A 62,042-nucleotide genomic window follows, 5' to 3' on the forward strand; every position below is an offset into this window, starting at 1 on the left:
ACCGGGTCTCGCAGACTAGCCGCACGGCCCGCACGACACTGAGCAGTCTCACGCATTTACCGTGCAACACCGTAATATCGACACCGCAATATCCACAGTATATTTGTGTTAATAAAATTGCATCCAGCATATTTCTGAGAAATAAAAAAATAAATCGTATATTTTTAAATTAATTCGAATGCTAGGAGTATATCCATTTTTCCTGACATTTTGCTCATCGGATAGGAGCACATTCTCTCGTGCCATTCAGCGTATGGCATCTGGCCCAAACTGCGTTGACCGGCCGAAGAGAAAAATTGCTGGTCTATGACCGCAACAACCACTAACCGACAACCACGTGGCCGCCGAATACTAAACAAACGGAACCCTCATCACAGCCAAGCCAAAGCTTTGCCCCTGGAAATTGGGATTCAACTGGCCACATAACTCATTCCATTTCCACGCACAAACAAACGCCAAAAATCGCCGAGAAGAATCCGAAGAAAACCTCACGGCGGCGGCGGCGACCGGCGACCGGCGACCAGAATCGGCGAACGGGCACGGGCCGAGCAGATCTAGGCGAGGGAGGGAGGGAGGGAGGGAGGGAGCGATGGGGTCGAGCGAGATGACGGCGACGGAGGTGGCGGCGCTGCTGGATCTGAAGCCGCACCCGGAGGGCGGCTACTACACCGAGACGTTCCGCGACGGCTCCGTCTCCGTCACCACCGCGCAGCTCCCGCCGCAGTGTACGCCCCCGAGTTTGCTCACTCGCTAGGGTTTAGTCCCCCCGTGCTTTGATTCTGTGTTTGCTCTTTGCTAACTTACTCAGTCGCATATGTATGGTTCGGGTAGGAGATGTAGTGGTGTGCGATCGGGTTGAGCTGGAATCGAGGTTTTTGTTTGTCTCCTCGACTTTGCATGTTTAGGCCTTAGATTGGATTGTAGCGTAGTATGAGTGCCGTTTGACTAATCTTGTTTTTTGGTGGCATGTGTTCGTGCTCCAAATTCCATCGACGCCGCACTTTCATCACACCCACGATTTTTCTTGCGATAGTGCTGTTACTCTGTTAGCATACCTGAACCCGGATCGTCTCCAACTTCTCCCAATTTTACATGGGGCTGCTTGTGGTTGTACTTTATGCTTGGAGCCTTGCATACCTTTGATTTTGATCCAATAATAAGTAGTAGTACTAGTATGCTGGTAGCCATTAGTGTTCCTGTAATCCTGTTTACATACATCTGAGATTACGAAACCTGTAATGTTTGTAAGATATTGTTGATGGGCGTTGGGCCAATCTGAACAATGTAGTAATCGACATAAATGTTTCAATACAAGCTTAATAGAAGCCGTGGTAATGTTGATAGTAGCTGCCTTTTGAAAACTGTTAGCATATTAAATTATTCTTCCTCTGCTGCTCGTAGAATCTGTAATTGAAATGCAAGAAAGCATTCATGTAGAAAGATATCAGTAGAAGGATAGTAGCTGCCTTTTCAAAAACTGTAGTGTGTTAAATTATGCTTCCTCTGCTGTCTTGTAGAATCTGTAATTGAAATGGAAGAGAAGCATGCATATGTAGAAAGATATTTGTACCAATCAAAATAGAATTTTCTAGGAAATGTACAACGCCATAACTTAAGACTGTTGCTCAAATGGCCAATAACTGATCAGATGCTGAGAGTAAACATTTCCCATCACTAATTTGAAAGAACATGTATGCATCACAGCTATGTTCAATAAGGACCTTTGAATCGTGAATAGTGTTCCTGCTACTTTGATATTCCACCTTTGAGGCCTTTGATTGGTAATGTTACTTTGACTCGTAGGCAAGAAACAAGATTATGCTTTCCTCATCAAAAAATGATCTTCATCCAAAACATCTGTTCTCCCTCCTCTCTTGTGCGAGTGTTGTCCTATATTAATACCGGCAGTTGATTATCGAAAGTCAGTAATTGTCCTACTTATTGTTTGGCCTGTCAATAACTCAACATTAGCTAAGGGCAGGAGGGGATGGATTTGACATGGAGAGAATGAACAACTGGCATATCTTACCACTCCTTGATGTACTGGCACTCTTGACATCCATTTTTCACTTTTGAGTATTGTGTGATTCAAAACAGACATGTTAATATATTATCGAGCTGATATAGTAATGTTCATACTTTTTTGTAATGTCCTGCAGACAAGGTCGACCGTGCTATCAGCACTGCTATCTACTTCCTGCTTCCATCAGGGAGTGTTTCTCACCTCCATCGCATTCCCTGTGCTGAAACATGGCACTTCTACAAGGGAGAGCCTCTCACGGTTAGAATATTTCTTTCACCTTGTTCACCCATTTGCCAGCTTATCCATGACTAGAGAAATTTCCACATTGTATGAAAGATAGCCTCTAATGAAGGCTGCCCTCTCCTTATTGTAGGTCTTTGAGCTACACGATGATGGACACATTGACCTCACTGTCATCGGTCCACACCTGGAGGCTGGCCAGCGTCCCCAGTATACCGTGCCACCAAATGTGTGGTTCGGTTCTTTCCCTACCCTGGATGTTGAATCATTCGCATCTGATGGCAGCGTTCTTGTCAAGTCTCGAAAGAGGGATCCTGAGCTTCATTACTCCCTAGTTGGCTGCACTTGTGCCCCTGGCTTCCAGTATGAGGATTTCGAAATGGCCAATTTTGATGATGTGAAATCCATTGCTCCTAAGGCAGAACCGTTCCTCAAGTACCTTATTCCTTCCACCAAGTAATCATGTTTTGAGCTCAACATACTGTATTTTAGCAGCCTGTCTGGCAAGATTGCCTGACGGTATTGGACGCCATTTTTAGTGTGATTGCTTCGGGTTTGTGTTCTTGTCTTGTACACTTAAGAACACGCATGTCCTTGGTGATAGTTGTAACACTCTCCTGTACGAAAACAGAATAAAACACTGGCAATGTTGAGATGAAATTTGCTTGTGCTAAGCCTTCAAAAGTTGGAACTGGATAGTGATGAAATATATATACTGTGAATTACCAAATGAATCATTGTCAATGAACAACCAAATTGAAGTCCTCTGAAGTTAAGCTGAATTGCAATCTTTATCGACTTCTATACGCAGTTTTAACTACTCCCTCCTACCCAAAAAAGAATCGATTCTCAGAAAAGTTTATTGTTTTTAAGACGGAGGGTGTACTGAACAATTACAGGGACGAATTGACATTATTTTTTTTCTCCTTCCTTGCAGGATGGACTGAAAGATCTTGTGCCAAAGACAAAAGCATCCTCATCAGATTTCTCTGAAACAAGCAGTGGAGTGGAGCAGCGGATGATTGCAAACCAATGCTTTGCTCTCGTCGGGTTTTGCCTGCTCTAAGCGTTAGAGAGTGTACGTCTCTCCCTCTCTGTGTGTGCGTTTTGGTGCAGTACAAATTGTACGTTTAGTACTAGCTAGTACTATCTGCTTGGACACTGCACGTTGTTATTAGTTATCTGCACTGTACTTCTACTTCCTAACCCTGTTGATTAGCGTACGATCAGGCATGCACGCTGGGGCGTCGCTCTTAGCTAAAGTACCGTACCTTGACTTTCTTCACGTTGTCAGCAAGGAGATTCATCGAGTGGTATCAACCTACAAGAAAAGAAAAAAAATGAACGAGAAATCCATGTGCTTGCTGCTTCTAAAGAAGCAACTAGCAAGTGACGATGTATTTACATATTTACACATGCATTATCCCAGTATACGCTATTCTACTTTAATTAAGTGCTCCATCAGCAAAACAGGATGCAACAAGCTTTACATTGCAAGAACCGTACGACACACATACTAATTAAAATTAGTACTCGTACTGTCCCAAAATATAAGCATTTTTAAATCCTGACACGGTTTTCGAGATGCTAATTTGACCAACGTTATCTATAAAAAGTAAGATATTTTAAATAAAAAGACTTGCATATTATAATAGTTTGTTTAATGATAAATCTAGTAACTTTAATTTTACTGATTATTTTTATTTTCTTTTTCTATTAATAATCAAAATTAAAAATGTTTGACTTGTCGCTATATTTAAAAAATGCTTATATTTTGGGATGGATGGTGGAGAGAAAATCTCCCTGATTGATGATCCAATGGCATCCGGGCCGTAATAAACGCGTAAGATCAGGGGCCTGGACTCGATCGTCAGTGTGTGTGCTCGTAGTCGTATTAAACCCCGACCACGTCGCGCCGCCGCCGGCAAGCCTAGCCACCACCCACAGATCGGAGAGAGAGAGAGAGAGAGCTTGCTGCTCGACCTCGCCGCGCCGCCGCGATGATGCACATGAGCTTCTACTGGGGCACGTCCGTCACCATCCTCTTCGACGGCTGGCGCACGTCGGGGTGGCCGGGGTACCTCGCCTCCCTCCTCGCGCTCTTCCTCGCCGCCGCGCTCTACCAGCACCTCGAGGCCCGCCGCGTCCGCCTCAGGGCGGGTCGTCGTCACCGCGCCGGCGGCGGCGGCGGCGCCGCCTCCTCCGCCGCCGGTCCCGTCGTGCCCGCCGCGTCCGACGCGCGCGCCCTGCTGTCCGCCGCGGGGGGCCGCCTCGGCCTCGGCCTCGGCAGGCGGTGGATGAAGGAGCCCCGGTCTGCTGCTTCCGCGGCGGCGGCGGCGCTGTTCGGCCTGAGCGCCGCGGTCGGGTACCTCCTGATGCTGGCTGTCATGTCGTTCAACGGCGGGGTGTTCCTGGCCGTCGTGGCGGGGCTCGCCGCCGGGCACCTGGCGTTCCGCGGCGGAGCGGACGAGGCCGACGGCGGCGTGGGGGACGACGAGCTCGAGAGCCCCTGCGCCTGCGCGTAGGGATGGTTTTCATGGTGCTACGTACGTGCCATGGAGCTAGACATGGACATGGTACGGCTGACTCTTGCCCCTTTTATATCAGCTTCTTCTAGCTCTTGGTGTTGGCTTCCTGCAGCTATCAATCTGTGTATCAGTGTGTGTAGCCTCTTCAAATTAAACTTCGTGCCGTTTGTGCGTTGTATACTTGATGTAAATTCAAATCATGTGTATACTTGCAATTTGACGAATTGTGTCATTGGCATTCGTTTTCATGTACTAATCAAGTAGGCATAAAGTTTGCCCGTGCAATTTCTCATAAAAGGTGTCTAGGAAGTATGTATTGGTATTTCCATTATTAGGTACATATACATACTAACGGGGGCGGATCTAGGATTGAATGGGAGGGAGGACATATCTTCTTCTTGCTCCAGCCCCCTACTCTTCTTCCTCTCCCTCTTCTTCCCTATTCCCTCTCTCTTTCTCTCTATGGGGATCTAATGTGGGTAAGTCCCCCCCTAGCACCCGTATTGAATCCGCCTCTGCATACAAAATTTATGACCATTTTGATTTAGATCTAATGCCCATAAATATTAAAAACCATGTAGGTACATTTTTAATAGAAATTTGTTGATGTTAGAAATGTGATGGTGTTGATTTGAACGTGTGGTAGGTAGCAGACTCACCTATATGTGCGTATGATATGTGTGCATAGAGATGTGCATGCTTGTGAATCTCTTGTGTGTAATTGAGAAAAGATATCGGGACATTTTGGATTGCTACCCTATCGAATTTTACCCTATCAAAATTTTGGTACGGTAGGAAAAACCAACCATCTTTATTAAAACAATACCTTTACCAAAAAATTAGTTTTTGGTGAACTTGTCTCTTATACATATTATGGCTTCAATCCAAATAAACATTTTTAACTCTCTGTAGGCCTGCCAAAGTTTTAGTATGGCGTCAATCCAAACAGGCCTATTGTTTCTTGGGATGCTACAAGTACCAGGCTATCATGGGTGTGATTAGTTTTTTGGGTGTAAAGTTTTTGAAGTATACGGACACACATTTGAAGTATTAAACGTAGACTAATAATAAAACAAATTACCTATTCCGCCTGTAAACTGCGAGATGAATTTATTAAGCCTAATTAATCCATCATTAGCAAATGTTTACTGTAGCACCACATTGTCAAATTATGGCGTAATTAGGCTCAAAAGATTCGTCTCGCAATTTACATGTAAACTGTGCAATTGATTTTTTTCGTCCACATTTAATGCTTCATGTATGTGTTCAAACATTTGATGCGACGTTTTTGGCTAAAATTTTTTTGGAATCTAAACAAAGCCCATATCTTTCTCCCTGTCTAAAGCCCCTTATCTGCAAGCCCAAACGTTGGCATATTATTGGGTCAGGCCAGGGACTTGGGATTCCATAATTGGAAAAAGTATACCGAAGGTCCCTTGACTTGTCATCGAGTTACAAAATCGTCCCAAAAACGCAAAACTAGATATATGACATCTCTTAACTTATAAAACCGTTTACTTTAGGTCCCTCGGTGGTTTTGACGCCGGTTTTGTCCCACGTGGCAGCTGAGTCAGCGTAGAACCGACGTGTCGGAATGCCACGTCATCACCCTCCATGTTTTTCCCCTCCTCTCCCTTCCTCCTCTCTCTCCCTCTCTCGGTTCTCTCCTCTCGGGCAGGCTAGCCGGCGGGTGGGGATGAGGTCGCCAAAAACGGGCGCGAGGACGAGGGGGTCGGCGGCGACGGGGGTGACCGGGGTCGACGGCGTTGGATTCGGCGACGGCGGTGGCGGTGATGTTGAGGAGGTTGGAGATGGAGACGGCGGAGGCATAGAGCGGTGGGGAGCAGCGGAACACGAGGTAGGCGTCGCAAGGCCCCGCGGCGGCGGTGGAGGTGACGTCGTGCTCCTGCTGCGCCCGAGGCGGCGGCCGATGGCCCTCGCCCGCGCCGCGCAGCGACGGCGAGGAGGACGAGGAGGAGGACGAGCGCGAGCATGGCGCCGCCGCCTCGGATTCGCCGTAGCCTCTTCGCCATCGGCGAGGTCTGCGGCCGCTGCCACCACCACCACCACTAGGGCTCGGGCTCCGCCGCCGCCGCCACCGCCGCCGCCGCCACCACTCAGCCGCGGCGAGGAGGACGAGCGTGAGCACGGCGCCGCCGCCGGCCACCGTCGATGGCGGAGAGGCTACAGCGAATCCGGATCTAGCCGCCTCCACCATGGGCGCCGGGTGCCCCAGCCGACGCCGTTTCGGGCGGCGGCGAGACGGAGGGGACGAGGAAGGTGTGGCGGCGACCGGAGTGCAGGGGAGGAGGAAGGTGTGGCGGTGACCGGCGCGCGGGGGAGGAGGAAGGTGTGGCGGCGGCCGGCGCGCGCGTTGGATGCGGACGCGCGTCACTGTACCGGAACCGCCACGGCCCGCTCTCCACGAAGAACTCCTCGTCGGCAAGCTCGTCGTACCCCATCTCGTCAAAGATGTCGCCATCGGCGAGCTCTCCGGCTTTCCTCCATTGCGACACGAACCAGAGCACCCCTATGGCAACGAGCACGAGAAGCAAGCTGTAGAGTCCCAACACCACCCACACGTCCTTGGGGTCGATGCTGGTGGTGAACTCCAAGTACTACACTTGCTGCAGCTCGGCGGCCTCGCCCGTAACAGCGAAGAAGCCGACGGCGACGGCATTGGGGAGGTACTCCATCAGATCGACGGCGTACCAGAGCACGGGATCTGTTGGGCCGCCGCCGCGTCGCCGTAGGAGAGCGCGACGGTGAGGTTCTTGGCCTCGCCGTCGTACGCGACGCGCCGGTGCGCCCTCCAGCCGTCCTTCATGCTGGTGGGACAGTCGACGGTGGCAGAGAAGGGAGAGAGATGAGGAAGAGAGAGAAGTGGGGAAAAGAGAGAGGAGGCTGATGTGGCCCCGCTGACATGTGGGATCTACGTGGGTCCCACGCTGACTCAGCTGCCACGTAGAATAAAACCGGGGTCAAAACCACCGAAGGATCTATCGTGACCGGTTTCGATTAGTTAAGGAACGTTGAATATCTGGTTTTGTGGTTAGAGAACGATTTTATAACTCGATAACAAGTTGAGGGACCTTCCGTGTACTTTTTCCTTCCATAATTTCTCAAGGCCCAATTCAAGATCTTTGCCATGGATGCATTAAACCCAATTTTCAAAGCAGTATAAATGTAATTTCCATATCCCTTTCTTCATGTCGTTTGTCCGACCTCCATTGCTAGCTGCTCTGTTCCTTCTATTTCTCTTCTTCCCAATGCCAATCTTCTCTCTTACCACCTTCATCTCATTATATGTGCATTTTTAGCACTTGAAAGAAAAATTATTAGGGAAGAAAAAAAATCTAAATGCTCCTTACTAAATTAGGAGTTGGTTGGAACTAGGAGGCAGTAGTATATTACAAGATGTTTTATAATCGAGGAGGAACTAGTAATAATCTAAATGAAAGGTACTATCTTTGTTTTATATTACAAGATGTTTTGGATTTTTATTAAATTTCTATTAAGTTTGTTCAATTTTATAAAAAAATATAGCAACATCTAAAACACCAAATTAGTCTCATTAAATCTAACATCGAATAAATTTTGGTAGCATGTTTATTTTGTGTTAAAAATATTACTATTTTTTATAAACTTAGTCAAACTTAAAAATAGTTTAACTTGATAAAAAGTCAAAACATACGGAAGAATTGAATGGACAACTACAACTCTAGAAATATACACTTTATGGAACAAATTTGAATTTCAAAAATACCCTTATTGTAGGATGGAGACTGTAGTATTCTTTAGCGAGGTTAACTAAAGCAAGGCCATGATAGTGATCAATAAAACTGCCACGCGCGAGGCATCAACTTATAATAATCGGCACTGTCCTTATTTGCTTAAAATCTTGCGCATCTATATATTAGCAAGAAATTTTCATCAAAAATATATTAGCAAGAAAAAAAAAGGAGATTTTATGACCGTGACTTGCTGACGCAGATCATGAGGGGTTTAAGGGGAAAAGGAGGACACATCAAACTGACAAAATTAGGTGGGTCACACCATGAGATATTAAGAGGGAGTGTCTATTGAACTGAAAATGATGAGGGTTTCAAAGAACATCAACAAAATTGCAGAAATACCATACCTGTTTATCCATAAACCAACCCAATTAGCATCATCAAAAGTTTTCAATCCACTAATATTCTCTCACACACGAACACTACCAGAGACACAGAGACCAAGCAATGATTGAGCTCATGACAACACCCACCAAAATTTAACAACACAAATCCCAGAAGAGCAAATCACGTATGGATGGAGATACGCACCCAAAAAATGTTCTTTTTTCCTTTGCTGCTGCAATCAACATAGGCTAATGATGTAGATTGAGAAAAAAATTGAGGACAACCGAGGCCAATGATGCAGAATAAGGTGGCAGAGAACAAGGCGGCAGTGAACGGCTCCCAGGTTCACAATGTGGTGCTGGTGTGGCAGCACTAGCGGATAGGGTTCTACGTACGGCGGTGGGTGGCTACGTGCGTTCATGGAGTCGAGGCGTTGAGTAGTTGCGTTTCGATCAGCCTCAATGCACTCAAGGGCCTAGCCCAACTCAACGACCTAGCGCGTGGCTCAATGCTCCCGTCGGGACCCAGGAGGGGAGGGGGTGGGTTATGGGCTGGTAGCAAGCTGGGCCAGCCGGCCCACCCTACCGTATGGGGCCATCCGCCTCTAAAACTAACTAGGAAAGACAACTAGATTCCTGAAAACAACAAGGGAAAAGGAGAAAGAGTTTGTGTCTAAGCACCGAGAAAAACTCCTAGGGGACTATGCATCGCCGTAACCCACACAAAGCTTTCCTTCTTGCACAATACAATCAACCATTGTCTCTACTGTGGAAAGTATCCCCTCAAAGACGTGAGTGTTCCTTTCCAGCCACAGGTGCCAGGTAATCAAAAGGATGAGGGAATCGAACCCCTTCCTATTACGATCCAGTAGCCGCTGGCGAGAAGACTCCACCAAATATGAAGCAAATATTGTCGGCAGGGTGAGAGGGAGGTCAACTCAATCTTAGGTAGCAACTTGAGCCAAACTTGTCACATGAAGACACACTCTACCAAGATACAATGAGTCGTTTCCAGCTCCTACACACACATAGGACACATGGTATGACTGTCCATCCCTCGGTTGTGCATTTTATCAGCCGTCCAACTCTGTAACTAAAGTGCAAGCCCGAGAAAAAAGCTTATACTTTGCGGGACCAGCGTTGCGCCAAAGGAAGGAAGGAGATCAAGCCCTCAAAGAACGCGTTGTAGGTCGAGGCAATGTTGTACCCATCATCCATCCAACGCTAGATGAACTCATTTTGGATAGAGTCAGGAAGTTCTATACTCTATTTCATAGCGTAAGGAATTGGGAGAGCATGCACACAGTCAGGGCGCTGGTGATGTCATATATCCTAGTATTGTCGGCTAGGCCAGCAACAACCGAAGTGGAGTCCTGACGATGCACAGGGACGACAAGGAACAGATCTGGGGCGATCAGTTGAATCAACTGTCTGTCGATCCAGTTGTCCAACTAGAACAACGAGCGACATCCATCTCCGATAACGACCATGACAGATTGACTAACGCATGGAAAATCTCCGACACACACTGCACTTGTGGTAGGTTAATGTTGGCCTAGCAGGGGTCTCTAATGCGCTGGAGCCAAGTCCATCGCATTGCATTTGCAGGACCCATCCTATGATCCGTAGGTTCATGATTTCCAGGGCCCCGAGCTACTTGATCTAATACATCTTGGGTTAAGCGACAAGGCAACTCCTACCATAGACTGAGTCCAATCCATTCCAAAGGAAGGATTCCTGCCATTTGTCAACGGTTTTCAAGACCCATTCGGCAACCCGATGGCAAGGGAGAGGTGCACCGGGATGGAGGAGAGGACGGACTTGGCCATATGGCCCGAGGCCCAACGGCCCGACCCAAGGCACGGCAATTTGGCCCGGCCCAAGCATGACATGGCCCAACAGTGGGCTGTGCCGGGGCTGATGCCTTGACACAGTCGGCCGGCCGGCATGGCATGATCAAAGAAAATAGTAGTGGGATCCAAAATAGACTTAATCAACCATATAAGGCAAGGCCCAAAGAGAAGAGGAATACAAAATAGACATATTTCTAGCCATACAAGACACCCCAAAGAGTTGAGGGATGAAAGTAGACTTATTCTATGGAGAAGCACAATATACTGTCATGCCTTCGGGCTGGCCCAGCACGACCCGAATCTTATTGGGCCATGTGTGCAGCCCGTTGGTTGGCACGGCACGACCCGACATGTAGGTCGGGCCAGGGGGCCAATTTGGCCATCTATAAACGGACTGCACCAACGGCTATTTGCAACTCGCAACTTGAAACCTTGAAACTTGAAAGCAAGTAAGCTAGTACAGCAGTGCACAATCACGTACGTCCCACTCATCAACACACACTGACCCACAGATTCATAAGGAGTAGAGTTGAACGGGAAGCCTAGGCTCGACGACCACCTGGAGCGGGTACTTGCGCGTGGTCGACAGCCCAAACACCTCGTCCATGCTCAGCTCCTCCTCCTTCATCCCCTCCGGCAACCTCCACGCGAACCCGTGCAGCAGGTTGGCCAAGCTCAGCTGCATCACCTTGAGCCCGAGGTTATAGCCGGGGCACATGCGCCGCCCGGACCCGAACGGCAGCAGCTCGAAGTCCTGCCCCTTCACGTCGATCCTGCTCCCGATGAACCTCTCCGGCATAAACTCCTCCGCCGCGTCCCACAGCTCCGGGTCCCGGCCGATGGTCCACACGTTGATGAGCACGCGCGCGCCCTTGGGGATGTCGTAGCCCGCGACGGCGGCATCGTCGCGGGCGACGCGCGGGATGAGGAGCGGCACGATGGGGTGCATCCGCATGGTCTCTTTCATGATGGCGTTGAGGTAGGGGAGGTTCGGGATGTCCTTCTCCGTGACCCAGCGGCCGCGGCCGACGACGCGGTCGAGCTCGTCGGTGGCCGTGGCGAAGATGGCGGGGTTTTTGAAGAGCTCCGAGAGCGCCCACTCCACAGTCACCGACGAGCTTTCCGTGCCCCCGGCGATGAGGTCCTGCGTGAACGCCTTGACGCCGACGCGGCCGAGCTTGATCTCGAGGGAGGGGTCGTCGGCGAGGTCCATGAGCACGTCCACCATGTCCCTCGCCACGAACGCCTCGCCCTCGCGCCGCCGCCGCTCGCTGTGCTCGTCGAGGACGTGCTCCATGAACGCGTCGAACATCTTGCCCACCTTCTTCATCCGCCGCACGTACCCCTGCAGGTCCATCCAGTCCACCCACGGGATCCAGTCGCCGACGTTGAGGACGCCGTTGAGCAGGAGGAGCTCGTCCAGCATCCACTTGAACTCCGACAGCGTCGACACGGGCCCCTCCGCCGCGTCCGCGCCCTCGCCGAAGAACCGCTTCCCGAGCACCATCCGCGTGATCACGTTCATGCTCAGCGTGGACAGGTGATCCCTGTTGAGGTGCACGGCGCCGCTGCGTCCCGACGACGCCGCGGCGAAGAGGCCGCGCACCAGCGCGCGCACCTCGTCGGCGCGGATGTGCTCGAACGACGCGACGCGGCGGGCGCTGAACAGCTCGGTGACGCAGATCCGCCGCGCCTGGCGCCAGTACGCGCCGTACGGCGACCACGTGATGTCGGCGTAGCCGTAGGTGGTGTGCTTCCTGGACGCCGTCCTGGGGCGGTCGATGAACACCGCGTCGTGGGTCTTGAGGACGAGCCTGGCCATGGCGACCGACGAGCCGACGACGACGGGGAAGGAGCCGAAGCGGAGGAGCATGAGCTCGCCGTACTTCCTGGAGAGCTCATGGATGGAGCGGTGCGGCAGCGCGCCGATGAGGTTGAAGTTGCCGATGACGGGCCACGGCGTCGGACCCGGCGGCAGGTTGTAGCCACGACGGCTGCCCTTGCGTTTGATCAGCCCGAGTAGCAGGAAGGCGGCGAGCGCCATGGATAGCAAGGTGGCCAATGCTGATGGCTCCATGGGCAACGGGCGAGGATTAATTGGGTTTGGGTTGGAGATGCGATGCAATGCAAGCGAGTGACGCTACGTATTTGTAGGAGATTAGGAGTGAGCTACTACTGGTAATCGATCGTACAACAGTGTAGTGGACGGGGACGGTTCAGTAATTGTACTTTGGTATGGTGGATGTGCATGTGTTAGTCTCAATTATGCTGCCAAGTCAGAGTCAATTTTCTAAATGAAAATTGATAGATCATGTTGATCGAGAAACTCTTTTTAGTCACTTGAGTTGGCATCCACTAGTTATTTTATTTATTTTATGTCAACTAAATAGTTAAAAAAAACTCTTTAAAAAATTAGCTGAGTACATATACTCACCATCAATTTTGTTATTTTTTTATAACTTGGAGAAGTCGAATTTATACTTATATATTTATACAGTAATATATAATGATATGTTATATATTGATATGTCGTATCAAACTTTTAGAAAAGAATCATAATAATTTAGTTGCCTAGTAAATGAGGGGATGTTTACTCGGGTGATCTATTATAATCCCTTTGCTAGTTCTAGTAGCTCATTATCAAACGAAAACTGGTTCTAATAACTTCAAACAGTTGCAGTCAAACTCGTGAAATCTTAGGTCAATCAACTTTCGCTTGAGGAGACTCTAAAGCATCTTATCACAAAAAGTATCAACAATACAGATTGGAAACATTTGCTTCGAGACACTACAACAGAAATACCCTTTGGGAGACATAAAAACCTTCAAGAAAAGACTTTAAAAAAATAGGAAAACTCATTTTTCTTTTTGTCACACAATCTTATGTAGGACCCCTTTAAATCTTAGAAATAAAAAAGGAGGAATAAAAAATATAGAATTCTGATATAAATACAATTATAAAACATATGATTAAATATAGAAAAAAACACAAGAATAGTCATTTGATTAGACCGCAGAAAAAACACAAAAATTTTAAGAGAGATAAAGACTCAAAAGAAACGTCCCATGAGGTTCTAACCCATATTAAATTTCTTATAAAACTTGCATGGAGTGAGACATTTCATACGATTTATTCCTTTGATTTAAATGATTATATAGGAAAAATATTTTTTTATAGAAATAAAATCCTCCAAAATTTGTATGATTTTTCTTTGAATCAAAGGGAGCCGTAAATTAGAAGTTTACAATAAAACAAGAAAATGAATAAAAACTTAGATATTAAAAATTTCATTGTAACCAATTGAAATGAAAACGAAAGACAATGAATAAGTATGGTTTCTCTTACCACGCGGTTACCATGGTAATTGTGCCCATCACCAGGTACGGAAATAAATTCACTCGGTGGATCGATCCAGTTCAAAGAAAATATAATTTTTGACAAAATTTATTTGGTTTTCACATGTGTTTGTGGGAACTGTCATCCTTTGATATCGTCGAGAGGTGGAGGTACTACTACCTTCATCCCAAAATATAGTAACTTTTGGCTATGAATTTAGAAACACAGTTGTTTAAATTCATAGCTAAAAATCCTTATATTTTAGGACAGAAAGAATTGTAACTACTACTAAATGGTCTTTCACTCTTTCTTTTCATACTTCGTGAGCTCACAAATCATTAAAAGGAAAGGGGAAACGATCAATCATATCGACCATATATGCGACAGTCAAGTACTCTCTCGGTTTTTTTTTTCGAACGCGCAAAAGAATTACATGTCAATATATTAGAAGAAAAGAATGTTTGTTACACGACGCAATCAGTCAGACCGACTTATGCCAAGAAAGGGGAGAAAAAAAGACTAAAATAAAGAAGAGACAAAAGACTACTGAGACAGCTACACACAACTCCAAATAGCTGGGAGGGGGCAGAGCCACTACCTTCCCAGGAGAACCCAAAATTAGCGATACCAACTAAAGACCAAAGGTGGCCCTCAGAGAGGATAGACTCAAGGACCTCCGAGACCGATGATAATGCAGAGTTAAAAACTCTGGAGTTCCGCTCTTTCCACAGTTGCCAAGAGACTAGGAGGACCATAGAATCAAAACTGGCCCGGAGATGCCCCGGCAAGCCAACCCTAGAAGAAGGCCACCAATCTTGGAGACAGCTACCTCGGGGAGGAGAGAGGGCAGTCCAACCAAGAGGCGACAGCACACGGAGCCAAACTTGCCGAGCGAAGACGCAATCGAGGAGGATGTGGTTCGCTGTCTCAAGCTCTTGACCGCAGAAGGGGCAGGCTGAATGACTATCCAAGCCACGCTTTAGGAGTAGGTCGGCCGTCCAGCAGCGCCGCTGAAATGCAAACCAGAGGAAGAACTTGCATTTAGCAGGGCCCTTCGCGTGCCAGAGAAGATCGGCACAGGCAAAGGAGTGCTGGCCAAAAAAGAAGGCATGGTACGCTGAACGCGCAGAGTAGCGTTGGTCGCTCGTCCAACGCCAAACAAGACGGTCTCTGACACCCGGCGAGAGCTGAATTCGAAGCGCAGCATCCCAGATAAGAAGAAACTAGGAGATGACAGGGACAGTGAGGGCCCCGCGGATGTCCGAAACCCAGGAGTTGTTCGCCAGGCCAGAAGCAACCGTGCGCGAACGGAGGCGCTGTGGCACTGCGAAGAGGAGGTCAGGAGCCAAGGAGGCCACTGAGCGGCCTCCATCAATCCAATGGTCAGTCCAGAAGAGCATAGATTCACCATCCCCCGGCACGAAGAAGGTGGACGCCTCGAACATGTCGGAGACAGACTGCTCGACCGGGGCCTTCAAGCCATCCCAATAGGGATGCCCGGAACGCTGAAGCCAAAGCCAGCGAACGCGCAGGGCGAACCCTGCCAACCTGAGGTTAGGAATTCCTAACCCACTGAAGGCCTTAGGACGACAGACATTCGTCCAGGACACCCGGCACTGTCCCCCATGAACCGCATCTGTACCCGTCCACAAGAAGGCGCGTCGCTTCTTGTCAATGGCCTTAACAACCCAGGCAGGAAGGCCGATTGCCATAAATGCATGGACTGGCATGGAGGAGAGAACAGACTGGACCAGCACGGAGCGACCAGCAAGAGTGGTGAGACGCCCCTTCCAAGGTGGTAGGCGATGAGCGACCCTATCCACCAGTGGCTGAAGAGCCACCTTTGGCAACTTGCGAACGGACAGCGGAATGCCGAGGTAGGTGCAAGGAAAATCAGAAATCGAGCAGGGGAAGCAAGAGTGAACCAGCTCCAGGTCCTCATCCGAGCAGCGGATCGGAGTAATCGAGCATTTGGCAAAATTGGTGCGCAGCCCGGATGCCGCACCAAAGACCGAGAGAATGCCCTGGATGAACTCGAGATCCTGCCGAACCGGGGAGAGGAAGAGGACCAAGTCATCAGCGTAAAGAGAGGCGCGGTGTCTCAAAGCGCGATCATTAAGCGGAAGGAACCCACCCGAATCAGAGGCTTTACGAAGCATCGCATTGAGCACTTCCATGACTAGAATGAAAAGCATAGGAGAAAGAGGGTCTCCTTGCCGAAGACCCCTCCGGTGAAGGAAGCGCGGACCCGGCACCCCATTGATCAGCACCCGGGAAGAGGAGGCGCTAAGAATGAGGGAGATCCAATCACGCCAGCGTTGACTGAACCCTAGATGGGCAAGCACCTCAAGCAAGAACGGCCAGCTGACCGTGTCAAAAGCCTTCGCAATGTCCACCTTGAGAAGAAGGCGGGGAGTGCGTCTGGCATGGAGAGCCCTTGCCGCGAGCTGGACATAGTGAAAGTTGTCATGAAGAGATCGGCCTTTGACGAAGGCACTCTGATTGGCCTCCACAAGCCCGTCGAGGAGAGGAGAAAGACGGGAGGCCAAAATCCTAGAGAACAACTTCCCAAAGCTGTGAATGAGGCTAATCGGACGGAAATTTCGAATGTCAACGGCCTCATCCTTCTTAGGAAGGAGAGAGATGAGGGCACCATTGAGGGAGGAGAAACCCTGGCCGTTAGCCAAGAAGAGGGAGTTGAGAGCCGCCAAAACCACTGACTTGATCACTGGCCAGCAAGTCTTGTAGAACCGACCCGTGAACCCATCGGGACCAGGCGCCTTGTCAGAAGGCAAAGACTTAACCACCGCCCACACCTCCTCCTCCAAGAAGGGGCCGTCCAGCTCCCCAAGCTGCGCCGGACAGAGGCCGAGGGAGTGGAGATCAAGAGCGAGCTCGCGCTCAACGCACGTCCCCATGATGGCGCCAAAGTGAGAAGAGGCGAGCTCTTGAAGCTCATCATGGGTGACGGCAAGCTGGTCCCCGTCTCTAAGACGTGAGATGAAGTTCTTCCGTCTTCAGGCTCTGGCGTGAAGGTGGAAAAACATGGTGTTGGCGTCACCCTCCTTGAGCCAAAGCAGACGCGAACGCTGACGAGCGATGGTGTGCTCAAGAGAGGCAAGCCCGAGGGACTTCAACTTCAGGTCTCGTCACAACCAGGTCTCCAGGGGGGAGAGAGACCGGTTCTCCTGCGCGACATCGAGACGAAAGATGAGCTCCTTCGCCATCTGCAGCTGGAGGCGGACGCTACCGACATGACGATCACTCCAGCTCTGAAGGCGCCTAGCCGTGTTAGAGAAACACCAGGCAAGCGCGGGGAAGGGGGAAGGTTAGCAGGAGGTTGCCAGGCGTCCTGCACAACTTGGAGGAAGCCCTCAAACTTAGGCCAAAAGGCCTCAAAGCGAAAGCGGTGCCCCCTCGGCGAGTCAACGCAGGAATGAAGAAGGAGAGCACAGTGGTCAGAGGCAACAGAGGAGGCCGCCTGAAGGAGACAAGAGGGGAAAAGCTCCTCCCAATCTGCAGAAAAGAAGACGCGGTCGATCTTGACGAGTGTAGGTGAGTCACGCTCGTTGCTCCAAGTGAAGCGACGACCGTGAAGCGGCAACTCCCGGAGGTCCAACTCATCAATCAAACGATGAAAGCGACCCATCATGCGGCGATTGAGATTGAGGTTGTTCTTGTCTTGGGCATCAAGGATAAGGTTGAAATCACCTACAACAGCCCAAGGGCCTGAGCGGGAAGACCACAACACCCGGAGCTCATCTAGGAACCGAAGCTTATCTGGCTCCTCCTGCGGCCCATAGACGACGGAGAGCCACCAAGGGGCATCATCCGAGAGGTGCCGAACAAACGCGGTAAGAGAGAAGTCTGCGAGGTGAACATCCGAGACAGACCAGACGGAAGTCCGCCAGGCAAGCAACACACCCCCAGACCGACCGACAGCAGGCAAGAAAGAATAATCAAAGTCAAGGCCTAGCATTTCCAGAATAGAGCGAGAAGGGATTACATCCATCTTGGTCTCCTCAAGACAAAGAAGAGAGATCCTCTCATCACAAACAACATCACGAACTGCGTCCCGACGGGCACGCGAGTTCATACCCCGCACATTCCACACCAAAATATTTTCATTACATGATCCCATAAGGAGAAAGACCATGCAGAGGGGGGAGGACATGTGGAGAAAATCAGACGCAGGCAGACAACGCCTCGGCCGCCTGTGCGGGAGGCAGCGAGCTGGAGAAGAGCGCAGAGAGAGCAATGATGTGGTCCTGTGAGAGAGGCTTGGAGAAGAGAGCGTCGAAGTCCGCCAACGCCTGTGCCGAAACCGGACCCTCCTCCGGCACCAACCCAAGCTTGCGCATCAGGTTGCGCTGCGCGCGAGTGACTGTGTGACTCGGGCCGGCGAGCGCGATCTGTGCAGCAATCCGCTTGCTGCGCTTCGGGACCACTCCCTTGGCCACGACGACGGGGGCCAAAGGCGGCGGCGGGGGGAGCAGCTAGGGAGGCAGAGCCTTGCAGCAGCTGGTGAGGAAGGCATGAAGTGCGGCGTTGTCAGTCACCGACAGAGGAAGCGAGGACGCCACCGGCCGGCCGTTAAGGTCCAGGGCGAGGACCGGAACGTCGAACAGGGCCTCCCCACGGCTGATTGGGACCGCCTCCCCAATCGGCACGGAGACCCCCTTCGGCACAGGAGCCGACGAAACCTCCTCCACCAACACTGGTGAAGACACAGCTGCTGGGACCTCCTGCAACACAGGATGCAGCGACAACTCCACCGAGAGCGAAGACAGCACACCCACTCCGGCAGCCAAGGCATCAAGCTCGTCGAAGAACGGGTCGAAGCGCGAAGGCGACCGTAGTGGAGAGCAGGGCGCACCGCAGGGCGAGGTCGGCGAGGCCACAACCCGCATGCCACCAGTGCCCAGCACACCTACAACCAAGGTAGAGAGCAGGGGCGAGGTCGGAGGAGAGCAGGCCGGTGGAGGCGAGCACGGCGGGGTCAGGGGGAGCACGCCGCCGGCCGGCACCCACTCTCCGTCGGCCGGAACAGCGCCGTCAGCGCCGACAGCGGTGACCGTGGAAGAAACAGCCGACAGCGACGAGGCCAGGACGAGCCCGGTGCCAGCCAGGCCGAGCTCGCCGCCAGCCAGGCCGAGCTCGCCGCCGGCAGAGGCCAGCCCGCCCAGCTCCACACCGACCGCGGAGGCCTGAGCGGGCAGGATGTTGACCGAGGCCGCCGCGGACCCGACAGCGAGTTCGCCGCCATCTGCAGGGCTGGCGGCAGCCGGCAGAGCGTCGCCGGCAACCGCAACAGGCTCGACGGCCGGAGCGTGTGCTGGGGGGACATCGACGGCAGGTGCTGCAACAGGCTCGAAGGCCGGTGCTGCTGCAGGCATGGAGTCCAGCGCACCACCGACGGAGGCCGCAGCAGGCGGCGAAGCACCGGCAGGCGACGGCGGCGAATCGCTGGCCTCAGGTGTCGGCGAAGAAGCATACAGCGGCGATGCGACCGGCGACGTGACCGGCGACGGGAAGGCCAGGGGCTCGGCCGCGCCCACCACCCCGCTGCCACCGCCCAACACAACCAAGGCAGGCTGAGGCGCTCCCCCAACGCCAGAGACGGGCCCAGGAAGCGGGTCAGCGCGAGGCCCAGGTACAGCGCGAGGTGGAGACAGCCCAGCAGCAGCCGGCCCAGCAGCGGGAAGGGCGTCACAGGCCTTGGGGCTTCCAGCCAGCCCAAGACGGCCCGCCGGCCCAGGTGATGAGCGCGAGGCAACGGTAAGATCAAAATTTTTAAAAAATAAGTACTCCCCTCCGGTCATGTGTGTTTTAGTGTATTATGACGTTGGGAGTATTAATGATCTTTGTGATTTGTAACCAGACTCTTAATACTGTTGCTTTGCTTATATGAAGCTGATGTGTATGTAATGTGCGCTCAGCCGCTCATGGTTGCGGATCGCTTGATCGTCACAACCTGCTGGCGGCTGAACGCAAACCTTCGCAAATTTCAATAGAAGAACAGCCAAGTGGAGTTGGTGCTAGCTAGCTTGCGTCTTCGCCGGGCTGCCTAAGAAAGACTTCCACATGACATCGTCATTTCTTATTTTTCCTACGCTGGGAGTGAACATGATACGTATCTACGGAAAATTCATACGCGACGCAGAGCATCATACAGTTCGTAAGCAGAGGTCCCTGTGCGGTTAGCTGTGCAAGTTCATATGCATGTATATAGCAGACTGATATACATAAATAAAGACACGGCTCGACGATTCGCAAGTCTTGCAAGTTCTAAACAATCAAATGGTTGCTACCTAACACGCTGAACTGATCTATAGAGCCAAGTGCCCAATTGGATGCTCACTAGTTGAAGATTTATTATTCGTTGTGCTGCAAGTCATGCTGAGAATAATCTGATAATGGTTCACTGTTTTGAGTAGAGTTAACAAAGATCGCTGGTTGGGTGAGAAGTCCGTATTGAAAGTTCACCCCTGCTGTCCTTTGTGTTGTGTGCCTGTTCTTAGAAAAATAAAGTGTTGTGTGCCTGTTCTTAGAAAAATAAACTTTTTTTTAACTTAAGTATACTCCTTCCATCTCGAAAAAAACGAATCTATTACTGGATGTGATATATTATAGTACAATGAATTTGGATAGAGATATGTTCAGATTCGTATTACTAGGATGTGTCATATCCAATACTAGATTGGTTTTTATGGGACGGAGGGATTACTAATCTACGGATCCTTTTTCCACAAGCGTAGAGTAGTTGGGGCTCTCTCAAACTACATATATAAGATATAAGCCCAAGATCATATTGAAGGAATTTTTATGAGATCATAATTATATCACCTATTTTATCTCTTTGAGGTTGTGTTAAAAAAAAACGTTTGTGTGAGCGGTTCATAACCCGTTACACGAGCGCTTTTCAATCCGCATGTAGCTAAGGGCCTATGAAAATCGACCATTTATAAAGGCTCAAAATCAGCCGCCAAGAAACATTTTCACAGGTGGTCTTTTGGAGCCGCCTATGAAAATGATTTTTTTTATTTTTTAGGCTAAAGAACTTGAAAAAGTCTATCTTTTATTTTATGTAATCGATCCTCTTTCATGTAATTAGGCAAAAGATGCAAGCTCGAGATGTAACTAAAGTTCGCATGGGCCTTCAGCTCCTGAACACAAATAGGCTATTGGACCGTCTCCTATTACCCATCCAACATTGGAATTTTTTTATTAAAATATTTATAAAACTAATTTTGTGTTTCAAAAATTTACAAAAGTAGTCGCCCACCGCCCTCCCAGAGGGCGATTTTAATAACGTGGCAGACAGCCATCGCCTCACAAGTAACGGCCGGCAAAGGGGGCCTGCTATTTTGCAGGCGGCCCCCATGCCGCTCTTAGGGAGGGCGGTTTAACACTGTGCGCGGGGGGGGGGGGGGGGGTGGTGGGCTGCAAAAGGACGGCGAGGACGGCCTAGCTTTTTTGCAAGCGGTCCCCTTCCCGCCCTTAGGGAGGGCAGTTTAACACTGTGCGGGGTGCCGCTTGCAAAAGGGCAGCAATAGCGACCTGGCTTTTTTTATAGGCGGCCCCCTTGCCGCCCTTAGGGAGGGCAGTTTAACACTGTGCGGGGGGCGGCCTGCAAAAGGGCGGCCTCCTTGCCGCTCTCTGATTTTCCTTTATATTCACTCAAAATCCGAAAAAAGAGAAATAGGGAGGGGTGAGGGGGAGGAGAAGGGGAGCGGCCCCGCATAGTGTTAAACCGTCCTCCCTAAGTGCGGCAAGGGGGTCGCCTGCAAAATGACAGCCCCCTATAGCCGACCGTTAGGCATGAGCCAACGGCCGTCTGCCACGTCACGAAAATCGCCCTTTGGGAGGGCGATTTTTTTATCGCCCTCCCAAAGGGCGACGGGCGACCAGTTGTAAAATTTTGAAACACAAAATTAGTTTTACAAATATTTTAATAAAAAAATTAAAAAAAATCTCCAACATTCCAGGCTTCCAGCCTTTCAACACAAAACATAAACCCAACACCATGCGTTTGCTTTTTTGTGTGAACCTTATAATAATTGGCTGTAACTCTTAAGCAAAGGTTGGGATGTTCCATTCCATTATCTAAAAATGTGTCAGCCACACAATACATTAGGTTGTGCTTAAATGGAATAAGTCTATTCTACCTCATTTACCTCTTACTTCTGGTTGAATCACCTCTCTCAATCGTAAAACTGGTTAAAACGCCTCCCCATCTTCAAAAACTGGTGTAAATCGACTCATTCGGTGGTTTGGAATTAAAACGGTTTCTACTGGTAGGTTTGTAAATTGCTATGTCAACATAAACAGGTTCTCAAACGATTAAAGGAGTCGATTTATACCGATTTTCGAAGATGGGGGAGATGTTATACCCGGTTTTGCGGTTGAGGGAGACGATTCAATCAGAAGCGGGAATTGGGAGGCATGATAGACTTATTGCTGCTTCAATTCACCAGAGCCGAGGTGCGTCAGCCCAACAAGGAAATTATCATCGATGAGAAGCCCACCCACCACCCAACCCCTGGGCTGGCCCTGGCCTATCAGAGGGACGGCAGCAGCGGAGCAGAGCCGCCAGACCGATGCACGCTCGCACGCACGCGCGCGTTGAAAACCATCGGTCTTCCCTTGCATCGCACGCACGGGTGCGCCCGCCCGCGACGAGCATTGGCATCCGAGGAGCATGGCACGCCGCACGCGGGGCCGCGCTGCCGTCAATCGGAACTCGTGACTTGGCGACGAGCATTGGCACCGCTCGGCAGGAGCGCGCGGGGGACCGACGCGGCGATGCCCACAGACGCGCACCGCACACGCGACACGCGCAGGCAGGCAGAGGCCCCCCCCCCCCCCCCCCCCCTCGTCACGTGGCGCTGCTGCCGCTTTTGCGCAATTTTTCTGCCTGTGCTGTGCCGTGCCGCTCCCACAAGTCAGAAGGGCCGCAGGATGCCCAATCGCCGCGCGGCAGATCGAGGGATACTACTACTACTATACACTGTACTACTCATACTGGGGTGGTGGTAGACGGGGGAAAGGTGGCGCACTGGCGCCGCGGCGGTGGTGGTAAAGCTGGCTGAAACTGAAGTCAAGTACGACGCTGCTGCTGCCGTGCTGCGCGTGCGGCTCCGACCACCGTCGGAAAATCTTGGCCCGTTTTGGGGAGGCAGGCAGCTGGTGGTGCAAACAACAAAAGGAAAAAATTATGAATTACCCTCCGAACTATCGCGGTCGACCGAATTACTCTCCGAACAACAAAATCGAATATTTTTCACCCCCAACTATACAAACCGGATGAATTACCCCCCTCGACCCCCCTCGACCTAATCAGTGGTGGTTTTGGTCTACATGGCGTACGCGTGGCAGTCCAGTCAGCATTCTATTTATAAAAAAATTTGGGACCCACCTGTCATACACTACTCTATCTCTCTTCCTCTTCCTCTTCTCTCGGCGAGGGGCGGCTAGGCGCCGGTCTCCGGCGGGATCAAGGTCACGGTGGCGGTCTGGTATCGAGGAGAGGTTCCTGTAGCTAGCGGCGGGCGCCCATCGTCGGCGCGGGATCTAGGTGGACGGGAGGCAGCAGCCACGGAGGAGCTGTCCGGCGGTGGAGGTGGCGGCGTCGTCGAAGCGGCGCGATGGAGGGGGCTCGACGACGCCGGCCGTGCACCTCGTCGCGGTGAAGAGGCGGCCGTTTCCCTTGGCGGCGGTGGCGGCGAAGAATTCCCCCGAGCGGCGTGACAGAGAGGGCCTGACGACGGAGATCCATGCGCCGACAGTTGCCGACGATCACCGCTGTCCTTAATGCCCGGAGCTGCCTCCGCCACCGCCCGCCGCCATCCTTCCAGATGCGCCAAGCTCCGTCCGCCCCCGCCGCCCTCGTCCTCCCCGCATGCACGCCACCGAGAGGGAGGGAGGAAGCCGCGGCGAGCTCCGTCCGCCCACACGCCGCTGAGAGGGAGGGGGGAGGGGGAAGCCGCGTCCTCGTCCTCCCCTCGCGCATGCCACTGAGCCGAGCGGCCGCCTCCTCATCCCCGCCGCCGCCGCCAGTGCTCCGTGTCCCCTGCCACCGCCGACCCGTGAGATGGTGAGAGAGAGAGGAAGAGTGAGAGAGAGTGTGTGTGAGAGAGAGAGAGAGAGTAGTGTATGACAGTTAGGTCTCACAATTTATTTCATAAATAGAATGCTGACTGGATTGCCATGTGTACGCCACGTAGACCAAAACCACCGCGGATTGGGTCGAGGGGGGTAATTCGTTTGGTTTGCAAAGTTGGGGTGAAGAATATCCGGTTCTATAGTTAGGGGGTAATTTGGTCGACCGCAATAGTTCGGGGAGGGGGGGTAATTCATACTTTTTCCTTACAGAAGTTGTAGCCGTGCATCGATGCTTCCTAGTAAAGGTAGAATTAAAAGAAGACCACGACGACTTGATTTTCCTCTGCCCAAACTCCAAATAGCCCTCGATGATCCCTGGACTTACGACAAACATAGGAATTTTGAAGGATTCTAATTCTATAGTGAAAATTTTCTATGAAGCCCTTTGAAACAAATGATTGAATCATACGCTATCCTTTAAAATTCCTATGGAATGGACAATTCTATAGAGATTTTGGAGGAAATTTAGCAAGAACTCTAACACCTTGGAAACTTTCTTTGAATCTATCTCTCTCATCCGATTCCTGTGTTTTTTCTGCGGTTCAATCAAACGGTCATCCCTGTGTTTTTTCTACGTTTTGCAGTACTCTGTTTTGCACTTGCATTCCTATTAGAATCCTATGTTTTCCTATTCATCCGTTTTTTCATTCCTATGATTCAAAGGGCCCTAAGTGGGTGGGCTCACTTAGTGGCGTTCCAATTGTTGAGTGGCGTTCCAATTGTTGAACAAGCACAATTGACAACGATCGAAGACTATCCATGGTATTTGATGTGATATGGATCCTCTGACCTACTTAAGCTAAGACAGATGTGTGCAATACCATCTTATACACTGTTCGTTTCAATCTACAAAGAAATCCTAACTATCCCTGAACTATTACAGCAATTCAAATAATCCTTTCAAACTACAAAACTAAACATCTTGAACCCTAAGCTCTTCAACCCGAATGAATTATCCCTTTGGCCCAATCCAGAGCGGTGTTGGTCCTACATGTCACACGTTTAGCAGAATTTTGGTTGACATGGCAATCATATCAACAAAAAATATAAAAAATGGTAGGGCCCACCGGTCAGTATTGCCCTCTTCCTCTCCTCTCCATCGCTCGTAGTCTTCTTCGGTCATCCCATCTGTGATCCCTTCCTCAGGCTACCACCGCTCAGGAGAATGGTCTCCTCGTCAAGGTCAAGCGCAACCATCGTCGCTGCCTCCAGCTCGCCCCTACCTGTGCAACTCTGGGCCACCCATTTTTGCGACTGCCAGACAACCGTTTCATAGCCCTCTACGTTGTTGCCAGCTTCGTCAACGGTTGGCCTCATCTTCCTTTGACATTCGTGCTCAAGGCTATTAAGCCTCTCACAGTGCAAGCTATGGGGCCCGTAGCTCTAGCCAAAAAAGTTAGCCCAAAGACACCCACCCCACAGTGCAAGCACCCATACTATGTGTGGCTTAATTGGATGGAGCCACAGGTGAAGAAAACCGGACCCACAGTGCAGCATTACCCAAGCGTGTGGACACGGGGGGTACAGGACGAAATTTATTCCCCACCTACCCCTAGCGACTTTCTCTTCCTCTACTCCATCACCATCACCTTCTTCTCCTCCCACGCCGCTTCGCTTCTCCTCTCGTGCCGCCGCTCCGCTTCTCCCCTGCACCTCCTTCCCCTCCCTCCGGTGGCCGAGGCGGATCCGGCGACCGCGCCCCGCCGTGCGCCTCGCCGTCGACCACGCCGCTCGCTTCTCCTCCCGCGCGGACTCGGGAGCGGTGGGAGCGGCGGGAGTGGACGATGCGGCGCCGACGGGCGGCCGGAGGCGGGAGCAGACGAGCAGCCGGCGGCGGGCGACAGACGAGCGGTACTACCACCTAGATATTTGTCGGCGCCTCTGTCACCTCTATTCGGACCATCCTACGGCGTATGGCATCGTTGGATCTCCTCAATTGATGCTAGGAGGATGGTAACTACAATTTTTGAATCTTAGTAATGTATCGTGGGCCTCGCATGTCTAAATGACTTAAAATTTGAACAAAGTTGCTTCTCCATATAATAAATCATCTCTATAAAATTCAATTAAATTTGATAAGGCTTTATAATGTGAACGCGAGTTTAAAAATTTTGGACCCGAGTTTTACATGCATGCAATAAGAGTTTTTTTTTATCTATTAGGAGCGTAGATGATCCATTTTGATATCCATGGATAACCTATTTATATAATAGACTCATGATGGATTGACCCTATTAAACCATGGTTCAATAAACTCATTTGAAACGTTTTAGGCTAGATCCATATCCTAACCATTCCCATTCTGTCCCGAGAGCATCTTGTGCGTGCCTTGGCTTCTCTCGTTGCCACTGATTTCGTCCTACTTGGTGCCTCAACTGTCACGGCCTTATTCTCACTTCACCTCATACCCATAGAGAATTAAGGGAAGAAAGGAAATAAAGCATCAACACTTGGATTGAAACGGGTGATGAGTGAGCGGGTATTGTATGGCTTTGACTTAGATTATAGAAGTCAGAGCCTCAGAGGATCCGTGTTCCTTGGAAGCCAAAACACTGGTTGCCTAATTAGTCATGAACTTGTCGGCACACAAATCCCACTAACCTTTGCTAGCATCAGTAGTATCATTCCGTGTCACTGTTGATGAATAAGTTCACACAATGTTCTGCTTCAACCTTCTTTCTTCATCGTCTCCGATGATTTTTCCTACTAACCATCCTTAATACCATTAACATCCAATTGTATTACCAAATCTAGATTAAATTTTTAGCTCTAACAACTCTCGTACATATTGGCTTTCCCTAGCCTATAAACAACACCATCTTATGCGGGCTTCCCTCAAAGTATCAAACAATGTGAATGATAAAAGATACAATAGCAGACTATAAGCTAACTACAAACATATTTTGAGGAGATAAAAGATGAGAGATAAGAGTAGCGGGCTACAGATTTGTATGCAGCTGCAGCATGGACTCCAAGATACATGTGTGTATGATATGTGGGACCAGATATTAATTGCGTGGTATATATTTATATGTAACTTTGTATGAATTGACTATTAAGTTGATTATAGATGATTTAGAGACAGCAGTTAGCTATACTATTAAACTTGCTCTAATATAAATTCAAACACAAATCCCAAAAAGAGGGTGATATTCGTAGAACTCTTGAAGTAGTTGATGATTAAGGTTGTGTTCGTTGGGTGTGTTGGGAACATTTCCCTCCTATACAGAAAACGGAGCAGTTCATCAGCACATGATTAATTAAGTATTAACAAAATAAACTTGAAAAATGGATTAATATGATATTTTAAATCATTTTTTTTCAAAACACACGTCTTTTAGCCGTTTAAAAAACATGTACACTGTAAATGAGTGGGGTGGAGTTGGGAAAAAAAAAGAACACAGCCTAACAATCTTTATAAAAAGTATTAAAGAATAAACACATAACATACCGGACAGAAAGGACCTGAGTGAAAAATAAAAAGGAACTTAGAGCAGTGATGAATTAATCGGTGAAAAAGCCGCTACGGCTGGATCAATCGTCGATCCGTCCCCGTCCTACTACTTTCCTTTCCCCCTATAGCTGACGCCGTGACGCGTCCGCCCGGGCGGGGGCCACCCGTCTGCGATTCTGCGTAGCGATGATGACACGACTGAACATTGTCTCGTACGACTGCCAACCGCGACACGCCCGCACATCCCATCTCCCCCCGCACCCGCACCCCCGCGCCCCCGCGCACGCAGAAAAACCCACGCCCACTGCGCGCCCGCGAGAGAGTCTGCGGCGCCCAACCCCGAGCCACACACACCACCACACCAGAGCAGAGCAGAGCAGAGCAGAGTGGGCGTACGCAACAACGTGCACTCGCAGCGCCTCGCCTCCCGCGTCCTCCTCCCGTGCGCGCGCGCGCGATGCGCCACTGCGCCAGCATTTAAACCCCCAACCCAACGCCGCGCGCGTCGCCACCACCATCCACACCATTCGCCGAGCCGAAGCCCCCGCCCCCGCCCCCTGCCGGTGGCGAGCGTGCGTACGTACGTACGTACGTACGTGGCCCTGCAGCCGAGCTCACCGTAGCGCGGGACGTCGGTCGCCGCTCTCCTCGCCCACCTTAGCTACGCAGCTGTAGCCTGCAGGGTAGCTAGCTCGCTCGCTCGCTCGCTCGCGGCGCTGAGGGTGGTTGTCTTGCGTCTCCGGTGGATAAGTTGGGTTGAGATGGGGGAGGCGCCGAGGCCCAAGTCGCCGCCGAGGTACCCGGACCTGTGCGGCCGGCGGCGGCTGCAGCTGGAGATGCAGATCCTCAACCGGGAGGTCGGCTTCCTCGAGGTGACCTCACTTCACTCACTTCACTTCCCCGTCATGTCACCTCGCTTTCTTTCACAGTGATGAAGAAAAGCGTGCATTTTTTTTTTGTTCTTCCTATGGAGTGGAGAGAGAGAGAGAGAGAGGAAATCTCCGGGGAAAAAAGTTGATGTGGAGAGCTCATCGGTTTGGGGTTTCGCGACGGAAGCGAGGCGAGAGCTCGCTCTGTCGCGACAACCGATGCGCGACAGGCTCCCATGTTGTACTAGCAGTACGTGCGGCTGTCATGGCTGCCCCTACTGCCGTCTTCTTGCAGAGAGAACAAGAACAATGGGCAGCCATGAACCAATGCCATTTCACTTCTGGAGTAGTAGTAGTAGTAGTAGAAGAGTTCTACTGCAATATGTATTTTTTCCCCCTGCAACATCAGGCATTTCAGAATTGCAAAGCAAGTGCAGTATAGGAGTAGTACTTCCGAAGTCTCCTCATTACATTGCATCATGCTTAAAGTCTGATGAATTCTGGAACTATAGGGGTATGGGGGAGTACCTGCAATTGATAATTAAAAATAAAAAGAACTCTACTTTCAGATTTCTGCTTCTCTTGAGCGTGACATCACCTGGCAATGGCAATCAGTAGGTAGAGACGCTGCTGCTGCTGCTGCGCATTGCTCGTGTTCTTTACTGCTTCCATTCATGGCACATGGAGCAGGACTGTGTATAGGTCTGTGGAAGCCATGTGCATGTGCCTCGGCCTGACTGGGGGCTCCCTTTTTGCAGCAAGAGCTACAGGGACTTGAACGGATTCAGCCGGTCTCGAGGTGTTGCAAAGAGTATGCGCCCTATCCTCTCCTTTCTGCTTTCCTCATTAGCCTCGCTTCTCTCTGCAAATCTTGTCGCCGGCCGGCAGTGCTGGTGTTTCGCTCGGATGGGCAACTAGCAAGTTCTTGTTCATTCTAGTGATCTAGTCTCAGCCTTTCAGGCTCAAATGCCATTTAATCACAGCTACTCTGAATGTCAGTAGTGTTTGAGTCATTAGTGTTGTTGTTTCTTTGATTTGTAGTGGTCTTATTGATAAACAAGACAATTCTTTTTCCGAGGAGAGCACTAAAAATTAGAATTTTTTCCATTGTGTTCTTTTTATTTGCTGAATCCTGACACATTCCTCAAACTTAATTTTTTTTTTGAAAAAAAGAAAGTGGCCCACATGAATTGCGACATTTACTATACTTTTCGATTTTCTTGAATGCCAATAATAATCTCTGCTAGTAACTTCTGACCTGGTGGTCCAACAGTCAACATGTGAACTGTTCATGCATGGCCTACATTTCAATTTTGCTCCTTTTGGAACTGTACTATGTAACGTTCAAATGCCATTGTCGATTACAAAGATACTAATGCTATATTATCACATTTGGCAGTGTCAACGAATTTGTTGGTGCAAAGTCGGATCCGCTTATACCAATGTATGAATATATTGATTTATGTTTTGCATTTCAGAGTTTTTTTTTTCAAAGTTTGCTGATCAGTGTTCTCCCTGTGCCTTATTTATTCCAGAAACAAAAGGAAACACAGATCTTGCAGCCTCTATCGGTGGATCAGGTCCCTTACTCTTCCCTTGTCCATGCTTTTGGGTGTACGGATAAAAACATTCTAAAAGCTTTGCTGTTTAAACCGAGGGAATATATTGTTGTTTATAATTTGAGAGTTTATTAAATTTAAGCCATTAGTGAATAAGTAGGTAACACTCATAGGGCAAAGTATGACAATATGCTGGTTTCAGTTTGTTGCTGAATAAACTAGTTCAACAGTCAACACTGTTAAGACTCATACTCCTACTTGTTTCTGTTCCTGTCAAATGCCCGAACTGAATTTCACCTTATTAGCCCATTTTATCAAATGCTCACTCAATTTGTAGAACCTCAATACACCAACAAAGTGATTTGTCAGAAATGTCACACTTTAATACTACATGACAACTCGGAGTACTGCCTTCTTTTGATGAAAAAAGTCAGGATATCTGACATCAGTTATGGTGGCATCAAAGCAATTTTCGCAGTCTTTTTGTGGAGCCAATACTGTTCCCAGAACTGCAGCGCTATTTACACGACAAATACCGCCTTTTTTTTTCCGTTCTGAACTTCGGGCCTGTTCACTTTGCTGCCATTTTCAACCTTACCAAATTTTGATAAAGTTGCTAAAAAAGTGACTACATTTAGTTTGCTACCAAATTTTGGTAACTATATAAGAAATCATGTCAAAATTTTGGCAACTATAACAAAATTTGGCAATGCCAAAATTTGGTAAGTTTTTTTTTTTTTGCATCAAAGTGAACAGTCCCTTCTTGCAAATGACATGCTGTTTCAACGCTCCCTTGGAAAGACTAAAAGATCTTAAACCTGTTGTTTTTTATCAGATCGAAATTGTGCAACTGCTTGTTATGCCTCTGCTGTTGGTGCCGGTGCCTCCCAAAGCCCAAGAAACCGAGCTGCTTCAGTTGTTCTTGCTGCTCCTGCTGCGACACATCGTGCTGTAGACCGAGCTGCGGCTGCCTCAAGGCCCCTTCTTCGTGCTGCTGCAAATCCAACTGCAGCTGCTGCAGCAGCGATTGCTGCACCTGCAGCCTTCCCAGCTGCGGCTGCACAGGCTGCGGCCACTGCCGACCGTGGTGTGGCGGCGGCGGCGGCTGCTGTCCGCCCAGCGACTGCTGCTCCAGCTGCAAGTGCTCGTGCTCGTCCTGCACGCGGTGCTGTAGCAGCTGCGCCGGCGGCTGCAAGCCGAGCTGCAGCGGCTGCGGCACGGGGTGCTCGTCCTGCGGCGGCGGCTGCTGCCCCAAGTGCTCGTCCTGCGCGGCGCCGTGCGTCGGCTGCCTGGCGCTGCTCCGGCGGTGGCTGAGCTGCCGGTCGTCGTGCTGCAAGGGGCAGCCGTCCTGCTGCAAGTGCCAGTCGTCGTGCTGCGAGGGGGAGCCTTCCTGCTGCTGCTGCGGCGGCGGCGGGAAGGGATCGTCGGCGTGCTGCTGCGGCAGGCCTTGCTGCCTCGGAGGCGCGACGCCGGCGCCGTCGTGCCCCGAGTGCTCCTGCGGCTGCTCGTGCTCCTGCCCGAGGTGCAAAGATGGGTGCAGCTGCCCGTCGTGTGGCAATCCGTGCTGTGCCGGCGGATGCTTATGCTGAAGTAGATCGTTAAACTACAGTATGGTTTTGTACTATTCTTTTTGTGCTTGTTAGAACATTGGATTTGAGTAAAACTCATATGGTATATGCAAGGGCGAATCGAGAACGAAAATAACTCGTGTCCCAAACCCAAGGCATCATATACATACAAAAGTATGTCGTCAAGGGATCAGAATGCTCTGCAGTTGAAGTCATGCGTCACTGGCACGCGGTCTCACATGTCAGTGATAAAAGCACTGTGCATTTGATTGTAGAGGATCTCAATCCGTCGTCAAGAAGTTGCTGCGAGTCGTATTTGACAAGTTCATCAACATCGCAACAACCATTGAGTTCTTTGTGAGATGGAGGAACTCAACGTAGATTGGATTAATCACGGAGTGCGTACATATATATGCCTGTCCATAACCACTCTACCGATTTATAGCAACAGAATCGGGCGGATAAGGATCTAGGTTTAGACAGATAAAACTCAACCATGCATATCTAAACCATATTGTCTAACACCCCCCGCAGTCGCAACGTTGATGGAGCGAACGTTGAGACTGGAGCGAAACTCGATGAAGACAAGAGAGGGAAGACCTTTGGTGAAGAACATGCAACACCCGGACAACACCTAGAGCAACCTTGTCACGCACGAAGTGTAGATCGATCTCGACATGCTTCGTTCGTTGATGCTGTACTGGATTGGAGGAGAGATAAACTGCGCTCACATTATCACAATACACCAAGTTGGCTTTAGACGGCGGGGAATGCAGCTCGTGGAGAAGTTGGCGCAACCAGCTGGCTTTGGCAACCGCATTTGCCACAGCGCGATACTCAGCTTCAGCACTCGAGCGAGAGACAGTGTTCTGGCGCTTGGATGACCATGACACAAGGTTGTCACCGAGAAAAACTGCATAACCGGATGTGGACTTGCGAGTGTTTGGACAGCCGGCCCAGTCAGCGTCAAAATAGACAACAAGGTCAGTGGCCTGAGAACGCTGAATATGGAGACCAAGATCAATTGTACCTCGGACATATCGCAAAATCCTTTTGAGAGCGGCGAGATAGACCTCACGAGGATCATGCATGTGTAAGCACACCTGCTGGACTGCATACGAAATATCTGGTCTGGTGAAAGTGAGGTACTGAAGTGCTCCTGCAAGACTGCTATAATCTGTAGGATCTGCCACTAGTGGACCGTTGGTCGAAGATAACTTGGCACATGTATCCACAGGAGTGGCGCACGGCTTGCAATCTGTCATGCCAGCACGCTCCAGGATATCAAGACTGTACTGCCGCTGATGCAAAAACAAGCCGGTGTCCCTGCGAGCGACGGTGACACCAAGGAAGTGATGAAGAGCACCAAGATCCTTCATGGAGAACTCGGACTGCAGGGATGAGATGGTCCACTGGAGGAGCTGAGCAGAGGAGGTAGTGAGCACGATGTCATCGACATAGAGAAGCAGGTATATTGTGCCAGAGTCGCGATGAAGGACAAACAGGGATGTGTCGGACTTGGCCTCAGTGAAGCCAATGGACAGCAAAAAAGTGGCAAATCTGTTGTACCATGCCCGAGGTGCCTGCTTGAGACCATAGAGTGATTTGTTCAGGCGGCAAACCATGTCAAGTCGTGTGGGGTCGACGAAGCCGGGAGGCTGAATGCAGTAGACTGTCTCCTGGAGGGTGCCATGAAGGAAAGCATTCTTGACATCAAGCTGGTGTATTGGCAATCGCGAGAGACTGCTAGGCTGAGTACAGTGCGGACGGTGGCCGGTTTGACAACCGGACTAAACGTCTCATCAAAGTCGATGCCGGGGCGCTGAATGAAACCGCGAAGAACCCACCGAGCCTTGTATCTGTCAAGTGTGCCGTCAGATTGGAACTTGTGCTTGAAGATCCACTTGCCGGTGACGACATTGGCGCTGGATGGTCGGGGCACCAAGTCCCATGTGCGGTTGGCGGTGAGAGCAGTGAACTCCTCTTCCATGGCCGTTCGCCAGTATGGGTCGGCGAGGGCAGCTCGGTAGGTGCGTGGGACTGGAGATAGCGTCGAGGCATGAAGGTTCAGTCGCTGGACGGGCTTGCGCACACCGGCTTTGCCACGTGTGGTCATGGTGTGATCATTGATCACGAGCGGTGCCGTAGTGGAGGGCGGTGGAGGAGCGATTTGCACGCGCAGCGACCGGGGTCGGGTGGGCACCGCAGCAAATCATGGCACTGGTGGCGATGGGATGGCCGTAGTTGTCGAGCGAGCCGTCACAGGTGAGAAGGCCGAGCCGGGGGAAGAGGCCGGCCTAGGCGAGTGGGCCGACCCAGGCGAGTGGGCCGAATCGGACGAGTGGACCGACCCAAGGGAGTCGGCCAACCCGCTTGGTGCTAACGGGTTAGGGGAGGCGGCCTGGCGATGCTTGACGGGCCGGAAGCTGTCGTGAGTGGGCTGGCGGCCGGTGAGGATGGTGCAGCAGGGGAGCCGGCGCCAGCGCCAGACACAGCGTGCCTTCTTCCAATTGGTGCCTGTGTAGGAGCAGAAAATCCTCCAAAAAGTCGAGCTCATCAGCACTGCTTGGAGAAGAAATGTTAGCATATGGAAAAGAATGCTCATCAAACACAACATGATGTGAAATGATGACCCTATTGGTGGAAGGGTCAAGACACCGATATCCTTTATGGTGTAGTGGATAGCCAAGAAAGATGCACATGGTGGATCGGGGCGAGAGCTTATGTGGGGCTATGGCGGAAAGGTGAGGATAGCACTTGCAACCGAATACGCAAAGATGTGCATAGGAGGGGTGTACACCATAGAGGGCAAAGAATGGGGTGTGGTGTTGAAGCGTCTTGGTGGGGTGTCTGTTGATAAGGTGGGTGGCTGTGTGAAGGGCCTCAACCTAAAAGGTGCCGGGAAGGCTAGCCTGAAAAAGGAGGGAGCGCACAATGTTGTTAATGGAACGAAGGATGCGCTCGGCTTTACCGTTTTGGGGAGACGTGTGGGGGCAAGACATCCGCATGGTGACACCGTTGGTCAGGAAGAAGGTGCGGGCCGAAATGTTGTCGAACTCGCGGCCGTTGTCGCACTGGATGCTGCGAATGTTGGTGGAGAATTGGGTTTTGACATAGGCAAAGAAGTGTGATAGCGTGGTGAATGTGTCAGACTTGAAGCGCAGGGGAAAGGTCCACACAAAGTGAGAACAATCATCAAGAATAACTAGATAATATTTGTAACCCGAAACGCTAACAACTGGAGATGTCCACAAATCACAATGTAGAAGTTCGAAATTGGCAGAAGCTCTAGTAAAGGAAGTGGTATAAGGAAGGCGGATGTGGCGGCCAAGCTGGCAGGCGTGGCACAGGCCAGAAAGCCCATCTTTGGAGACGAGAATGACGGTGCTGAGGCGAGCGAGGGCGTCTGAGCCAAGATGACCGAGACGACAATGCCACAGGGTGCCGGAGGTAGTGGTAGCGGTGTAGGCGGCCAGTGGAGATGACGAAGGAGGTGCACGCAAGGCATGGTGGAGGGCATACAGCGGGCCGGAGCTATTATATTTGGCGATCACGGTCCTGGTATGCAGATCCTTCACAGTAAAGCCAAAGGGGTCAAATTCGACAGAGCACCAATTATCAATGACAAAATGACGAACAGATATAAGGTTCTTAATGATGGCAGGAGAACACAAGATATCTCTAAGAGTAAAGGTGCTATGTTTATGTTGTATGTTAGTGTGACCGACAGAGGTAATAGGAATAGAAGAGCCATTGCCAACAATTATATGGGAAGGGTCGCGGGAAGTGGGAGGGTGGGTAAAGGAGAGGATACCAGCGTCAGAGGTCATGTGTGCAGTGGCACCTGTATCCATATACCAATCATTCGAGGACGGCTGTTGGAGAGTGGCGGTGTTGAATGCGCCGGCGAGGGAGGCTTGATCGCATTGCGAAGGAGCTCCTTGAAACCATCTTGTGGGCGCCGGCCCAGCAGGGGTGGCCGGCTGGCTTGGGCCAGATGGAGCCGGTGCGGCCTGGTAAGGAGGTGGCCCTCCCAGCCACTGTGTTGCATAGGCCGGCAAGTCTTGGAGAGCCGGTGGTGGGCCGCCAGTCGGTCCGGCCAATGCAGCGAAGGGAGCCCCGGCTGGTCTTGGTCCAAGAACACCACGACCCAGTGGGCTCGGCCACATGTGAATTGTGCCGACCTACGGATTGTGGGGAGTGGGCCACGCGCCGGCCTGGTTCCGTGGAGGGCGTGGTGCAGTGCCGCCTTGGTTGGTGCCGACGCTGGCGCCGGTGTTGCCGCCATTGTTGCCGCTGCCGCCATCGCCGCCGCCGCGACGCCGGCGATTGCGGGAGTTGCCGTTCCCACCGCCGGTAGATCCGTTTCCGCCGCCTTGGTTCCCGGCGCCAAACCTGGTAGAGTATGCCGGGTTGACGTTGTTGGCCTGCTTGGAGGCACCCGCAAGCAGGACGGTGGAGGAGCTGGTGGGATGTCCGGCCTTGGAGAGCTCCTCGAGCAAGAGCTGAGAGCGCATGTCGGCGAAGCTCGGGAACGGACGCTGCATGGTGATTAGGGTTTGCATATGATCATATTTGCAATTCAAACCGTTTAGTGTGGCGAGGACGAGAGAGCGATCCCGAACGGGATAGCCGAGGTCGCCAAGAGTGTCCTCCATGGCCTTCATCTTGCGGCAATAGTCTGTGATGGAGAGGTCGCCTTGATGTAGCGTGCGGAACTCAGTCTCGAGGGTGAGAGCACGGCGTTCGCTGTTGCCCAGGAATTGGAGCTCGAGAGCAGGCCACACCGACCGGGCAGTGGCGACGTGGGTCATCACCACTTGGAGGAGATCGGCAGAGATGGAGCTGTAGAGCCACCCGAGTACGACACAATCCATCTGGAGCCAGTCAGCGCGATCGGGAAAGTAGTTGTCGGAGATAACGTGATCCGTCAAGACGTATTTGCCAAGGGCCACGAGGAAGAGGCCGCGCCATCTTGTGAAGTTGGCGGCGCCGACGTCAAGGGTGACGAAGACGAGCGCCTTGACGTTCAGTACACCAACAGCCTGCGCGTGCAGGGCGTTGCGGGCCTCGTTGTTAAGAGGTGGTGCGGCGGGACGAGTTGGCGCAATAGGGATGAAGTCACCGGGGAAGCCGGGAAGATAGGGCGCCGTGTCGTTGTAGTTGCCGCAGGCGCCTAGTCCAGTAGCGAGACGCACCGCGGCGAAGAGTTGTTCCAGCGCCGGTGGTATAGATGGAGCGCCGGGGGGAACAGAGGAAGGAGCGGTGGACGTCGGGGCGGTGGTGGCCGGCGCGGTGGAGGCGGGGATGCGCAGGGCGCCATCCGAGGTTGACGTGGCCGACGAAGACGTGGTGGAGAGGAAGGACGCGAGGGCAGTGGAGAGCGCGTCGTGGGCGGCCTTGGATGCGCGCCGAGCAGCGGCGGCGACGACCGCTTCTCCAGTGGTGGGGTCAACGTCAGAGCCGGAGGAGGGGGTGAAGGAGTTACGCACGGCGTCGGCGACGGCTTTGACAGCCTCGTCGATCGCAGCGGAGGTTGCATCGGGAATAGGCACCGTCGATGTGTTTTCGGGCGCCATAGGGAAGCAGTGATAGGGTTTAGGTGTGGAGCGGAAGCGATACCGTATCTGATACCATATGAGACGGAGGAACTCAACGTAGATTGGATTAATCACGGAGTGCGTACATATATATGCCTGTCCATAACCACTCTACTGAGTTATAGCAACAAAATCGGGAGGATAAGGATCTAGGCTTAGAGAGATAAAACTCAACCATGCATATCTAAACCGTATTGTCTAACATTCTTTGGGAGCATGAACACAAGCGCCACGGAGGAGGTCATTGGTTCACTCAAGGCTTACGAAGATAAGAAAAGATAGCGAAGAAAAATGTTCTTGTTCTTGTACACCGTGTTTCTTTGTGCGTTGAGATGTTTAAGAGAAACACCAAAACAGTGAGCTAAGAGATTTGGCTCCATCGGTCTCTTTAACATGAACAAGGCCGACAAATCTCTCTTTAACAAATTCTTGTTTGTCTACATATCGCATAACCATTGCCATTTTTTCTTTGCAAGATACATCCCTCAACTCATCAACTAGCAAGCAAAATACATCATGCCCAATTTTATCAAGAATAGAACATTTCAGCTGCAAAACAGTGAACTATATCGTTTTGAGTCTCTAAAGACACCATCAGATTATTACCAGGAGCATTATGTGTTGTCAGTTGTCACCATACTAGTGCTAGATTGCGTTGAGCTGTATAGTCGTGAAATTCCTTGAAATTCCCTTTATTCATGGATGATACAGATTCGTCGTGACCTGAAAAGGCAACCCTTGCTTCAATAACAATCGAGCAACATTGAATCTTGTCAGTATCACATTGTCTTTTCAGTGCAACATAAATGTGCTGATCTTGTGACAACAATGCATCACAATCTCTCGTTTGATTGGTTATGAGCACTATTGACATCCCCCACATGATTATTTGATCCAAACTTTTTGTTCCAACTAGACCATCCAGTAGTAACAAATGCATCATACCCCGGTGCCTTCTTGTTAGGATCCTAAACAAGAAACAACAAAAGCAATATGCTTTATTTTGGACTCACTGCACTCAAGCCAAATCCCAAATTCTTCAAAGAGTAAATTGCACACACGGTGCATCAACTTGACAAGTGTGTAATTTGATACAATAACTTAAGAAATGAGTGTTCTGGTGTAACAACTTGATAGGTAAGTGCAATTTAGTACAAGAACTTTATAAGTGATTGCATAAATGCAATAACTTGCAAGATATGTACGATTTTAATACAATAAGTTAAGAAGTTATGTGACAACTTAATTATTTGGAGCACTTTTTTTATACATATTCAATTTTAAGTACTTATTTTGACAATATACTAGCGTGGATTTGCATATAAGTATATTTATATTTTTATCCTAATAACTAATAACCGAAAGTCAATTAAACTGGATGTAGAAATTATTATATTTTGGTTGAGATTTTGGGAAGGTGAAGAAAACAAAAATTCTTAAAGGTAATTGGATGTAAATTGGATGGGCAGTATAATTCTTAAAGATTAAATTCAATATTATAAGATAATATATGTAGAGTTGCTATGTAATGGCATATTGACATAATGAAAAAAACTCATCTAGCATATGCTTAGCTAAGTTGATTCAACAACATAGTAAATTGCCAAGTTCTTATACTAGAATCAAGTTCTTATACTAGAATGCGCACCCACTTGTCAAGTTGCTGCACTCGAACGTTCAATTCTCAAGTTTTTCACTATATCGCACCCACCCGCTAAGTTGTTGTACCGTGGGTGCCATTTACTCTTCTTCAAACCATTTAGGATTAAAAACTAGGATTAGAATACCCTAGCACTTCGGATGCTATGATAGTAAAATTGATTATGTATTTGTGGGAGATTTTACACTTTTTACATGTAAATACTACATAACTACTTATATACTGTAGTAATATTGTAGGATCCTTTCATACGGTTCACTTAAGAAAATATATTTTGTCTAGAAGATAAGAGTGACAAATAGAGCACATTTAGTGCAAAAAAAATGTAAGTCTATAACTGTGGCAATGGACTCTGCACTGTTCAGAAATGGTCAGATTGTGGCAAACAAACCCACAAGCTTTTGAGTATGTTTTTATTGTTATCATCTGGGGATCGATGTATCATGAAAATCACTGGTGTATCATGGAGGTTCCATTTAGTCTTGAAGAACTCAAAAGGAACCCAAAAATTGCCCCAATATAAGAAAAACTCGTGCCTCGTTTTTTTAAAAAATATTCGTTGGATTATTTGTTTTTGCGCTTTGAAAAATATTTTCTTAAAAAAACTTTCTTCTACTTATATATAACATTTTAATGCTATTTTTAAATATGTTTGATTTATTTTTGTAAATAAGTAGATAATCCGGATAATTGTAACGCTCCGCTTTTCGTGAGACGTTAAAAACTAATTCGGCAAAATCTTATATGCGAAAATTTCCGTTCTTTGTGTGTGAGTCTAAGTTGTGCCAAGATCTCAATTCAAATCCGTCCTTGATCCCTCTCGTCACCATCAAAAATTGCCTCCTGGAAATTCCTCTTCCGACTCAAGTCTCCAAATCAAACTCTGAAATTCTATCCGTCTCTTTGAATCATCGCCAAATACTTCCCCAGATCCAAAACATCCAAAACCCCATCTTGAATCCTCCGTCGACTCCTTCCTCTCATCCAGATCCCAATTCCGAAATCTAAGTCAAATTCCAAGTTCAAATTCTCTTCGAATCAATCTCCTCCGAAAAAGTCTATTTTGCCTCCCTCGGATTTTTGTGGGCCGTTTTCTCCTCGGCCCATCTCCTCTCAGCCGCTCCTCCTCCTCCTCCTCCTCGCACGTGCGTTGCGCGTGTGCGCTCGCTCTCTCCTTCTTCCTCGCTCTCTCTCTCTCTCTCTCTCTCTCTCTCTCTCTCTCTCTCTCTCATTGACTCCCGCCGACGCCGCCCAAAATCCCAGCCACGCTGCCGTTTCTCGCGCGCATGGCCGACCGGCAAGGACGCCGCTCCCACGCGCCTCGCCTGCCCGCCGCCCAAAACGGAAGGGAGAGGCTTCCCTTTCCACCGTCCTCCCTCACTTTTTCCCTTCTAAACCCGGCCTCTCTCCTCTCGCCCTTGTCTTCTTGCGCGCGGAGGCAGAGGACGCCGACAACGTCCTGCCGCGCCTGTGCCCCCACCTTGACCGCGCCACGCCGATGCTCCCGCGCCCGCGATTCAATTCCCGCCGCACGATCCACCGCCTCCACCGCCCCTTTGCATCCTCGCCGTCGCCACGTTTCGCGCAGCCCACGAAAACGCCGCTCCCGCTCGTGACCGCCCGCCGAGCGCCAGCCGAGCGCTCGACCGCCAAGGTCGGTTTCCCTCCTCCAAACCGACCTCTCCTCCTCACCTATAAAACCCAAGCCCGAGCTCCCCCTCTTTTCTTCCCGTTTTACTTCCCTCTGCCGCCGCGCCATTGTCGCCCTTCCTCCGCCGTCGCGCGTGCCGGGAAGCCGACGTGCGCACGAGGAGTCAACGAGGAGCTCTGCGCCGCCCCATCGCCGCACTCCATCTCTCCTTCCCCGGCGCACACGCCTCGACGCGCGCCGCCTCGGCGTCATCCGCCGTGCGCCGCCGCTCGGTCGCGTGCCACCCTCGGCCTTCCAACCCTTCCCATCCCCAACTCGCCGCCGACACCGTTCCTCCCGTCGGTGAGCTCCTCAGCTTCCTTTTTCGCCGTCCCCGCACTCGCGTAGCTCGCCGTGCGCTCTGTTTCCGCATCGCCGCCTTCTTCCTCCTCGTACCACACGCGGTGCTGCGTCCGCCACCGAGCAGTCGCGCGCCGTCGTCGGCCCTTCTCTCTCGTCTAACCAGCTCGCCGTCGTCCTCCCGTAACTTCTCGCGCTCCCTCTCTGTTTTCCCGGCGACGCCCCACTCAGTGTTGTGCCGCCCCGCCGTAGCTCTGCTTCCGCCGCCGCCGTGCGCCGTCGCGCGCCGCCGCCGGCCGGTCTCTCGCCGATTCCCGGCGCCGCCACCACCCCCGAGCCCTCTCGAGCCTCCCCGGCGCGCCGCCGCGGCCGCCCGCCTCGCCGGCCGCGCCCGCGCCGTGCCACCCATCCCGCCGCCGCACGGCCGCCGTCGCCAGCCGCCGCCGCGCCGCCTCTCCCTCATCCGCACCGTTGAATTAGCTCCCCTTGATCCCCGCTTGCTTCCGGTGCACGCCGCGCCTCCCGGTTCGCCGCCGCTCGCCGGTATGCACCGCTCGCCGCCAGCCGTCAGATCGGCCGCCCGGCCTCCCTCCCTTTCCTCCATCCAACGTGGCTGTCCACGTGGGCTTTGACCGGGTCAAGCTGACGCCCCGTCAGCCCCCCCCCCCCCCCTCTCGGCCTCGCCAGCCGTTGGGCTGCGCTGCTCCCCCGGTCCAATCGACCAAAGTCCATTTATAATCCCTCATGCCGAGCCCAGTACCCCCACCCAAAAGCTAAAGTCCATCTTTGCTCCCTTCGCAAACACAGTACCAAAAGTCCATATCTGCTCCTTCCCAATTCACCTCTCTCTCACATATGTTGGCCCCACATGTCAATGAGTGATAAAAGAATATTCTTGAGAATATTCTTTTCCATAAAATTCATAAATCATTGCCCGCATTCCAAAAAAATTTTGACAAATCATTTCCTTGTCTAGAAATTCCAATTAAACTCCCAAAATTCATATCTCCTGATCCGTCATTCCGATTAACCCCGTTCCACTTCCAGTATTCCCGTAAAATCGAGATCTATTTAATAGCACTATTATTTAGTCTAAATAGGATCCTTTTCTTGGTCTTTTGTTTAGGTTTTGATTGTTTGCGTATAGTTGCGGTTACCGGATTTTTGTCGATCGTGGGATTTCTCGAAGATTCGTGAAGCTTCGTGAAGACCTTGAGCAAGGCAAGTCACCCTTTGATCAATTGCTCCTATAATTGGAAATTCATTATTATTTTGTTTTCAACTTGCATTAGTAGAATCACACACTTAACTTGCTTGGCCTCGGTTTGCGTGCCAAACCAACGGACCTACCCAGTAGTCGCACAAATTCCTGTAGGTTGTACTACCCTGATTCCTTGTCGCTTCACTCTTGTGGTACCTCGGTATCCGTGCTCTCTGAGCGCGTATACCAAATATCCCACATACACCGTTGATTGTTGAAAAAATTGGGAAATGGGTTTGAGAAGCCTTGAAAACCCGACATATGGTGTCGGTGTGTTTAAAAACAAAATGAATTGTGAAAACTCGCGATGCGGGGGTGGTGCCTGCCTGGCGCTGTCCCGTATTCGCATATAAGGACCGATTCCTGTGTGAAACTCATCAAGCATAACAAAGTGCAACCACAAGGTGGTATGGGACACCCTAGCTAAGTAACTAGTCGGTTCAGGGAAGCCTCGCATGCCAATAGTTGGGAACGCCGGGGCAGGGTCGGTTGGAGCCAACCCGGGTTCCTGGTAAGGCAAGAACGCGAAGCTTGCCAGATTACCGATCGAGGTGGTTGGAGTTTGATTTGTGAAAACTAAAATGGCCTATATTTATGTGCGGATTTGATCCTTCTATGTGGCATGAGGTAACGCTGGGTCGGCTTGGGAAATGCTTTGTTGCGAACCTCTGATACCGACGGGTGTTCGGAATAAGTTCGTATCTTGTGGGTAAAGTGTACCCCTCTGCAGAGGTTAACTAACTGTTCGAACAGCCGTACCCACGGTCATGGGCGGATGTGAGGTGGTTCCCGTTGCGAAGATTTGTTTGCTTGTGCTTTGTGAAAAGTTGTTGTGGTGTGGGAATCGTAACCAGAATCAGCCTATGTGGCAAATTGATGACCTGAGTGATCAGAAACGAATCTATGTGATTCGGGATGTCTGCGGGCATCATAGACTAGGCTTCCCGAGTGGAAGCGGATTGTTGTGCTGCTGGGCAGCTGGACTCTGGGAGTCCGAGAAAATGAAAAAGGCTCTAGGAGCCGATTTAATCAAGTGAAATGGCTCTGGGAGCCGAGAAGTAATGATCTGACCCGGGAGGTCGGTACATTATTAATTGAGTTGTTGAAATTTGAGACGCAAGTCTCTTTTCGACCCGAACTTAAAAAGAAATAAATCACTTAGTGATTTCAAAATGATTTCAAACAAAAGATTTACCAAAACAACCTTGCCTCTCTTCCAAGCTTGCATCAAACACCTAAATTCCCGTGACTTGCTGAGTACGAAAGTACTCACCCTTGCTCTATATAAATATATATAGTTCCTCCGCCCTGAAGAGAAGATAAAGTGAAGTAAAGATTAGGGTTTCGTCCTGGTTCCCAGCCGTCGCCTGTGGTGTTGGGTGTTAGTCCGTTGGTTCCGCTACTGCTGCTGTTGTTGGTGTTTTCCTCGTCCGCGTCGTCGGTTGCATTCTTGGGCTGTTCTGAGCTGCAACCTAAGTTAAGGTAAATAAGTCCTTTATTTATTTTAAGGATTGCAATGATTCATATTTTTTATCATGGGTACCAGCACTATGTCCTGGGACTGGTACTGTAATTGCGGTTTCGTAGGAAGCTCACGCCGTTTTTCCTACGACACGCTCCTATCAGGTGCCGTTGTATGGCGGTGCCGGATTGGGGTGACAATAATCTATTGAACAGTCTATCAAATGGACATGATCTTTGCACCACCAAACCTACTATGTGGCATCCACAATTCGACATGCCACCTCCCCTCCAAGCGGCCGTACTCGATTTATTGTTGCTTAATATCATATCACACATTAAATATTCTCTCTATCCCAAAAAAAAGTCGAACTCTAGGGATGAATTTAAACATGGTAATGCATCCCTAGAGTTGGACTCATTTCGAGATATAGGGAGTAGTTTGGAAGTAAGTTGGAATAATATTCTTAATTTAAAGTGCGATGTGCAGGCTTAGTCCATGGCGTGCGCTAATTGAGGCCCAATCATTTATCCTCTTCAGATTGCATCATGTACTGTGACGAGTTCTTTAACTTCATCCGCGTTACGTTGAGAGTCAACTGTCGAGGTCAACGCTCGATTCACCATTTAGCAAATCGCATTCAAGTCAATTTGCTGTTTCAGTCGTATATAGTGTGACAAATCAGATGCAATGCAACATTAATTAATTAGCAATTACTGATAATTAATCACAGTAACTTTTTCAGCAGCAAAAAAAGTTTCAAAGCATAGTCTACACTGTACACCATATTATATGACACCAACCAAACCGGCGAGCTTGCTGCGAGGCTGCATGCCACAGATGAAAGCTCCATCGCGGCGACGACGACGACGACCGTGTCCAAGTCCACTCATGCCTCGCCATCTCTTCTACCCTACGCGGTTGCATCTTGCATCAAGAACTCGATCGATCTGATATATATTACTATGAGCTAAGCTGCTAATTAAGTTCTAGATTTAATTAGCAACAATCAATGGACGTGCCGTTCTTCCTCGCCTTCGCAATCATCGCGCTCCTGTCCAGGTACGTCCCCTTCGCGCTGCCGCCGATGGCGCGGGACCTCCTCGCCGACAACTCCGCCGAGCCGGCGCGCGCCGCCAAGTGCGCGGTGTCGGTGGCCGTCGCCGGGCTGATGCTGCTGGTGTCGCTGCAGTGCGGCGCCGGCGGCGAGCAGTACTGCCCCGACGTCAGGGTGGAGGGGAGGGCGCTGTGGCTCAACTGCGCGGCGCTGTTCCTCGGCATGGTCGTCGGCGGCGTCGCGGTGGTGGTGATGCCGCCGCTCGCCGCCGTGTCGCCGCTTGTCCAGGTGATGGTCGAACACCTGACCAGGTTCACGGAGACCATCGCGGTGACCGCGTTCGCGCATGACTTCTGCATCTTTGTCAAGCTCGTGAGGCTGAAACAATGAGGCGAGGAACCGAAGGCCATTGCTCCTTTGTTTTTCTTGAGGCTTTTTTATTCACGTTGTAAAAAGATTGATGAATTTCAATGCGAGAATGGCATTCAATGTTCATTTGCGTATATTAATTAAAATTTAATTTATTATTTTTATATAACTTGAAGAAATCGATTTCTATAATCGAATTTAATAACTATGTTAACATGTAGTACATCCATTTTGATGATTAGAATCCCTCTTCGGAACCAGGAAACCGTGCGCACGGCGTCCATGTCTCGGGAATGCTAATGTGGGAGCGAACGCTTGTGGCGCGTTCCTGTCAGCGAACACTTTCGCCTTTCGGACAATATAAGTTTCGCTGTTAGCTTTCCACTTTTTCTCAGGGCAAATTATCGGTTTTTCTATTCGATGATTGAAGTATATGCTCCATGATATGACAGGTAGAATATGACATGTAGGTTAGAAGGGAATGGCAAACAAATAGCAATATTTGCACATCAATGTAAAACTATGAATTTAAAAACAATATGTAAATCCACATATTTTAAAGGTTAAATCATGCCATAGTTATCCTAGTAAAACTTCTAAAATATACGTTGTTTGGCAAATAAAATTAGTGCTAAATTTGCCGCTTTGTTATATTATGGCTAAATATATAGTTCTGTGCTAATTCCATTATAAATTATGGGAGTGTCTAGATTTTAAGCACATGGAAAATTTTCAAAAATTTTAGTCACAATTCTCACCTCTTAGATATAATCCACTGGTTGTTATCAATACCTACTTATGCAAACAAAATCTGTTTCTACTAAAAGATTGACAAAATTACATAAACCACTCCATAACCTATTTTGTCGCAAAAGCCCACCCATCAAATATTGTGAGGCCAAAATTACCCAAATGCTTAAGTCGGACTCACCACAAACCACACTACCTAGCTTGGCTTAGTTGATATGGTCCGCCGGGATTCAAGTAAAAAATGGACCGAATCAGTTACTCATGTGTCAGGGAGAGGGCGAGGGCAGAGTGGTTTTTCCAACACAATGGGTTATGCGATGGAATCTCAAAACAGGGTGACAATTATAATGATTTATGCAATTTCTCCTAAAAGATTAAACAATAAACTATTCTAACCTATAAAAAGAATTACAAAACTGCATGAGATAAACTTATAACTAATAAAAACTTACTAAATTACATGAAAAAAAATGTTTGAACTTAGATAAAAATAAAACTCTACCAAATACCTTACATGACAGTTTCATAGTATTGTAGCCTAAGGCTGCTTTCATTTGAAGCACCGTGAGAAAAAATAGTGCATCGTTTTTCGCGTGCGCAGATATTGAACGGTTAAAAGGTATTTTTTTAAAAAAAAATATAGGAAAGTTGATTTAAATATGGTATTATCCATTTTTCACTTTTGAAATAACTAATACTCAATTAATTATACTCTAATGACTCATATTGTTTTACGTATTTTCTCAATCTTCTACTTTTCCCTTCCTTTAGTGTTTTTAGAAGGAGTAATTCTACGGTTCTTGAGAAGGTACCAAGATGTACCAAAAATTTAGTGCAAAATTTACCAAATTTACAATTAAAAAAGTGGTACCTCATGGTATATCCTCAAGGACCGTAAAATTGCTCTTTAGAAGTAGCTAGGCTTATGCCTTTTCATGGTTTTGAACGGTTGATCTTGTGCTTAAAATTTCCTCTCTCTTAAAAAGAAGAGTAAAATTCACAAAACTACATGTTTTATTGTCCAACTTGTAGAAAAATGTACATATTTTAACACTTATCACTTAACTACATATATTTTAGTATTGAAGTTTCACAAAACTATACTATCAACGAACGAATCCACCTGCAAGACGACGTGATTGTTTATCTACATATATTTACAATGCGGACGTGGCATCCTGAATGTTCGACCTCGGATGAAGCACTCAAGTTCGCATCCTAGGTGAAACAACCACACATCATCTCGCGGGTGGATCCATTCTCTAATAGTGTAGTTTTATGAAACTTTAATACTAAAATATATGTAGTTAAGTGTTAAGTGTTAAAATATGTGTAATTTTCTATAACTTGAACAACTGAAAATGTAGTCATGTGAAATTTACTTAAAAAAGGTTCTGCATGAAAAAAAAAAGAGGTTCTACACGATTTTTGTGTGGTTAACGTGCGATTACCGCGGTAATCGTCCTACGGCAGGGGTGCAGTAACCCCGGTCAAAACGAATGGGAAACCCTGCCCTTAAGAACCCGGGGTCTTCAGTACAACCCAGCACCGGCGATTGAACAGGTCCAGAATCCAGAATGGTGCGATTGATTGCTCCCGGTGCGTGGGACGCGCCAACACACAAACTGGAAAAAAACCCAAATAAGTGGCTACGAGCGAGCGTCTCCAAAACGAACCAAGTACTAGCGACTAAACGAAACTTTTTGCTCCCGCGACTCCCGACTCGGCTCTCCCGGGCACCGCGGGACGGAAACTTAGCCGCGCTCCGACGACCCCAGTGAACCAGAACGACCGGTTCCAGCTGCTACACGCGAGCAACAAGTTGAAGCAGAGAGTACGGTTCAGAGTGCCCGAATGTCCGATTACACTGTGGACCTGGTCACCTGGACTTCATCTTGGCCGGGGCCGCTGACCAAGATGGGCGACCCACCCACCGGTGGCGCGGCTGGAGCAACTGGCGAGGATCACAAGATTCAGGGCCCGTTTAGTTCCCCAAAATTTTTTTCCAAAAACATCACATCGAATCTTTAGATACATGCATGAAGTATTAAATATAGATAAAAAGAAAAACTAATTGCACAGTTATGGGGGAAATCGCGAGACAAACCTTTTAAGCCTAATTAGTCCGTGATTAGCTATAAGTGTAACCCACATGTGCTAATGACGGCTTAATTAGTATCAAAAGATTCGTCAAACGGTTTCCAGGCGAGTTCTGAAATTAGTTTTTTCATCCGTATCTGAAAACCCCTTCCGATATCCGGTCAAACGTTCGATGTGACACCCAAAAATTTTCTTTTCCCCAACTAAACACACCCTCAATGGATCTCCTGAGAAATGAACACACTGACAGATAACATGGCAAAATCCGCAAGACAATTTCCCAGCCATGCTCAGTTGTTCTAATATTTCCCCATGTATATCAAAAGTTTGGCTGTCCTGTTAAAAAAGGACTTGTTATTATTCCCGAGGGAGATGTAGTCATAGCTCATCATGCATTGTGTTTCTAGACTTTTTATTCTATAAATAAATTTTCATGAGTCTAATAGTGTGTTTGGTTAGGTAAATGGGACTAGATGGAAGATGGCTATCTATTTTATTGGGGTGTTTAGTTAGAGGGCAGGTAGTAGCGGATTAGGAAGATATAGCGGGAGAGTCTAAACAAACTAGATAAAGTTACAGCCTTCCTTTCCATCTACATATAGCTAAAAAATTTAGTGGGGGTTCCCATAGTATTTAAGCCAGTAGTGGGGGCTCGAGACCCGTTAACCCCATGCTAGATCCACCCTAAGAACAGTGTGGATGGGGCGGTCTAGAAAAGGAAATATTTACTCAACATACTGGATGAAGGGATCCGGTTTTTTTTGGCGGATGAAGCCATCCACCTTCTTTAGGATGTTGATTAGTACATGATTAGTGAGTTGATTAGAATATGATTAATGATATTAGCATGTTTTGCTATTAATTAGTAATTAAAATGGTAAGATTAGTGTTGACAAGTGCTATTAGTTAGTAACTAGAATGCTATTATTATGTTTAGGTATGTATGTTATATGGAGCATCATAATTATATGTATTTTTTAACTACTTTAAAAGCATAACCATACTCTTCCTTCTTAAAAAAACGCTCACTCTCATTTTAAATGAACCGCTTAAAGAAAATATCCCAAAATCCAACCCATGGTGCAACGCACGGGTAACCTCCCTCCAATTTTTTTTATGAACTAAGGGTGTCCTTTATATGGTAATAGGAGATATTATATTTTTTAGTGTAAAATTTGGTATCTTCAGTTATTAGTTATCTCGAAGTACAAAAATTTTTAGTGTAAAATCTTAGTACCTTTAGCTAATTTCTCAAGAATTATAAAATTTTTCATGAACTAAATAGTGTTATATATTAAATAAACCTAATATTAAATTTTACACTCATTCGTAAATTTGTAGTACTAGAATAGAATGCCGAAGTTTGTTTAACTCACTCGCCGGTGCGATGACACACAGCCACAGAGATGGAAACCTGTAGCGCATAACGAGGGCCTCTCCAAACATTTACATACGCGACGACCTGACACGAACCACCGCGCAACGGATCGGCACCCGTTCCACGCGTCTACGTGGGCAGGAAAACTCGCCGATTCCCAACTCCCAAGCGAACCAAAACCCTACATATGTGATGCATATAAACGAGCGCCTCCGCTGCCACTTCACAAGCAACTTAACTCGACAGCCAACAATTTGAAGCTTTGAACAGATAGCAGATCGTACACTCCGTTGGTGTAGAAGCCGGGTTTTACAACTTTTCATTATTAAAAGAAGTAGAGCAGAGTAGTCTCCGTTCCTGGCCGATCCACCATGGCCTCCTTCTTCTGGCCTGGGCCGCCAGGAGCGCAGCCGGTGGGCGACCTGCAGGTGGCGAAGTTGGCGCTGCTCGTCGCCGGCAACGGGTTCATCTCGCCGTCGTCCTACCTCCGCCGCTGCTGCGACGACGACGGCCCGTGCTTCGTCGACGGCGCTGGGGAGAGGTGCTTGCACCTGGCCAACCTCGTCACCGCCATGCTCGGGCTGGCCCTCGTGCTCGGCCAGATGGCATTCTTCTCGGCGGCGGCGTTCCGGCCGCAGGCGGCCTTGGTCACTGTTGCTGCGCCAAGCTCGCCACGGTTGGGACCCTCCAGCTTTGGGTCTATGTTTTCTGCTTGTGCCTGAAAATGTTGTGCATCAGATACTAATTAGCTTCTCGTCCTTGCAACTCTCTTCTGTCGTGCTGATATGATGTGATTCTTTCATTCTTTGCGTCCAAAAACCAAAACCACTATGTATTTCAGTGACTGGATCAGATGGATATTAACATGAGGTGGTGTACTGTGTACACCTGTACAATGAATATTGCATATTACAGTCTCTGTACAAACAATTATTTAGTTGCTGGTGGGCTAATCGGCTCATAATGTTAACGAAAGCACTTGTACTGCTTGTAACGACTACGCTATATTATGGAAACGGAGGTTAGAGGGAGCAACTTATAAGCCGTTGGATGAAATAACGACGCCAGTCATAGCTATGTCTTATGGTGGCGGTATTCTTAGTAGTTTACTAGTTGATACCCCGCGCTTTGCGCCGGGCATAGTGGAAAATTTTCTAAAAATATATAAAATGGATCATAATGTTGACATAAGATGGTGAACAAACTTGCATGAAAAAAGGGGGCAGATTCATGACGCTGACATAAAATTGTGCCTAAACGTCCATTTTTCATTTCAATGTGTATCGAACATATGCGATTCAATGAGCAAAGCAACCCAGCTATATTCCCAAACTGACTTGTGTTTTATTGTACTGAGATACTACTGGATGGCTGCGAAGATGTATGCAAAATGTTCTGATGACTAAAAACATCGAGAACCATGATTTAGTCTTGAGACAATATCACGTCACGCAGAATGGGTTCAGGTGCGACAATCAGCAGGTGTCTTGCACTGTCTCACATTCTGTGTAGGGGAGTTGATCAGGCCTGATTTATTTCTATTAGCATCGGAGGTTAGTTGATCTAATGGTTTAGCATCAAAGACACGTTGATCTAATGTCTGAGATGATTCTGATGACGTGGCTAGCTGAGAGATCTTCTTTATAGCAATCATTGCACTTAGTGGGTTCCAATTATATAGGAAGAATGGATTTGTAATCAAGTTGTAATTTTATAGTTAGCAGTTATTTGTCCTCTAAATTTTATGATAATTGGTTTAATCTTATTTAGAGTAAAGGTGGGAACGGATTCTATTATTACCTTAAAAATATTGTTACTTACTATAAAAAATGCATGTGCTTTAGAACGGAAAAAAACTAATGTTATGGTAATGATCTATCTATCTATTAACCTATTAACTTAATAAAATAATAGAAAAATGAGCCTCCACGTTAGCTCTCCAAGACCTAGAAATTCTCATATTAATTAGAGTATAATAAAAAAATAAGGAGAACTCATTTAAGACAAGGACTCTTTTTTTCCTTTTTTTAAAAAAATCATGTTATATATGTGTAGTGTCCGACCGAATACCTGCATAGAACAAATCTTTTGCAAGGAAAAAATTACCTGAGCTGGATAGACTAATCTCTCTATGTAAGTAATACAACATAATACAAAGTATTCCTATTTTTTATTTTTTTTGTTGAATACAATTTAAGAAAAGAAATTAAATTCGGAATTTAAAAATAAGAAATATTGATAGATGAGATTAGAGTTCATATAGAAATACAATTAGGAATAATAAAATTTCAGAATTAAAAAAATAGGAATACTGGAAGAAGAATCTAGAGTCCATACAGAATTAAAAAATAATTAATATTATTAATTTTTAGTTTAAATTTAAATTATATATCATGACAAATAAATAATTACATTTTTTTACTCCATTTAGCTATAAATAGTTTAATTTGGAGAAGAAAAAACTATTTCAAATTTTAGCAATTTTTAATGCAGAAACAGTTTAAATCGATTGAGAATAAATAAAACGTAATTAGGCCCATATTTAGAAGGACGGCTCAAATATCTCTTTTTCACATCATGGCATGTTAAGTGAACAGGGCCCAAGTGGCCATGGCCCAAGTCGGCGTAGGAGCGCTGAGAGCCACCAGATTCAATCGAACGGTTAGGATCACTCGTGATTTAGATAAAGCATTGCACCGTTGAATCCTAAACCCTAATTCATTCTCCTTCCTCTCAGTGGCACATTCCTCCACCGTGAGCGGCCGTGGCGGCGCCCTTCCCCACCACGTGTTGCCGCAGTGCCCTCCTCCCTGTGAGTAGCGGCATTGCCTTCCCCCACCGCGACCGCGTGGGGCAGCGCCCTTCCCTACCGCGAGCGGCGGTGGTGGCGGTGCCCTCCCGCGGCTTCCCACGAGTGGATCCGGCGGCGACGGCGGCTTCCCGCAGGAGAATCAGGCGATGACGAAGATTTAAGATAAAATTTGTGCGTTTTTTATTATTCTTCATGTTCCTTTTCTCTTTTGATGAATTGTCCGATTGGATTTTGTATATATTTTTGAATTTGTGCTTTATCCACCCTTACACGATGTGTTACTCGCGTGTGTGGAACGGAGGTCATCGTTGGATCGGACTTACGGACCAAAAAATGAGTGATGAACGAAAAGTTGTGTTAATGTCAAATTTTGGTAAGGTTATTTAGTAGATTCGGTTAAGGAAAGAGCACAATCAACTGATGGAAAGCTTATCCAGAAGAGTACGAGTTCAAGAAAGAATCATGAAGACTATGCCGTGGCAGTTTAATTCTATCTATTAATTACGTAGGATTTAGTAAATTTCCTTTATCTTTAGAAAGTTTTATCTAGTATCCGATTAGTACTTGTATATTTTCTGTTGTATTTAGGAAACATGCGTCGTGTCCAATATGGACTAGTATCTACCCATGAGTATAAATATGTACATACAGGGTCATTGTGATCTATCCTCGATCAATATAACTACTCCCGGCGCATCGCCACCCTCTTTTCCAATGTATTTATTTATTATCACTGACTGAACTTAGCACCTGACGCGGGCTGCATTGACTTCGATCTCCGGCGAAGGGGTAAGCCCTATGTTCCGTTGGCCCTGGTGAATATATCGGCTACATTAGTGTTGTTCAAGGCTACATCGCTTCGATCTCTTGGATCGCTCTAGTTCGGTCGATATATTTGCCTACCTGATGTTTCGATTCTATTTTAATAGTATTGTGTTTAGAGACGCATCGGTTTGGTTGGGACTGTCTCGATTAGGTCTGATTTTATGTCTTAGCCTATATATCTCTACAATCACAATGTTGTTTTAAATAGATTTGTTAGATCCATCACATTAGACAAATTTATCGGCTCATTGAGTATTAGATTATTATATGCAATCTCGTGTTGCATCGATTAGGTTCTACCTACTAGATTGTTGTTAATAATCAAAGTCTTGTCAAGCTGATATGTTCATGCTAATGTTTCATTGGAGGGTTAGCCGATCTTATATAATATGTTAAATTTATTGTTGATGGTTTTATTGTCTTAGTTAAATTTAAGACATGACCACTCTGAAAAACAATGAAAGGCTTGGTTGTTTAGATCTTATACTTTCTTTTATACTTAGTACTGCATTAATTGGGTTTGACCTGCTAAGTCGTACTTGGAATTGTAAGAACTAACTTGCTCTTTGGTTGACGATAAAGGTAGCATCAGGGTTTTCAGCCGATGAGTTGTCTCAATATTGCACCGGCTTATAAGGATTATATACAAGTTGATTTTAGCCGATTGGATCATTACTTCATTATATCATCATCGACTCTTGGATTATTTGTTCAAGTTCTTTCATTGCTTATCTAAGCATCGGAATATACATTGAACATATAGCCGATTATTTAAAGCCTTATCGACATCGGCTAAGTACCATTACATCGGCTTGTCAACCAATCGGTTATTTGATCATAACTATATATATTGTCGTTACATAATCAAATTGACTAGCACATCTGCATGTAATAAAGTTTAGGATATGCACTAGAGTTAAGCATTTCTTTCATTCGTTCGTTTTTTTTCACATCAATAAGTTGTAAATTTGTTAAGTAGTTAAGATTTTCATTGCTCGAGAGTGAACGGTCTTTACTTGGGCCTCGCCGGTGCGATGCCACAGAGACGGAAACTTAGCCGCGTCATGACGACCCGACACGAACCACCGAATCCAACGGATCGACACCCGTTCCACGCGTCTACTCAGCCAGGAAAACTCCCCGATCCCCATCCCAAGCGGAACCAAACCGTTCATGGCGATGCTTATAAATGAGCGCCTCCACAGCTCCTCTGCCACTTCACAAAGCAACTCATCAACAGCCAACAATTCGAGCAGAGCAGAGCGGAGAAGGGTACTCTCCATCCCTGTTCGCCGATAAAAAAAAACACGAATATTAGGGAAGGAGAAGAGGTGAGACTTGAAATCCATATCGTCTAGCCCACTTTATTGTGGAGCTAGCCTGAAAACCTCAGTTGTTTCTCCCCTGTCCGCCGATCCACCATGGCGTTCATCTGGCCGGGGCCGCCGGGAGCGCAGCCGGTGGGCGACCTACGGGTGGCGCAGCTGGCGCTGCTCGTCGCCGGCAACGGGCTGATCGTCTCGCCGTCCTACCTCAGCAGCTGCCCCTGCGACGACGGCGGCCGGTGCTTCTTCCAGGACGGCGTGGCGGAGCAGAGGTGCTTCGACCTGGCCAACCTCGTCACCGCCGTGCTCGGGCTGGCCCTCCTCGTCGGAGACATGGCATTCTCGACGGCGGTGCCCGGCCGGTCGACGCAGTCGCAGGCCCTGGCCACCGTTGCTAGGTGGCTCGTCGGGCTCGCCAAGGTCGCCACGGTTGGGACCTTCCAGCATTGGATCAATTCCTTTTACCTTTGCCTCAAAACGTGGTCCATCACGTCTTATATTATCCACCCGTCTTTGCATGATAACCCTGTCCTCGTCTTTGCATAACTCTTTGTCGTGCTGTTGTGATGTGATTAGGCTCAAATTGTTTCATTTTGAACATTAATTTATGTTCAAACTATGAGGAAATTGATTATATTTGTATACGAATGGATTAATGTTCTTTACAACGTTGGTATATTTATTTTAACCATGTTTGGTATGTTCACTTCCTGGGTTGTTCTTTACAACTGAAGCAAATTTATGATTGGAGCTACATTTGGAGTCACTTTTTTTTCCTTGTTTCATAGTAGTATAAAAGTTACTCCAATGTGGTTTATTTTCTTTGCAAATTGTTTGTCCGAAACGTCATCTAATTATACATGTCATGCGAAAACTACAAGTTACTTAAATAAAATATATTTTTCAGGTTTAAATAATTATAACTCAATTAATCATACGTTATTTTCTTATTTTATCTGCACGCAGTTACATCTTCAGCAGATTCAAAAGGGACATCTAGTAGCATAAACACTCACATACTCAGAGAAAACCATTGACCTGAGTAATGACTCGGTTAGTCACTAACCGCGTCCCCGTAAGACCGTAACGAACCAAATGGAGCAGCGTCCCACGCGGATAAACCACGTCGTCCCCGTCGATCTCCACGCGCGGCTGCCAGAGTCGATCGTCACCTCGGCTAGCTCGGTCTCGCCGGTGACCTCACCGTAGACGACGACTTGACCTGACGAAACTGACGACGAACCAACCCAACCCAACCATCATATACGAGCTCACCCCGCGCTGTGTGTGCCGCCAATTCGCAAATCACAAGCAAGAACACACCAAGAACCCGAACTGTCCTACCTCGATCGATCACCAGCAGCCAGCCATGGCGGCCGTCATCGACTTCCTCCAGTTGGAGCCGCCGCGCGAGCCGCGGCCGCAGCCGGCCGTGCAGGCGGCCCTCCCCGTGGCGAAGTCGGCGCTGTTCGTCGCCATCAACGGCCTCGTCGCGCCGTCCTACCTGCGGTGGTGCCTGGCCTGCGACGACGGCGGCGGCGGCGGCGGCGGCCTCCGCCGGCGCTGCTTCCGCGGCGAGGCCGGCGGCGACGTGGAGCAGATGTGGTACCAGATGGCCAGCTTCGCCACCGCCGTCCTCGGCGTGGCGCTCCTGGCTTTTCACGTGGCCTCCTCCTCGGCGCCGGCGGCGCTGGCGGCGTGGCTGGTCTGGCTCACCAAGGTCTTCACCTGTGGGACTCTCCAGTTTGGCCTCAATATTATTCACTTTTGTATCAAAATAATTTACTTCAAGTTGATACGGGGGTTGGATTCTAATCTTTCGAGGGAATAATTATAACACTTTTTTTTTTACTGCTTGGATGCAATGCCGATAGCTGTAAATGGATTTGAATCGATTTGAGTACATAATAATGTACGAAGGTAGATTCAATTTTGTCAGAGCTGCGGCGTGCTAATGTAGACTCCATCGTGGCTAATTGACGGAATAAACGAAACGGTATATTTACAAACGGAAAATAATTTGTAAATAAAACTTTTATATACGTGTTTTTAGCGATTCAAAGCAAAGGCTGTAAAATAAACTACGATAAAAAAATCCCAAAATCAACTCTAAATTTAAGGTTGAAAATTTAAATTTTGGTTTATAAGCATAAGCCAAAAGATAGGGCCGATGGTTTTTGAGATATTTTGTCTGCTCTTTGTGAGAATTTCTTCTATTAGAATCGTGATCAGCTTCTCGATCAATGGCGCTGACCGATCGACATACAACGGCTTTAGGTCATCAGAAAAAGAAAAAGAAAAAGAAGAAGAAGAAGAACACGTCAGTAGAGGGTCCTTGACGGAAAATGATCTTATCAAGTCAACCATCGATTCTGGGCCGCCGAATAGTGATCGGACGGGTACGAAGATGTTATCCAAGACTCCCAATTATGGGAGGGTTGAAACGATGAATCATCCTCATGAAGGGGTCTCTAACGTAAAATCATTGCCTGGCTGGCATAACATACTTTTCCTAGTCGATCAGGATTGCAGAAGCATTATCGGACGGTGCTGGAGAACCCATGTTTTGATCGAACCTGTGAGTTAGGCCCATTAAGAATTAGGCCCATGCAAATCACCCTCGGTTGAAGCCCAAAGCAGTGGCTATGGCGGCCGCAGGTACAAAGATCTAATTAAGTTAAGAGATTATGCTGTCCAAGGCAACGCACACCTTTTTATTCCTTTTTATTACCATGCCAGTAAGACCAAACAAGGTTTTCAAGGCAAAATAGCAGGCAACCATTGGCCAATTCTATCTTCGCTCTTTATTAACCACGATGAAAAATCCACAATCAGGATTCTCATCACATTATTGGCACATTACGGCCAATAACAGAACACTATCAATAAAATGAATAAATCCCACACAAAAAACCAATGTGGTGTTGTGTGTCTTGTATCACAACACCTCTAAGATCTAGCTTAGTTATGTACAGATCCTTTTGTTTCCCCTAATTAATATTACTCCTATATCTTCCCCTCTTAGGTCTGACCATGAAATTCTAGGCACCCCTCTCCTTGAGATAGCTCGATGTCCTTCTGTGCCGCCTGAGCGAGGTGGTGTACGATCCGATGGAGCCGTCGCGTTGCAGCACGATGTCAGCATGGATTGCAGAGTTTGGGTTCTTCTGCCGGTATCGATCATGGTGACTCTGGTGCTTCTCTTCCACTGTCGCCTCGATCCTCATGTCAACCTTGTTCTCACCATCTACTTGCTTGGTTTTGGTCACATCGTCCTTCTTGTTATCTTCCACAACGACGGTGAACACAAATGTACCAATTTGGAGGTAGTCATTCATGTCCAATATGGGCTCTAGGGCCTTGACCACCTCCCTCATGCTGGGCCTGGACTTTGGTGATGGGCTCAAGCACTTGTAGGCTACCAAAGCAGCCTCTTGGGCCCCTTTGTAGGAGTATTGGCCCTCCATGGCTGGGTCCATGACGACCCGGTGCAACTGGTCGGGCTTCTTGAGGTACTTTCTTGTCCAATCCACCAGGCTTTGCTCCCTATGGCGACGAGAGCGGTCCACCGAGTGCCGACCAGATAATAGCTCCAGTAGTACCACACCAAAACTATACACATCGCTCTTGTCGGTCAGGTGCCCTGTCATGATGTACTCGGGCGCCGCATACCCGTTTGTCCCCATGACACGCGTCGTGACATGGGTCGCGTCGCCCTGCGGCCCATCCTTGGCAAGCCCAAAGTCGGAAAGCTTGGTGTTGAAGTCCTGAAATCAAATGAATCAGAGATCGGGTTAGGCAGGGATCACAGTTGACAATTACAATGACATGCAGGAGACAGACGACAATGTTTCTGTCAGTATCATGCTAGTAATCACGCCAGTCGGCCAGTGCCATTAACTGGCATAATGATTCTGTACGGATATGATGCTAGGGATGGATTTTTATTAGGTGCTGTGTAGCCATCTATGCCTAGAGAAGACAGCATGAGCTGGGATCTCTGAACCCTGAAGGTTGGGCCATCCAAGAACCTTCCAAGTTGCAATCATGTCTAACGAACCCACACACCCAGCCAACGATTTTGGAACGTGTGGCACGCAGACTTTGACAGTCAAATCTAGACTTGATAACTTGACAAGTGGTATCCCATCAAAATTTTCAGAAATAAGAAGCGAAAAATGGTCTGAAAGTTAGTAAAATTTTTCACGGCAGTTTGAATTTTCGCTCTCAGGACATGGTAGTTTTTTTTTTCTTCAACGACTGAAATTTCTACTGCACTCGAGTGAAATGACTGCGAAAAGTACACAGTGGAATCAAGAACGGGATGGTGCTCACCGAGTCGAGGAGGATGTTGGATGCCTTGAAGTCACGGTAGATGACCGGCGTGTCGGCGTCGTGGAGGAAGGCGAGCCCCTTCGCCGCGCCGACGGCGGTCTGCATCCTCCTCATCCATGGCATGGCGCCATCGAGACCTGCACGGACAGGAGGACGGTTCAGCGTCAGCTAAAGTCTTCCCCGGAATTTTTTCAGAGCTGAAACTTCAGCGATGGCGTAAGCGCGCTCTAAGCGCAAATGATCGGTTAACCACTCGTGTATAAACACCAGTAATCTCCCGGATTCTATTGACGATTGCGACGGGGGTAAAAAAAAAAGAAGAAAAGATTCAACAGTTGGTAATTATTCTCGTGTGCTTACTTTTGAAGAGATGCTTCTCCAAGCTCCCGTTGCTCATGTACTCGTACACCAGCATCCGGTGTTCGTCCTCGTAGCAGTAGCCGATCAGCTTGACGAGATTCTTGTGCCTCAACTGACCAAGGAAGAACACCTCAGCCTGCAAGAAAGAAAGGTTCGTTGATTAATTAGCACGGTGAGCTAAAGCTCGAGCTAGCCCAACAATGGCGGAAGGAACGCGTGAGGTGGAGAGTGACGTACCAGCCACTCCCTGTGGCCCTGCGTGCCGCAGTCGAGGTCGAGGTACTTGACGGCGACGGCCTGCGCGGCGAGGCCGGGGCGGAGGCCGTCGTCGGCGCGGCCCTTGTACACGGGGCCGAACCCGCCGGAGCCGAGGTAGTTGGCGCGGGAGAAGCCGCCGGTGACGGCCCTCATCTCGGCGTAGGTGAAGGCGTACAGGTTCGAGCCCGACAGCGTCAGCGACAGGTCCTCCGGCGTGAGGGTCCCCGTCGAGCTCAGGCTCGACAGCGACACCCTCGACGCCGACGACGCCGACGACGACGACGACAGCAGCCGCTGGTGGTGACCACCCCCTCTGACCCTCCTCCTCTCCGGCGGCACGTCGTCCTCAACGCCGGCCACCCCGCCGCCGCCGACGCAGCAGAGCATCGACTTCCACGACGTCCGCAACTCAGCCATCGAATCGATCAAATCCAAGATGAACAAGAAGCCAAGAAAAACCAATCGCCCACGAACACGAAGCTGCAGAGAGCCAGAGACCGAAATGCAGAGACGGAGACAGCGAGTACCAGAGCTTGTAAAGAAGAAGAAGAAGAAGAGAGGACAGAGTTGAGGAAGCGTCTGCACCGGCAATGGCGAGATATGTAGGCGCTGTGGCTGTGACTTGTGCCTTGACCGTGTCGCGCGGCACGAAACCACGCACGGACGGCGACGCCGAGGGCTGCGGAAAACGGCGTCAAAACCGGCCACGAAACGACTCAAAAAAAGCGGAGTGGGTGAGTCCCCCGCAGCAACTTGGTAAGTTGGCAGAGAGTACTATTACTGTTTCCGCGGCTGCATTGATGGTTGAATTTTTTTTTCTTTGAACTTTTTAATTTTTAGTTTTAAAAATAAACATTTTTCAAAACGTATTTTCAAGATATTAACCTTTTGGGCCACGCTAGCCGAACTGGTGTAAAGAAACAACATTGTCACTCTGCGTTATTTGGTCACGTTGATCTGACGGGCGTGGCCACGCCATCCTTGCCGGCATAACAGAATAAAACTATCATGTCCACTGCGTGTAGCGTGTCAGTATTGTTTTGCCATATCACGTTGATTGGTTCGGATTATAGAAAGAAGTTTTGAAAAGGTCTATTTTTAAAATTGAAAAAAATAAAAGTTCAAAAGATTAAAAAAAGTCCTCGCTGGTTCCATGTAGAAACGATGAAAAATCATTCTCTCTTTTTTTTTCTTTTTGAATTTTGAAAATTCATTCTTTCAGACCTGTAGAACGGTGAAAAATCATTCTTTTATTAGACCGATCTCGTACAGTCTCGGCTGCTTTTCACCGCATGTACTGGCACTGTGGGTTTGGTCATTTCTTCCTTGCCACGGAAGGTAGCAATTTTTCTGTTCTATTTTTGGGGTTGGAATGGAATTCTCTGCGTGCGTCACTGTTTCTTACTCTCTGCTTAAACGTGACGCTGACATACTTGTAAAACAAGTGAGTTCTTGGGAGGGTTGCTTATAGCGGAATTAATCCAGCGTGCTCCATGCTGATACTAAACTGATTATAACAGATTAAGCAATTCCAAGTGCTTGGATCATGTGAAAAATTTCGTGCAAAGTATTTCATTCTTTATATGTTGCTTCTAGTTGGGTGTTTCTGCTTTTCTTTTTTTCCTTTTAGGCTAACTGGGAGTGGTCAGACTGGGGATGCTAAAACCAGAGTAGTTTTGGGAGGCAAAGCAGCGGATGCAAAGGAGGTGAAGCCATGAGCTGCATCTGGTTGCTACCTGAAGCAGGTAGATCTGCAGCAAAAGGAATCTGATTCCAGCCGCAGTTCCTCCCACAATGTTCTGGCTCCCCATTCTCGTTTTAATTTAATCTCCATGATCCTTCCACGCACGAGTGAAATGCAATTATGCAATTGCAGTCGATCGAGATGAGATGATACTGTGATAGGCAGTTCTGAACTGAACTGAACCGCACACTCCGAACAACCGTACAGGATGCAGACAAAATCTCTGCTGGAATTTACAGGAGATGGGAACCATCCTGTCCTGCGCTGCAGATCAAGGCGCATAAATTATGATAGTTTTGTAATTTAAACCCTGCTTAGGAAAATACGCAAGCTGGAAGGAAGCATCAATCTGAGCTGTTTGCTAACCCGGTGTTCAGCCTAGCTGTCGTGTTTAAATTCAGTTGAGCTTCTTTTCTGTTTCCTGATCGATTTGTTTATCCGCGACACAGCCTCGCACGTTCGCCGATAAAGAATGTTCCTCTCAGGCTTGGATTAGATTATTCCCGGACCGTGCCGTCCTGTTCTTGGACCGTAAGATTAGTTTACTCTCCTGGTTCCTGAACTCTGACAGAATGAGATCAGCAGCTGCGATAAAAAAGGAAGCAGCAGAGCATGTTGTTCTTACGGGGCAAGAAAGAGGATTAGGAGAAAATGAGCGAAGAAACACTCCGCGTATATAGCTAATGCTCCTTTTCTGTTTGTCTCGTTAGGACTGCATGGAAATTTCTCAGCATTTCAGCTCTGTTTTCTTTTTATCACAGTTATCTCTCTCGTTTTCATTTTTTCAGAAAAGATGATAATAGTGAATATTATTCCCTCATTTCTTGACGGCAGCATTAACGCATTGGATGCGGTAAGCGGATTGACCTGCCACCGTCCTAATACTTTTCTTCTACTACTACTATTTCTCTGCAAAAATGGATGGATTATACTGTGACTCTGTGAGCCGTAGCAGCTGGCACAACGACTTTGAACCGACCTTGGATAGTGGATGCATTGTAACTGTACAATACAATTTGTACAGGAGGAGTGTATGCTTGT

General features: G+C 48.6%; 9 protein-coding genes and 1 pseudogene across 9 annotated transcripts; 7 read left to right on the plus strand and 3 right to left on the minus strand.

Moving 5' to 3' along the window:
• Nucleotides 1-389: 389 nt before the first annotated feature.
• Nucleotides 390-2,937, plus strand: LOC127782174 (uncharacterized). Its single transcript, XM_052309249.1, has 3 exons — nucleotides 390-725; nucleotides 2,160-2,281; nucleotides 2,397-2,937. The coding sequence occupies exons 1-3, from the start codon at nucleotides 590-592 to the stop codon at nucleotides 2,721-2,723; spliced, it is 585 nt and encodes a 194-aa protein (XP_052165209.1). The 5' UTR covers nucleotides 390-589; the 3' UTR covers nucleotides 2,724-2,937.
• Nucleotides 2,938-4,096: 1,159 nt separating this feature from the next.
• LOC127782851 (putative copper transporter 5.2) lies at nucleotides 4,097-5,015 on the plus strand. The gene has a single exon (XM_052310124.1). It carries the CDS (start codon nucleotides 4,264-4,266, stop codon nucleotides 4,786-4,788), a length of 525 nt encoding a protein of 174 aa, XP_052166084.1. The 5' UTR covers nucleotides 4,097-4,263; the 3' UTR covers nucleotides 4,789-5,015.
• A 6,028-nt stretch (nucleotides 5,016-11,043) lies between these two features.
• LOC127782838 (trimethyltridecatetraene synthase-like) lies at nucleotides 11,044-12,841 on the minus strand. The gene has a single exon (XM_052310111.1). The coding sequence runs from the start codon at nucleotides 12,839-12,841 to the stop codon at nucleotides 11,279-11,281; it is 1,563 nt and encodes a 520-aa protein (XP_052166071.1). The 3' UTR covers nucleotides 11,044-11,278.
• A 5,756-nt stretch (nucleotides 12,842-18,597) lies between these two features.
• LOC127783106 (uncharacterized) lies at nucleotides 18,598-19,923 on the minus strand. The gene has a single exon (XM_052310366.1). It carries the CDS (start codon nucleotides 19,921-19,923, stop codon nucleotides 18,598-18,600), a length of 1,326 nt encoding a protein of 441 aa, XP_052166326.1.
• An 8,090-nt stretch (nucleotides 19,924-28,013) lies between these two features.
• On the plus strand, nucleotides 28,014-31,869 carry LOC127781091 (guanine nucleotide-binding protein subunit gamma 4-like). Its single transcript, XM_052307998.1, has 5 exons — nucleotides 28,014-28,591; nucleotides 29,347-29,399; nucleotides 29,988-30,032; nucleotides 30,124-30,168; nucleotides 30,983-31,869. The coding sequence occupies exons 1-5, from the start codon at nucleotides 28,481-28,483 to the stop codon at nucleotides 31,734-31,736; spliced, it is 1,008 nt and encodes a 335-aa protein (XP_052163958.1). The 5' UTR covers nucleotides 28,014-28,480; the 3' UTR covers nucleotides 31,737-31,869.
• Nucleotides 31,870-41,425: 9,556 nt separating this feature from the next.
• On the plus strand, nucleotides 41,426-45,277 carry LOC127781209 (uncharacterized). Its single transcript, XM_052308134.1, has one exon. The coding sequence runs from the start codon at nucleotides 44,701-44,703 to the stop codon at nucleotides 45,133-45,135; it is 435 nt and encodes a 144-aa protein (XP_052164094.1). The 5' UTR covers nucleotides 41,426-44,700; the 3' UTR covers nucleotides 45,136-45,277.
• Nucleotides 45,278-49,713: 4,436 nt separating this feature from the next.
• LOC127781450 (uncharacterized) lies at nucleotides 49,714-50,087 on the plus strand (annotated as a pseudogene).
• Nucleotides 50,088-54,217: 4,130 nt separating this feature from the next.
• On the plus strand, nucleotides 54,218-55,049 carry LOC127783005 (uncharacterized). The gene has a single exon (XM_052310300.1). It carries the CDS (start codon nucleotides 54,401-54,403, stop codon nucleotides 54,848-54,850), a length of 450 nt encoding a protein of 149 aa, XP_052166260.1. The 5' UTR covers nucleotides 54,218-54,400; the 3' UTR covers nucleotides 54,851-55,049.
• Nucleotides 55,050-55,347: 298 nt separating this feature from the next.
• LOC127783207 (uncharacterized) lies at nucleotides 55,348-56,305 on the plus strand. Its single transcript, XM_052310442.1, has one exon. The coding sequence runs from the start codon at nucleotides 55,674-55,676 to the stop codon at nucleotides 56,133-56,135; it is 462 nt and encodes a 153-aa protein (XP_052166402.1). The 5' UTR covers nucleotides 55,348-55,673; the 3' UTR covers nucleotides 56,136-56,305.
• A 725-nt stretch (nucleotides 56,306-57,030) lies between these two features.
• Nucleotides 57,031-59,923, minus strand: LOC127781250 (serine/threonine-protein kinase RIPK-like). Its single transcript, XM_052308180.1, has 4 exons — nucleotides 59,237-59,923; nucleotides 59,000-59,135; nucleotides 58,640-58,776; nucleotides 57,031-58,071 (listed from the first exon to the last, which is right to left on the minus strand). Exons 1-4 carry the CDS (start codon nucleotides 59,672-59,674, stop codon nucleotides 57,346-57,348), a joined length of 1,437 nt encoding a protein of 478 aa, XP_052164140.1. The 5' UTR covers nucleotides 59,675-59,923; the 3' UTR covers nucleotides 57,031-57,345.
• Nucleotides 59,924-62,042: the final 2,119 nt, after the last annotated feature.

Source organism: Oryza glaberrima, chromosome 8 (genome assembly GCF_000147395.1).
Source record: "Oryza glaberrima chromosome 8, OglaRS2, whole genome shotgun sequence".
NCBI lineage: Eukaryota > Viridiplantae > Streptophyta > Magnoliopsida > Poales > Poaceae > Oryza > Oryza glaberrima.

Coding starts and splice junctions, on each gene's coding strand:
- LOC127782174 (XM_052309249.1), top strand. CDS start 590: ATGGGGTCGAGCGAGATGACGGCGACGGAGGTGGCGGCGCTGCTGGAT. Junction 726..2,159: donor CGCGCAGCTCCCGCCGCAGT/GTACGCCCCCGA, acceptor AATGTCCTGCAG/ACAAGGTCGACCGTGCTATC. Junction 2,282..2,396: donor ACAAGGGAGAGCCTCTCACG/GTTAGAATATTT, acceptor TCCTTATTGTAG/GTCTTTGAGCTACACGATGA.
- LOC127782851 (XM_052310124.1), top strand. CDS start 4,264: ATGATGCACATGAGCTTCTACTGGGGCACGTCCGTCACCATCCTCTTC.
- LOC127782838 (XM_052310111.1), bottom strand. CDS start 12,841: ATGGAGCCATCAGCATTGGCCACCTTGCTATCCATGGCGCTCGCCGCC.
- LOC127783106 (XM_052310366.1), bottom strand. CDS start 19,923: ATGACCGGAGGGGAGTACTTATTTTTTAAAAATTTTGATCTTACCGTT.
- LOC127781091 (XM_052307998.1), top strand. CDS start 28,481: ATGGGGGAGGCGCCGAGGCCCAAGTCGCCGCCGAGGTACCCGGACCTG. Junction 28,592..29,346: donor GGGAGGTCGGCTTCCTCGAG/GTGACCTCACTT, acceptor CCCTTTTTGCAG/CAAGAGCTACAGGGACTTGA. Junction 30,033..30,123: donor TCGGATCCGCTTATACCAAT/GTATGAATATAT, acceptor TATTTATTCCAG/AAACAAAAGGAAACACAGAT.
- LOC127781209 (XM_052308134.1), top strand. CDS start 44,701: ATGGACGTGCCGTTCTTCCTCGCCTTCGCAATCATCGCGCTCCTGTCC.
- LOC127783005 (XM_052310300.1), top strand. CDS start 54,401: ATGGCGTTCATCTGGCCGGGGCCGCCGGGAGCGCAGCCGGTGGGCGAC.
- LOC127783207 (XM_052310442.1), top strand. CDS start 55,674: ATGGCGGCCGTCATCGACTTCCTCCAGTTGGAGCCGCCGCGCGAGCCG.
- LOC127781250 (XM_052308180.1), bottom strand. CDS start 59,674: ATGGCTGAGTTGCGGACGTCGTGGAAGTCGATGCTCTGCTGCGTCGGC. Junction 59,136..59,236: donor AGGGCCACAGGGAGTGGCTG/GTACGTCACTCT, acceptor TCTTTCTTGCAG/GCTGAGGTGTTCTTCCTTGG. Junction 58,777..58,999: donor GGAGAAGCATCTCTTCAAAA/GTAAGCACACGA, acceptor CTGTCCGTGCAG/GTCTCGATGGCGCCATGCCA.